The 72,089-nt window shown below is 43.4% G+C and overlaps 1 protein-coding gene across 1 annotated transcript; it reads left to right on the top strand.

Annotated features, from left to right (window-relative positions):
- The first annotated feature begins 27,100 nt into the window (after positions 1 to 27,100).
- Positions 27,101 to 52,726, top strand: LOC142197637 (amine sulfotransferase-like). Its single transcript, XM_075268106.1, has 7 exons — positions 27,101 to 27,151; positions 40,431 to 40,603; positions 44,517 to 44,731; positions 49,337 to 49,463; positions 49,949 to 50,043; positions 51,502 to 51,682; positions 52,564 to 52,726. The coding sequence occupies exons 2-7, from the start codon at positions 40,447 to 40,449 to the stop codon at positions 52,686 to 52,688; spliced, it is 900 nt and encodes a 299-aa protein (XP_075124207.1). The 5' UTR covers positions 27,101 to 27,151; positions 40,431 to 40,446; the 3' UTR covers positions 52,689 to 52,726.
- The last annotated feature ends 19,363 nt before the right edge of the window (positions 52,727 to 72,089 follow it).

The raw sequence follows: 72,089 nt of genomic DNA, 5'->3' as shown, positions 1-72,089 counted from the left end.
GACCCCTCATAAAAGGGATGCGGGGGGGGGGGAGAGAATGGCTAGGAATTTAAGTGTGCTAAACAGCTAGCTGCTGTTCCCTTAATGTTACCATACCAACACATGAATCATCTGCACTTTGCAAACGTCTGCTATGCTGACCTAGTCAGCAGCTGTGGAGGGATATTGAAATTCTGTTCTTGTGCACCCAGGTGCCTTCTATTAGTTTGTACTTCTTTGTAGTGAGCTTCTGAACTTTAATAGTTTGTACTAGATTTCTGTATTACTGACCATTGGCCTGTTACAGTAATTTCAGATTTTGGCTCTGACGATAACTCTTGGATTGACCTTTTGTCTTGGACACATTGACTCAGATTCATTCCTCTTTAAATCTGCCTTGTGAGTTTTCCGTGGGTTCTAGTTTGACTTAACTTTGTAGAGTGTTTCTGTGGTGATAACTTGGGTACAAATTCAGCACAAGTCCATCTGACTTCGGGGCTTGTGCTGGTGAAGAAATTTGGATACCCAGGAACTATCTCTCAGCGCTGCCTGAGATTTACATTAGATTATTCTACTACTCTCTTTTGTTAGCCCTCTCCAGTAATTTTTTATATTTGTTCCAGTGATAATATCATAACAGTTCACTTGACAGTAGACTCCTATCAGTAGCTGTGAGGAAGAGCACCAAGATCTACAGAAGATGAATTAGAGAAAAAATAAAGACAGTAGAGAATTCAGCGAAGTAGCACTTATCTATAGGTATATGCAACATAACAAGTCTTCTTTTACTCTGTTCAAAATTAGCTCAGTTTGTTGAGGGCTTATTCAGATGGAGGCTGTGGGTAAAACCACATTAAAAAAAAAAACATGAAAAAAAAAAACACTTTAACTGTTCTGTTCTTATTTATTTATTTTTCAGTGTGTGGTTAGCCCACTGTTTACTAAAATAATGGTTTCTACAAAGGACCTCAGCCATAAACCCTTATCAGCACTAAAAACCCTGACTTATTATTGATTGTGAGATATAAATATTCTATGCAATAAAATGACAATAAATTATAATAACAATAAATAAAGTAACATCTACTCTTAGAGAACTAAACGTTTCAAATACTTTATAGTGTTGACTACTTGTTATTCTGCCTTAGTAAATCTATGCACATTTCTATAATTTGATTTACACTTTGGCGCACTCTAGAGGGAGAATATTGGCACTACATTTCTCTCTTTATTCAAAAAACCATTTGTATAATCACTGTGTTGCATTCAAGAACAACTTATGGCATGTTTTTGGTACAAATTATATTATATATAAGTGTTTACATGGTAGAGTATTGTAGCTATAATTCATTAAAATACCAAAATGAAGCTACGTGAAACAGTATAAAAGAGATGATATCCACTATAAACAAATGATAGTAGAATCTTTTAACAATAGTGTATATAGTGAAGCATACAAAACCAATAAAGATTAGTAAAAGGGAATTATGGAAAGTGATTACAATTTGGTTATACTTGGGTGTCGGCTTTAGATAATTCCTACTTGATAGAAGGACCCTTTAAAACTTAAATATTCATAAAGCAGAATAGCTAGCCTAACCTAACCCAACAAAATCGAGTTTCACTGTCCGTGTGTGTGCCAAAATTACTGGCCTGAACTTCATGCTGGGAGAGGGACTCCTAACAGTTTAGTTGCCATTTGTGTGAATGGCGGCGGGATAAATTTAGAGCTACATGGTGACACATGTTGGGATTAAATTGGATTAAATTGACTGAGACGTAGGCCCCATGAACACAGCGAAGTATGCATCCAAGTTGGGACTGAGTTTGCAGCGGACTGCAGCCGGATGATACACGAGTGACATCTGAGTGTCATCCAAGTACATTTCTTTATGCACTTACCTCCACAGGGGCTTTTGATCTGTTCTGATCATTGCATGCACCCCTCGATGGCACACTCAGAAGTGTGCATGGAGTCTTAATGTCAAGCAGCACTTTTCTCTCCCCATGTTTTGTGCGGAAACTGAGTGGAAACCACATTGACCCCATTGTAGGCTGTTTGAATTGTAGCTCTGTAGCCTACCATTTCCATTCAAAATCTTTGAGATGATTCTACACCTTTTCTATAATGTATTGAAATTTTTAAACATTTTCTATGTGTAACAAACAAACAGGCTAACAATATTAACAAATGAGGCCATGCAGGTTAAATATTTCAATTCACTTGTATACATAGGCACACAACAATAAAGGTATAAAAAAACAGTATAAGGCTAAGGCGCCATGTTGTGGAAAAGCAGTTGTTTTTGTTGCAGATTTTGCTGTGTTTTTTGAGCCAAGCCAGGAGTGGATTGAGAAGAAGGGAGAAGTAGAAGTACTGCCTATATATTTCTCATTCCTTTTGAAGCCACTCTTGACTTTGGCTCAAACCTTCCCCCCAGCTAAATCTCCAACAAAAAAAAGTTGAGTTTCTCCAACATGGGACTTTAGCTTAAGACCGGAGATGTCAAACAAAAAAGGTGGGGTGTTAGAAGTTACGGAGGACTCATCAGTCTAATATCTCTATATCTTAAGGAGGTAACAATGGTAAACTATAAGATAGTACAGAGTCTTAAGTAGTGAGTAAGGTTAAGTGTTAGGTGTGTGGAGGACAAAAAAAGGGGTATTGTTGTTGGGAGTTGGGAGGGAAAAGTTGAGAGATGATAGTGGACTAAATTAGCATGGCCATAGTTGTTCCAATTTCCCTTAGGGATGAAGTCCACTGAATTGGCCCAATAACCCAGGTCTTCAGGAAGGATTATCTAGAGTTTATGTAGCTATATAGAGCTCTTGAAGATGATATGTTTAATTAAACTTTTCTGTCTTCTTTTCTTTTTTTCTGAAGTATAGTTTTTTCATTACATTTTGACATTATCAGGAGCTTGGCCGTCTGTATGCACCACATATCTAAAGAACAAGGACACATATCAGCAGAAGGAAGCCAGTGAAGTATCGTTTTGGGGCATTTTCGCGCTTGTCACATATTTTCTCAATGTTCACTTGATTTACTTTCCATACAGGAGATTTTAGGACATATTTGCTTTACGGAGGCTGAAACTTCAGAGCAAGTAATTTAAATTAATTTTCTTGCATCTGGAAAAATCAAGCAACCAGGAAAACAGTTTTAATCTCAGAATCGGCAAATTGTGTATTAAGTTCATTATCCCATTCTCTCACACTTAGGGGGCATTCACACTTGCACCCGGTGTCCGCCCTGTGCCACTCTGCCAGGTTTCCTCAGCCAGACTTTGTGTCTAGCTGAAAAAAAACAGCTTCCCTGCGGAGAGGCCGTGGGCGGACACTGGCGGTCACTTCAAACACCCATTCAAATGAATGGATTTTAAAGCTGACCACCGGGTTTCTGTCCCATGTCCAGTTTCTTGGGGCTGAGACTGGAAACCCAGCGGAGTGGCACAGGACGGACACTGGATGCAAGTGTGAACATTCCCTTAGAAGCAGATGAAAGAACCAATACATTATTGCGGAAGAAAGTTTTAATGGTGGTCCAAAATGAGAGGGAATAAAGGAAGGAGATATCCCTGTTTAATTGGGAGTGTATGATCATGTTGCATTTTAGACCGTGGCTACTGCCTCTCAAAACATTGATCGAGTGGGCCATGAAAACCATGTATTGTCCTTGTCCATAATTGCTGCTCCACGTGTTTATGGTGGCATGCACCTTTCTCCAGACATTCAAGGAAAGGCCCACATTCTCTGACACATGGCTAGTTTTGGACAACTGTTCAATTTTACTGAAACCGAACAATTTGAGGTTTGAATTGGGCAAACTATAATAACCGCCTACTCCTAGACCCCAGAGTATAATAAGAGTAGGCCCGAGGGAGGTGTAAAAAATAAAAAAAACATTAACAATTACCTTCCCTCACCTCTTTGGGCCTCCTTGCCTCATGTTGATTTGTATATTCCTCCTCTTGAGGAATAGCAGTAGAGCAGATGTCTGGCACTCTTCTACAGTGTTGGCCAAAAGTATTGGCACCCCTGCAATTCTGTCAGATAACACTCATTTTCTTCCAGAAAATGATTGCAATCACAAATTCTTTGGCATTATTATCTTCATTTAATTCGTCTTCAATTGAAAACCACAAAAAGAATTATCAAAAAGCCAAATTGTATATAATTCCACACCAAACATAAAAAAGGGGGTGGATAAAAGTATTGGCACTGTTTGAAAAATCATGTGATGCTTCTCTAATTTGTGTAATTAACAGCATCTGTTACTTACCTGAGGCACCTAACAGGTGGTGGCAATAACTTAATCACACTTGCAGCCAGTTGAAATGTATTAAAGATGACTAAACCTCTGCCCCGTATCCTTGTGTGTACCACATTGAGCATGGAGAAAAGAAAGCAGACCAAAGAACTGTCTGAGAACTTGAGAAGCAAAATTGTGAGGAAGCATGAGCAATCTCAAGGCTACAAGTCCATCTCCAAAGACCTGAATGTTCCTGTTTCTACCGTGCGCAGTGTCATCAAGAAGTTTAAAACCCATGGCACTGTGGCTAACCTCCCTAGATGTGGACGGAAAAGAAAAATTGACGAGAGATTTCAACGCAAGATTGTGCGGATGGTGGATAAAGAACCTCGACTAACATCCTAACAAGTTCAAGCTGGGGCGGAGCCTGACCGCGAACCAAGATGGCCGCACTGTGAAAGAGCTCCATCACAACGGACCCTCTCAACTCCACAAAAAATCAACATTGAACGGGCAAACATGGGCAAACTTAGTAGAGATGGCTCTACAGACCCTCCGGGTACCCCGCGGAGATCAAAACAACAAGGTGACATGCAGCGTTACCTTAAAAAGAAGCCGATACCTTCTCCATCTGAAGCTTCTAAGATGGCGCCGCTCTCCCGCCGAGACGCTGAGCCGGAGGACGACTCAGACCCTGAAAGCCACACAGAAGGGAAGCACTCAGACGCAGGACTCCGTGAGTTTTTTCAAAAAACGCTATCTAAAGCTTTTTCTCCCATATTGAACGAGCTTAAAGAAATTAGAAGTGAGATGCAATTCCTTAGTGGCAAAGTGCAAGTACTTGAAGAGACTTACTCCTCTGTTAAAGAACATGCAGACTCTGTCTCAGATCAACTTCAGATCCACAGGGATTTTATAGACCGATCCCTAACCCTGGTCGAGGACCAGGAAAACAGAAATAGAAGGCGCAATATACGCATAAAGGGAGTACCTGAAACTTACACACCAGAGCAACTTCCCAAGATGGCGGCTGAACTATTTCAGGACCTACTAGGCCCAGAGAGAGCAGCTATGATAGTAGTGGAGCGCATTCACCGCGCCCTGCGCCCCAAGCCTAAACAAGGGGACCCCCCCAGAGACGTTTTGTGTGGATTATTATCTTTTTTGGATACTCAAGTGATACTTGCCGCTGCGAGAGAAAAAGAAAAAATTCTAATTGGTGACGCAGAAGTATTTCTCTACCAAGATATTGCGCCCTGCATATTGGCCAAGCGCAGATTGATGAGACCCCTGCTGGACATTCTGAGAAGTCGCAACATACAATACACCTGGCTCTATCCTTTCGGGATTGCTATTCTCACTGGTGGCAAAAGAATTGTCATACATACCCCAAAGGACTTACGCTCTATCTGGTCCCTTCTTAACATCGAGCCAATAGACATCCCATCCTGGCTACCTTCAGCTGATTGCAGCACTATACCCGAGATACCTTCACTATCTGTGGAACCGCGCCAATACCGGAACCGCTCGCCCAAAGCTAAAAAAGCTCTTTCTAAACTGAGACAGGCTCTTCTATAAGGACACTTACTCTTCTACTGGACTTTGTGAGTTAAACCACGCATAAGTTAAGAAATTTTGATATGGGTTCTTTTTGCTAGACATATCTGCTGTCCCACGAGTTATGTCCTTTTATATCATATAGTTACTGAATATGCCTAAGTTCAATGTTTAAACATGTTCATCACCTAGTTTAGTGTGGAGAGCGGAGGGTCACTCACCGATCGGGATTGACACTTCGCTCCTATTTTGTTCCTACATACAGTACTAATTTGTGGTATTGTTCATTAGTTCTATCTATTCGCTGTTTTGCTATTTTGTAGTGATACCAGCCCATTGCTTCTCAAATCATATAGAACATCCTTGATATTTACTATAGTATCAATTATCCCACCCCCCCACCCCCCCTATCTGTATCTTTGATATAAGTGAATTGTGCTTTCTCTCATAACACAGAGTAAAACAAAAATCATCATGGCCACGACGTCTACCAACAAAGACCGTGTCTTAACAATCACCACCTTTAATACTAAGGGTCTAAACTCCCCACATAAAAGACACTGGCTTATCCGACTCACCAAAAAACTACAGTCAGATGTTTTAATGTTACAAGAAACCCACTATAAAAGTGGAAATATACCCAAACCCCCTCGCTCTGGCTTCTCACAATGGTATTATTCTTGCTCACCTGACTCTGCTACTAAGGGTGTAGCAATTGTTATTAAAAATACTGTTCCTTTTGAGTTAACAGCGCAACTTTCAGACACTGAGGGGAGATACCTTTTCCTGAAAGGAAAATTAGAATCCAGAACTATAATTTTAGCCACACTATACTCCCCAAATCAAAAGCAAATACCATGGATGTCATCCGCGCTGCAAGACTTATCTCACTTTGCAGAAGGAGACCTTATCCTAGGAGGTGATTTAAATGTCACCTTAGACCCTGTTATAGATACTAGAGATGAGCGAACAGTGTTCTATCGAACTCATGTTCGATCGGATATTAGGCTGTTCGGCATGTTCGAATCGAATCGAACACCGCGTGGTAAAGTGCGCCATTACTCGATTCCCCTCCCACCTTCCCTGGCGCCTTTTTTGCTCCAATAACAGCGCAGGGTAGGTGGGACAGGAACTACGACACCGGTGACGTTGAAAAAAGTAGGCAAAACCCATTGGCTGCCGAAAACATGTGACCTCTAATTTAAAAGAACAGCGCCGCCCAGGTTCGCGTCATTCTGAGCTTGCAATTCACCGGGGACGGAGGTTTCCGTCCAGCTAGCTAGGGCTTAGATTCTGGGTAGGCAGGGACAGGCTAGGATAGGAAGGAGAAGACAACCAACAGCTCTTATAAGAGCTAAATTCCAGGGAGAAGCTTGTCAGTGTAACGTGGCACTGACGGGCTCAATCGCCGCAACCCAGCTTTCCCAGGATCCTGAATGGAATACACTGTCAGTGTATTCCCGTATACCCGATATATACCCCGATACCCGTTCCAACGGTGTGCCCCCCCACCTTCACCCCAGAAATACCCTGCAAGTCCCCTAGCAATAGAATTGGGGCTATATACACCCACAATTTTTACTACTGGTATACAGTGCCATTGTCTGACTGGGAATTCAAAGAATATATTGGGAATACAAATACCCTCATTTCTTGCTACTGCCATATAGTGCCAGTTTCTGACTGGTAATTCAAAGAATATATTGGGGTTACGTGCACCCACAATTTTTACTACTGGTATACAGTGCCATTGTCTGACTGGGAATTCAAAGAATATATTGGGAATACAAATACCCTCATTTCTTGCTACTGCCATATAGTTCCAGTGTCTGACTGGGAATTCAAAGAATATATTGGGGTTACGTGCACCCACAATTTTTACTACTGGTATACAGTGCCATTGTCTGACTGGGAATTCAAAGAGTATATTGGGAATACAAATACCCTCATTTCTTGCTACTGCCATATAGTGCCAGTTTCTGACTGGGAATTCAAAGAATATATTGGGGTTACGTGCACCCCCAATTTTTACTACTGGTATACAGTGCCATTGTCTGACTGGGAATTCAAAGAATATATTGGGGTTATAAATACCCTCATTTCTTGCTACTGCCATATAGTGCCAGTTTCTGACTGGTAATTCAAAGAATATATTGGGGTTACGTGCACCCACAATTTTTACTACTGGTATACAGTGCCATTGTCTGACTGGGAATTCAAAGAGTATATTGGGAATACAAATACCCTCATTTCTTGCTACTGCCATATAGTGCCAGTTTCTGACTGGTAATTCAAAGAATATATTGGGGTTACGTGCACCCACAATTTTTACTACTGGTATACAGTGCCATTGTCTGACTGGGAATTCAAAGAGTATATTGGGAATACAAATACCCTCATTTCTTGCTACTGCCATATAGTGCCAGTTTCTGACTGGGAATTCAAAGAATATATTGGGGTTACGTGCACCCACAATTTTTACTACTGGTATACAGTGCCATTGTCTGACTGGGAATACAAAGAATATATTGGGAATACAAATACCCTCATTTCTTGCTACTGCCATATAGTGCCAGTGTCTGACTGGTAATTCAAAGAATATATTGGGGTTACGTGCACCCACAATTTTTACTACTGGTATACAGTGCCATTGTCTGACTGGGAATTCAAAGAGTATATTGGGAATACAAATACCCTCATTTCTTGCTACTGCCATATAGTGCCAGTTTCTGACTGGTAATTCAAAGAATATATTGGGGTTACGTGCACCCACAATTTTTACTACTGGTATACAGTGCCATTGTCTGACTGGGAATTCAAAGAGTATATTGGGAATACAAATACCCTCATTTCTTGCTACTGCCATATAGTGCCAGTTTCTGACTGGGAATTCAAAGAATATATTGGGGTTACGTGCACCCACAATTTTTACTACTGGTATACAGTGCCATTGTCTGACTGGGAATTCAAAGAATATATTGGGGTTATAAATACCCTCATTTCTTGCTACTGCCATATAGTGCCAGTTTCTGACTGGTAATTCAAAGAATATATTGGGGTTACGTGCACCCACAATTTTTACTACTGGTATACAGTGCCATTGTCTGACTGGGAATTCAAAGAGTATATTGGGAATACAAATACCCTCATTTCTTGCTACTGCCATATAGTGCCAGTTTCTGACTGGTAATTCAAAGAATATATTGGGGTTACGTGCACCCACAATTTTTACTACTGGTATGCAGTGCCATTGTCTGACTGGGAATTCAAAGAGTATATTGGGAATACAAATACCCTCATTTCTTGCTACTGCCATATAGTGCCAGTTTCTGACTGGGAATTCAAAGAATATATTGGGGTTACGTGCACCCCCAATTTTTACTACTGGTATACAGTGCCATTGTCTGACTGGGAATTCAAAGAATATATTGGGGTTATAAATACCCTCATTTCTTGCTACTGCCATATAGTGCCAGTTTCTGACTGGTAATTCAAAGAATATATTGGGGTTACGTGCACCCACAATTTTTACTACTGGTATACAGTGCCATTGTCTGACTGGGAATTCAAAGAGTATATTGGGAATACAAATACCCTCATTTCTTGCTACTGCCATATAGTGCCAGTTTCTGACTGGTAATTCAAAGAATATATTGGGGTTACGTGCACCCACAATTTTTACTACTGGTATACAGTGCCATTGTCTGACTGGGAATTCAAAGAATATATTGGGAATACAAATACCCTCATTTCTTGCTACTGCCATATAGTGCCAGTGTCTGACTGGTAATTCAAAGAATATATTGGGGTTACGTGCACCCACAATTTTTACTACTGGTATACAGTGCCATTGTCTGACTGGGAATTCAAAGAGTATATTGGGAATACAAATACCCTCATTTCTTGCTACTGCCATATAGTGCCAGTTTCTGACTGGTAATTCAAAGAATATATTGGGGTTACGTGCACCCACAATTTTTACTACTGGTATACAGTGCCATTGTCTGACTGGGAATTCAAAGAGTATATTGGGAATACAAATACCCTCATTTCTTGCTACTGCCATATAGTGCCAGTTTCTGACTGGGAATTCAAAGAATATATTGGGGTTACGTGCACCCACAATTTTTACTACTGGTATACAGTGCCATTGTCTGACTGGGAATTCAAAGAATATATTGGGGTTATAAATACCCTCATTTCTTGCTACTGCCATATAGTGCCAGTTTCTGACTGGTAATTCAAAGAATATATTGGGGTTACGTGCACCCACAATTTTTACTACTGGTATACAGTGCCATTGTCTGACTGGGAATTCAAAGAGTATATTGGGAATACAAATACCCTCATTTCTTGCTACTGCCATATAGTGCCAGTTTCTGACTGGGAATTCAAAGAATATATTGGGGTTACGTGCACCCCCAATTTTTACTACTGGTATACAGTGCCATTGTCTGACTGGGAATTCAAAGAATATATTGGGGTTATAAATACCCTCATTTCTTGCTACTGCCATATAGTGCCAGTTTCTGACTGGTAATTCAAAGAATATATTGGGGTTACGTGCACCCACAATTTTTACTACTGGTATACAGTGCCATTGTCTGACTGGGAATTCAAAGAGTATATTGGGAATACAAATACCCTCATTTCTTGCTACTGCCATATAGTGCCAGTTTCTGACTGGGAATTCAAAGAATATATTGGGGTTACGTGCACCCACAATTTTTACTACTGGTATACAGTGCCATTGTCTGACTGGGAATTCAAAGAATATATTGGGGTTATAAATACCCTCATTTCTTGCTACTGCCATATAGTGCCAGTTTCTGACTGGTAATTCAAAGAATATATTGGGGTTACGTGCACCCACAATTTTTACTACTGGTATACAGTGCCATTGTCTGACTGGGAATTCAAAGAGTATATTGGGAATACAAATACCCTCATTTCTTGCTACTGCCATATAGTGCCAGTTTCTGACTGGGAATTCAAAGAATATATTGGGGTTACGTGCACCCACAATTTTTACTACTGGTATACAGTGCCATTGTCTGACTGGGAATTCAAAGAATATATTGGGAATACAAATACCCTCATTTCTTGCTACTGCCATATAGTGCCAGTGTCTGACTGGTAATTCAAAGAATATATTGGGGTTACGTGCACCCACAATTTTTACTACTGGTATACAGTGCCATTGTCTGACTGGGAATTCAAAGAGTATATTGGGAATACAAATACCCTCATTTCTTGCTACTGCCATATAGTGCCAGTTTCTGACTGGGAATTCAAAGAATATATTGGGGTTACGTGCACCCACAATTTTTACTACTGGTATACAGTGCCAATTTCTAACTAGGAATTCAAAATGCGCAAGGCTCCCGGAAAGGGACGTGGACGAGGCCGTGGGCGAGGTCGGGGGAATGGTTCTGGGGAGCAAGGTAGCAGTGAAGCCACAGGGCGTCCCGTGCCTACTCCTGTGGGGCAGCAAGCATTGCGCCACTCCACAGTGCCAGGGTTGCTTGCCACATTAACTAAACTGCAGGGTACAAACCTTAGTAGGCCCGAGAACCAGGAACAGGTCTTGCAATGGCTGTCAGAGAACGCTTACAGCACATTGTCCAGCAGCCAGTCAGACTCTGCCTCCTCTCCTCCTATTACCCAACAGTCTTGTCTTCCTTCCTCCCAAAATTCCGAAGCTTTACAGAACAATAACCCAAACTGTCCCTGCTCCCCAGAGCTGTTCTCCGCTCCTTTCATTGTCCCTCAACCTGCCTCTCCACGTCACGATTCCACGAACCTAACAGAGGAGCATCTGTGTCCAGATGCTCAAACACTAGAGTCTCCTCCATCTCCGTTCGATTTGGTGGTGGATGACCAGCAACCCACCCTCATCGACGATGATGTGACGCAGTTGCCGTCAGGGCATCCAGTTGACCGGCGCATTGTGCGGGAGGAGGAGATGAGACAGGAGTTGGAAGAGGAAGTGGTGGATGATGAGGACACTGACCCGACCTGGACAGGGGGGATGTCAAGCGGGGAAAGTAGTGTGGATGTTGAGGCAGGTGCAGCACCAAAAAGGGTAGCTAGAGGCAGAGGCAGAGGTCAGCAGCTTAGGCGAAGCCAGGCCACACCCGGAATCTCCCAAGATGTTCCAGTTCGTACCCAGCCCCGAAAAACTCCCACCTCGAGGGCACGTTTCTCGAAGGTGTGGAGTTTTTTCAAGGAATGCGCCGAGGACAGATATAGTGTTGTCTGCACAATTTGCCTCTCGAAATTGATTAGGGGCTCTGAGAAGAGCAACCTGTCCACCACTTCAATGCGCCGTCATTTGGAATCCAAGCACTGGAATCAGTGGCAGGCAGCAACGGCAGGACAAAGGCCGCCTGCCGTTCACGCCACTGCCACTGCCTCTGCCTCTGCCTCTGCCACTGCCACTGCTGACTGTGCTGGCGATGCACTCCAGAGGACGAGCCAGGACACCACTTCATCTGCCTCCGCCACTTTGTTGACTTCTACCTCATCCTCCCCTGGTCCTGTCTTATCTCCTTCTCCTGCACCATCAAAGGCACCATCAGGCGTTTCTTTACAACAACCCACCATCTCTCAGACATTGGAGCGGCGGCAGAAATACACTGCTAACCACCCACACGCGCAAGCCTTGAACGCCAACATCGCTAAACTGCTGGCCCAGGAGATGTTGGCGTTCCGGCTTGTTGAAACTCCCGCCTTCCTGGACCTGATGGCAACTGCGGCACCTCGCTATGCCGTCCCTAGCCGTCACTACTTCTCCCGGTGTGCCGTCCCCGCCTTGCACCAGCACGTGTCACTCAACATCAGGCGGGCCCTTAGTTCCGCGCTTTGCACAAAGGTCCACTTGACCACCGACGCGTGGACAAGTGCATGCGGACAGGGACGCTACATTTCACTGACGGCACACTGGGTGAATGTAGTTGAGGCTGGGACTGCTTCCCAAACTGGCCCGGTGTACCTCGTCTCCCCGCCTAACATTCCTGGCAGGGACACGAGAAGAACACCCCCCTCCTCCTCCTCCTCTACCGCCTCCTCCTCCGCCACCGCCTCCTCCTCCGCCACCGCCTCCTCCTCCGCTGTTAGATTGACCCCAGCTACGAGTTGGAAACGTTGCAGCACTGGCGTTGGTAGACGTCAGCAGGCTGTGCTGAAGCTGATCAGCTTGGGGGACAGACAGCACACTGCCTCCGAGGTGAGGGATGCCCTCCTCGATGAGACGGCAATATGGTTTGAGCCGCTGCACCTGGGCCCAGGCATGGTCGTTTGTGATAACGGCCGAAACCTGGTAGCAGCTCTGGAGCTTGCCGGACTCCAACATGTTCCATGCCTGGCCCACGTCTTCAACCTAGTGGTGCAACGTTTCCTAAAGAGCTACCCCAATGTTCCAGAGCTACTGGTGAAAGTGCGGCGCATGTGCGCCCACTTTCGCAAGTCGACAGTAGCCGCTGCTAGCTTAAAATCTCTCCAGCAACGCCTGCATGTGCCACAACACCGGCTTTTGTGCGACGTCCCCACACGCTGGAACTCAACGTTTCAGATGTTGAATAGAGTGGTTGAGCAGCAGAGACCTTTGATGGAATACCAGCTACAAAACCCTAGGGTGCCACAAAGTCAGCTGCCTCAGTTTCACATCCATGAGTGGCCATGGATGAGAGACCTTTGTGACATCCTACGGGTCTTTGAGGAGTCCACAAGGAGGGTGAGCTCTGAGGATGCGATGGTGAGCCTTACAATCCCGCTCTTGTGTGTTCTGAGAGAATCCCTGATTGACATCAGGGATAACTCAGATCACACAGAGGAGTTAGGGATAGCATCCGATCCGTCACAGCTGGAGAGTAGGTCCACACATCTGTCCGCTTCACTGCGTTTAATGGAGGAGGAGGAGGAGGAGGAGGAGGAAGAAGAGTTGTCCGATGATGTGATGGTGATACAGGAGGCTTCCGGGCAACTTCGAATCGTCCCATTGTTGCAGCGCGGATGGGTAGACATGGAGGATGAGGAGGAAATGGAGATTGAACTTTCCGGTGGGGCCAGAGGAGTCATGCCAACTAACACTGTGGCAGACATGGCTGAGTTCATGTTGGGGTGCTTTACAACCGACAAGCGTATTGTCAAAATCATGGAGGACAACCAGTACTGGATCTTTGCTATCCTTGACCCCCGGTATAAAAACAACATCTCGTCTTTTATTCCGGTAGAGGGGAGGGCCAATCGCATCAATGCTTGCCACAGGCAATTGGTGCAGAATATGATGGAGATGTTTCCAGCATGTGACGTTGGCGGCAGGGAGGGCAGTTCCTCCAGTAGGCAACCAAGTTCTCACCGGTCCACACAAACGAGGGGCACACTGTCTAAGGTCTGGGACACCTTGATGGCACCCCCTCGCCAAAGTGCCGCCACGGAGGGTCCTAGTGTCACCAGGCGTGAGAAGTATAGGCGCATGTTGCGGGAATACCTTTCCGACCACAGCCCTGTCCTCTCCGACCCCTCTGCGCCCTACACGTATTGGGTGTCGAAGTTGGACCTGTGGCTTGAACTTGCCCTATATGCCTTGGAGGTGCTGTCCTGTCCTGCCGCCAGCGTCCTATCTGAGAGGGTGTTCAGTGCAGCCGGTGGCATCATCACTGACAAGCGCACCCGTCTGTCAGCTGAGAGTGCCGACCGGCTCACTTTGATAAAAATGAACCACCACTGGATAGAGCCTTCATTTTTGTGCCCACCTGTGTAAAGCACCCCAACATGAAACTCCATGTCTGTACTCAACCTCTCCAATTCCTCCGCATCCTCATACTCATCCACCATAAGCGTTGCACAATTCTGCTAATACTAGGCTCCCTCCAACATGATTTCCCCCAACTCTGCTGGTTAGAGGCTCCCTCCACCCTGATTTCCACCAACTCTGCTGGTTAGAGGCTCCCTCCACCCTGCTTTCCCACAACTCTGCTGGTTAGAGGCTCCTTCCACCATGAATTTGCCCAAACTGGGCTGTTTAGAGGCTCCCTCCACCATGAATTGGTCCAAACTGGGTTTTTTAGAGGCTCCCTCCACCATGAATTGGTCCAAACTGGGCTGGTTAGAGGCTCCCTCCACCATGAATTGGTCCAAACTGGGCTGGTTAGAGGCTCCCTCCACCATGAATTGGTCCAAACTGGGCTGGTTAGAGGCTCCCTCCACCATGAATTGGTCCAAACTGGGGTGGTTAGAGGCTCCCTCCACCATTAATTGGTCCAAACTGGGCAGGTTAGAGGCTCCCTCCACCATTAATTGGTCCAAACTGGGCTGGTTAGAGGCTCCCTCCACAATTAATTGGTCCAAACTGGGCTAATTAGAGGCTCCCTCCACCATGAATTGGTCCAAACTGGGTTTTTTAGAGGCTCCCTCCACCATGAATTTGCCCAAACTGGGCTGTTTAGAGGCTCCCTCCACCATGAATTGGTCCAAACTGGGCTGGTTAGAGGCTCCCTCCACCATGAATTGGTCCAAACTGGGCTGGTTAGAGGCTCCCTCCACCATGAATTTCCCAAAACTTGGCTGTTTAGAGGCTCCCTCCACCATTAATTGGTCCAAACTGGGCTGGTTAGAGGCTCCCTCCACCATGAATTTGCCCAAACTGGGCTGTTTAGAGGCTCCCTCCACCATGAATTTGCCCAAACTGGGCTGGTTAGAGGCTCCCTCCACCATGAATTTCCCAAAACTTGGCTGTTTAGAGGCTCCCTCCACCATTAATTGGTCCAAACTGGGCTGGTTAGAGGCTCCCTCCACCATGAATTTGCCCAAACTGGGCTGTTTAGAGGCTCCCTCCACCATGAATTTGCCCAAACTGGGCTGGTTAGAGGCTCCCTCCACCATGAATTGGTCCAAACTGGGCTGGTTAGAGGCTCCCTCCACCATGAATTTGCCCAAACTGGGCTGTTTAGAGGCTCCCTCCACCATGAATTTGCCCAAACTGGGCTGGTTAGAGGCTCCCTCCACCATGAATTGGTCCAAACGGGTTTTTAGAGGCTCCCTTCACCATGAATTGGTCCAAACTTGGCTGTTTAGAGGCTCCCTCCACCATGAATTGGTCCAAACTGGGGTGGTTAGAGGCTCCCTCCACCATGAATTTGCCCAAACTGGGCTGTTTAGAGGCTCCCTCCACCATGAATTGGTCCAAACTGGGTTTTTTAGAGGCTCCCTCCACCGTGAATTGGTCCAAACTGGGCTGGTTAGAGGCTCCCTCCACCATGAATTGGTCCAAACTGGGGTGGTTAGAGGCTCCCTCCACCATTAATTGGTCCAAACTGGGCTGGTTAGAGGCTCCCTCCACCATTAATTGGTCCAAACTGGGCTGGTTAGAGGCTCCCTCCACCATGAATTTGCCCAAACTGGGCTGGTTAGAGGCTCCCTCCACCATGAATTGGTCCAAACTGGGGTTTTTAGAGGCTCCCTCCACCATGAATTGGTCCAAACGGGTTTTTAGAGGCTCCCTTCACCATGAATTGGTCCAAACTTGGCTGTTTAGAGGCTCCCTCCACCATGAATTGGTCCAAACTGGGGTGGTTAGAGGCTCCCTCCACCATTAATTGGTCCAAACTTGGCTGGTTAGAGGCTCCCTCCACAATTAATTGGTCCAAACTGGGCTAATTAGAGGCTCCCTCCACCATGAATTGGTCCAAACTGGGTTTTTTAGAGGCTCCCTCCACCATGAATTTGCCCAAACTGGGCTGTTTAGAGGCTCCCTCCACCATGAATTGGTCCAAACTGGGCTGGTTAGAGGCTCCCTCCACCATGAATTGGTCCAAACTGGGGTTTTTAGAGGCTCCCTCCACCATGAATTGGTCCAAACGGGTTTTTAGAGGCTCCCTTCACCATGAATTGGTCCAAACTTGGCTGTTTAGAGGCTCCCTCCACCATGAATTGGTCCAAACTGGGGTGGTTAGAGGCTCCCTCCACCATGAATTTGCCCAAACTGGGCTGTTTAGAGGCTCCCTCCACCATGAATTGGTCCAAACTGGGTTTTTTAGAGGCTCCCTCCACCATGAATTGGTCCAAACTGGGCTGGTTAGAGGCTCCCTCCACCATGAATTGGTCCAAACTGGGGTGGTTAGAGGCTCCCTCCACCATTAATTGGTCCAAACTGGGCTGGTTAGAGGCTCCCTCCACCATTAATTGGTCCAAACTGGGCTGGTTAGAGGCTCCCTCCACCATGAATTTGCCCAAACTGGGCTGGTTAGAGGCTCCCTCCACCATGAATTGGTCCAAACTGGGGTTTTTAGAGGCTCCCTCCACCATGAATTGGTCCAAACTGGGGTTTTTAGAGTCTCCCTCCACCATGAATTGGTCCAAACTGGGGTTTTTAGAGGCTCCCTCCACCATGAATTTGCCCAAACTCTGCTGGTTAGAGGCTCAATCCACCCTGATTTTCAAAACAAATGTTGGTGCCAACCTCAACTTACTACAAGGGCCAAATTCACTGCTGGTGACAAGCTCTCCTCACTGCAAGTGCCAAATACACATGTTTCAAGGTGTTTTCCTACTGTCAGAGAGGTGGTATTGAGTGTGTAAAGTGTGTAGTTGTTAGGCTGTGATGTTGGGGTAATAGAGGGTCTTTGGTGTGTTAGATGCCCCCAGACATGCTTCCCCTGCTGTCCCAGTGTCATTCCAGAGGTGTTGGCATCATTTCCTGGGGTGTCATAGTGGACTTGGTGACCCTCCAGACACGGATTTGGGTTTCCCCCTTAACGAGTATCTGTTCCCCATAGACTATAATGGGGTTCGAAACCCGTTCGAACACACGAACATTGAGCGGCTGTTCGAATCGAATTTCGAACCTCGAACATTTTAGTGTTCGCTCATCTCTAATAGATACATCTCAAGGTAAATCAGCAACTTCTCAGAAAGCATTGAGTCATATTCATGGTAAACTTCAATCAATGAAGTTAGTAGACACCTGGAGAATTTTCAGACCCACAGAAAGAGATTACACTTTCTACTCCAACCCACATTCGTCATACCAACGCCTAGACTATATACTGTGTTCTTTCCCACTTGCCAAATTAATTCGAACCTCGGATATTGGAGTTATTGGCATATCAGATCACGCCCCAGTCACCACAGTTTTCCGTATTCCTGAACTCTCTCCTAGACAATGGTCTTGGCGTTTAAACGAAATCATACTAGACGACCCACAAACAACTCAATACTTAGCAGAAGAACTGGAATCTTATTTCATTAGAAACGACACACCTGAAATTACCCCAGCCTTACTGTGGGAGTCCCACAAACCTTTTATAAGAGGCCTACTCATCTCTAAAGCATCTGCCTTACGGAAAAATAGACAAAAAGAGATAGACTCGTTGCTAGCCCAAATAGCAACGCTTGAGAAAATTCACAAATTCCAGAAACTTAAGTCCGCACACGCAGATTTAATTACGCTTCGAGAAAAACTCAAATCTATCCTAAACTATGCAGCAGGCAAACAAATCCTTTATTCAAAATTAAGATTATATGCTCATGGCAATAAAGGGAGTAAAATTATGTCCAAGCTGATAAAGAAAGAAAAGGCAAAATCCCTCATAACAGCAATTAAAAACTCAGAAGGTAAAATTGATAGAGAAACTGAGCAAATAGCCAAATCCTTTCACTCTTTCTATACTCAACTTTATAATTTAAACACAGATTCTTCCCCAGAGCAGAATACCAGACTTAAAGAAAAAATAGAAACATTCTTCTCCAAAATCTCGATACCTAAAATCTCAAATGACAGAGCGCAGGAGCTATTAATTCCTATTACGCAAGAAGAAGTCAAAAAAGTGATACAATCCTTTCCCCCAGGAAAATGTCCAGGACCAGATGGTCTTCCATTGACCTACTTCCTGAAGTTCCAAAACCAACTATTACCACATCTCACATCCTTTTGCAATTCACTATTTAATGGAAAGCCGATGCCTAGACAAACTCAAGAGGCATATATATCTCTCATACATAAACCAGGAAAAGACCCACTGGAATGTTCAAGTTATAGGCCTATTTCATTGCTCAATCTAGACTTGAAAATTTGGGCAAAACTGCTCGCTTTAAGAATATGTACTTTACTTCCTACAATACTAAGTGATGAGCAAGTGGGATTTGTAAAATCCAGAGAAGGCAAGGAAAACACTACACGCCTTCTACATATTCTCACCTTAGTCAAAAAGCTAAAGAAACCACTGCTCCTTCTCAGCGTAGACGGTGAGAAGGCATTTGACCGAGTCAACTGGAATTTCATGTATGTCACCCTAAGAAATTTTAACTTCCCCCAACAATTTGTATCTGCAATTCAAACGCTGTATTCCCAACCACATGCCAGATTAAAAGTTAATAATTCCCTTTCTGACTATTTTAGTATAACAAATGGCACACGCCAGGGCTGCCCCCTTTCCCCATCACTCTTTATCCTCACCCTTGAAGTCCTTCTCCTAGCAGTAAGGGCCCCTTCACACGGCGTATACGCTCACTGCTTTGGAGCGTGTAAACGTTCCGTAGCAGCGGCGTCTAAAAGCAGATCGCATTGATTTCTATGGGAGCCGGCATACGCGCGCTCGCCATAGAAATGAATGGGCTGCTTTTTCCATTCATTTCTATGGGGAGCGCGCGTCTGCCAGCTCCCATAGAAATCAATGGGAAGTGCTTTAGACGCCGCTGCTACGGAACGTTTACACGCTCCAAAGCGGTGAGCTATACGCCGTGTGAAGGGGCCCTAAGACAAAACCAACAAATTAGAGGTTTTGAACATGACGATGTTAAAATTCAAGCACTTGCTTTTGCAGATGACATTTTATTCCTCTTATCTAATCCAGAAACCGGTTTAAAGGCCCTTACTGACATCATTGCAGACTACAGTGTAGTATCAAATTATAAAATGAATGTCTCTAAATCTGAGATTCTAAATATATCCTTTCCACCAGAAGTAGTACAAAAGCTCAAAACTAATTCTCCCTTTCTCTGGAAGGCCGACTCAATTAAATATTTAGGAGTGCATATTGTACCTAAGATCAAAGACATATATGGGGCTAACTTTGAACCCCTGCTAAAAGAAGTCAAAAAACTCCTTGCAGACTACGACTTACCTTTTATATCCTGGATGGGTAGACGAAATCTCCTCCAAACATACATTATACCAAAAATATTGTATACACTACAGATGCTTCCTATTTCCCTCCCAAACCCTTTCTTTTCAACCCTTAAAAGATGCTTCACAAAATTTCTATGGAGAGGAAAACCCCCTAGAATAAGTTACAGTTTTCTTACTAGGAACAAAAAAGACGGAGGCATAGCCATACCTGATGTAACGTTATACTACCAGGCCATCCAGCTGTCAAGATGGATGACATATGTAAGACCAATAGTCTCAAACTCCCTGTCAAAGTTAGTGAAAGCGCAACATGGTGAGTCCTTGCAGAAGAAACTCTGGTTCCCAGATCAGAAGAAACTTCAGCAACAAGATTTTGACCCACTTCTTAAGGGACCAAGCGAAATCTGGCTTCAGCATAAACATACTCTATCACCAGAACTCTCACCAGTGGGACCAGCAATACTGCTGCCCATGTTTGTTCACACTAACAAATCCCCACACCCAGAGCCCTGGTCACACCTCGACCCACTACTGATAAGGGACCTTTTCCGAAACAATAGCCCCATTCCTTGGGAAGACATCAAAACTAAATTGATCACTAGGAAAACGAACTTTATGCATAAACTACAATATCAATCAGCCATTACTACGCTACTGAGAAAGAACACACGCTTAAGACCACTCACATTTTTTGAAAAGCAATTAATATCAGACCTACCAGCCTCAAGAAAAATTTCAGTTTGCAAAAACATATTGATGGACACGAAGCAGTTGAACACCCCATCTTATATTTACTCATGGGAAAAAGATCTTAATATTTCTTTATCTGAAAATGATGTTGCAAACATACTCAAAAACTCACATGGCTTTTCAACCTGTGTCCGCCTGCAAGAAATTCATTACAAAACTTTAACACGATGGTATAGGTCGCCAAATTGGCTGGCACAACGTAAGCTCTCAGAATCTAATCTCTGCTGGAGATGTAAAACCCAACCTGGCACACAGGAACATATTTGGTGGTCTTGCGCTAGTATCAAAAAATACTGGTCTTCAATTCAAAAATATATTTCCAAAGTTGTGAAAAAGAAGATAGACCTCTCACCAAGTGAAATACTACTCTCTACTCCAACCTCTTCATACATTCCGACAAAGTCCAACCTTGTCACACTATTACTCGAAGCTGCAAAATCTTTCATACCACTCTACTGGTTACAGGAAGAAACACCACCAGTACAGCTGTGGATAGAAAAGTCTTTCCAAATTGCGAGGTTCGAAGAACTCATTAGCTGGAGAGAGCGCAGACACGACAGTTATCTTAAAATCTGGTCCCCATGGTGGCGATTTCACTCATCAAAATAAGTCAGACCTACCGCTGGTAAATTCAGTATAAACAGTCAGAGATACCCTATCCATTCCCCCACCCATACCATCCCCCCACCTTTACCCCCCCCTTTTTTCTTTTCTCATTCTAGATCAGTTTTTTATCCCCTAGAGAAGCAAAGAGAACAACATTATCCCTTTTCATCTACAAAATGGTTGTGAATAAATAACTCCTATTAAACAAATTCTAACTTTTTGTAACATTTAACAGACACCTCATTTGTCAGTTAATCCACTTTGTAACTAATCTTTGTTTGTTACATGTACATGTCATGAGAACAGTGTTTCATATGTATATGTTGTAAAATGAAAAACTTAATAAAATCAGAATTGAAAAAAAAAAAAAAAAAAAGTTCAAGCTGCCCTGCAGTCCGAGGGTACAACAGTGTCAACCCGTACTATCCGTCGGCGTCTGAATGAAAAGGGACTGTATGGTAGGATACCCAGGAAGACCCCACTTCTTACCCAGAGACATAAAAAAGCCAGGCTGGAGTTTGCCAAAACTTACTTGAGAAAGCCAAAAACGTTTTGGAAGAATGTTCTCTGGTCAGATGAGACAAAAGTAGAGCTTTTTGGGAAAAGGCATCAACATAGAGTTTACAGGAAAAAAAAGAGGCCTCAAAGAAAAGAACACGGTCCCTACAGTCAAACATGGCGGAGGTTCCCTGATGTTTTGGGGTTGCTTTGCTGCCTCTGGCACTGGACTGCTTAACCATGTGCATGGCATTATGAAGTCTGAAGACTACCAACAAATTTTGCAGCATAATGTAGGGCCCAGTGTGAGAAAGTTGGGTCTCCCTCAGAGGTCATGGGTCTTCCAGCAGGACAATGACCCAAAACACACTTCATAAAGCACTAGAAAATGGTTTGAGAGAAAGCACTGGAGACTTCTAAAGTGGCCAGCAATGAGTCCAGACCTGAATCCCATAGAACACCTGTGGAGACATCTCAAAATGGCAGTTTGGAGAAGGCCCCCTTCACATTTCAGGGACCTGGAGCAGTTTGCCAAAGAAGAATGGTCTAAAATTCCAGCAGAGCATTGTAAGAAACTCATTGATGGTTATCGGAAGCGGTTGTTCACAGTTATTTTGTCTAAAGGTTGTGCTACCAAGCAATAGGCTGAGGGGGCCAATACTTTTGTCCGGCCCATTTTTGGAGTTTTGTGTAAAATGATCAATGATTTGACTTTTTTTAAATTCTCTTTTGTGTTTTTTCATTGTAAGCAAAATAAATGAAGATATTAATACCAAAGAGTTTGTGCTTGCAATCATTTTCTGGAAGAACATGAGTATTATCTGACAGAATTGCCGGGGTGCCAATACTTTTGGCCAACACTGTATGACATTATGTATCTGAAGGAGGGAGAAACAGATTGCCGAATGCCACAAGGAGGAGATGAGCATGTTTAGTTTCAGGAGCCAGCAGCAACAGAAGTGGAAACTTATCTGCTACCATTACCAGTGCCACCATCCTTACCCTGCGAGCTTCCCCTAGATCCATACCTGCACAATTGCTGGATTTGTTACTATCACCACTTCTGCTACCCTTATCATCTAATGTCACCTTGTCACTCGGACAGGTCCTGTCCACAAAAGAATCATCATCAGTAGTATCATCTTCATGTTTCCCACTCTTTTCTGACACATCATGGCCATGCACAACCTCAGAATTTCCATCTACAGATTTCCCATTAGCTTCCCTACCAGAATGACTACCATAGTACCACACCCCTCGAGTTTCTTCATCCCCTTCCCTCTGCCTATTTCCTGCCCTGTTTTTTCAAATAAAGAAATTATTAAATTTTTTTTGTAGATTAACAACACTTCGTCACGCTGTGTATTTGGTGAGCAGAGCAGAAAATAAAAACCCTTTTTTCCAGATTAGCCAGGGCTAAAAAAAAAATATGCTTAACCACTTCAGTACTGGGCCAATTTCTGGTCCAGGAACAGACACATTTCAGGTTTTTTTGTACGTGAGGTTTTGAGGGCTGTAACACTTTTATCATATGTGTCATTCAACTAATTTGTGCATCTTCTTTTTGGTGACACATAGGGCTTTATTTATATGTTGTTTTTATTTTTGCATGCTTAATTTTCTTATATCTGGTAAAATATAAACAAAATAGGAGGGAAATCGTGTCTGTTTTTCACTTTTCTTTTTTTAATTTAATTAAACACAAAGTGTTACTAAAAACAACTTTATACGGGAGCCTTCACACGGAGTTTACGTTTCGCTCATTCTGAACGTAAACTCGTTCAGAGTGAGTGGGGTTAAAACAGATCTCATTGATTTCTATGGGTGCCAGCATATGCTCACTCCCCATTGAAATCAATGGGAGGCTTTTTTACCTATTGCTTTCAATGTGATACACGCGCGTTGCTGAGTTCTGCTTGGATGTACCAGTATGTCCTGGCAGAATAAAGCAACCACCTTCTGGACATATACAGTGGGGCAAAAAAGTATTTAGTCAGTCACCAATAGTGCAAGTTCCACCACTTAAAAAGATGAGAGGCGTCTGTAATTTACATCATAGGTAGACCTCAACTATGAGAGACAAAATGAGAAAACAAATCCAGAAAATCACATTGTCTGATTTTGTAAGAATTTTTTTTTTCAAATTATGGTGGAAAATAAGTATTTGGTCACCTACAAACAATCAAGATTTCTGGCTCTCACAGACCTGTAACTTCTTCTTTAAGAGTCTCCTCTTTCCTCCACTCATTACCTGTAGTAATGGCACCTGTTTAAACTTGTTATCAGTATAAAAAGACACCTTTGCACACCCTCAAACAGTCAGACTCCAAACTCCACTATGGTGAAGACCAAAGAGCTGTCAAAGGACACCAGAAACAAAATTGTAGCCCTGCACCACGCTGGGAAGACTGAGTCTGCAATAGGCAACAGCTTGGATTGAAGAAATCAACTGTGGGAGCAATAATTAGAAAATGGAAGACATACAAGACCACTGATAATCTCCCTCGATCTGGGGCTCCACGCAAAATCTCACCCCGTGGGGTCAAAATGATCACAAGAACGGTGAGCAAAAATCCCAGAACCACGCGGGGGGACCTAGTGAATGAACTGCAGAGAGCTGGGACCAATGTAACAAAGCCTACCATCAGTAACACACTACGCCGTCAGGGACTCAGATCCTGCAGTGCCAGATGTGTCCCACTGCTTAAGCCAGTACATGTCCGGGCCCGTCTGAAGTTTGCTAGAGAGCATTTGGATGATCCAGAAGAGTATTGGGAGAATGTCCTATGGTCTGATGAAACCAAACTGGAACTGTTTGGTAGAAACACAACTTTTCGTGTTTGGAGGAAAAAGAATACTGAGTTGCATCCATCAAACACCATACCTACTGTAAAGCATGGGGGTGAAACATCATGATTTGGGGCTGTTTCTCTGCAAAGGGGCCAGGATGACTGATCCGGGTACATGAAAGAATGAATGGGGCCATGTATCGTGAGATTTTGAGTGCAAACCTCCTTCCATCAGCAAGGGCATTGAAGATGAAACGTGGCTGGGTCTTTCAACATGACAATGATCCAAAGCACACCGCCAGGGCAACGAAGGAGTGGCTTTGTAAGAAGCATTTCAAGGTCCTGGAGTGGCCTAGCCAGTCTCCAGATCTCAACCCTATAGAAAACCTTTGGAGGGAGTTGAAAGTCTGTGTTGCCAAGCGACAGCCCCAAAACATCACTGCTCTAGAGGAGATCTGCATGGAGGAATGGGCCAACATACCAACAACAGTGTGTGCCAACCTTGTGAAGACTTACAGAAAACGTTTGACCTTTGTCATTGCCAACAAAGGATATATAACAAAGTATTGAGATGAAATTTTGTTACTGACCAAATACTTATTTTCCACCATAATTTGAAAATAAATTCTTACAAAATCAGACAATGTGATTTTCTGGATTTGTTTTCTCATTTTGTCTCTTATAGTTAAGGTCTACCTATGATGTAAATTACAGACGCCTCTCATCTTTTTAAGTGGTGGAACTTGCACTATTGGTGACTGACTAAATACTTTTTTGCCCCACTGTATACCTAATGGGTGGTCCAGAAGTGGTTAAATAACATAGCTTTTTTCGGACTAGCACAGGCTAGACTGTAGATTAGCTGAGCAACAAAGTTTTATAATAAAATTACGCACACTAGACTATATATTGGAGAAACACAACAACAAAAAAAACCTTAAAAATGAAGATTCTTTTTATAGATTAGGGGAGGCTGCAGTATTGTACAGTGTATGTGAAAAGCAAAGAAATGCTTTAGAAATTATTTGTCTTATAGATAATGAACCGTCACTCGGTGTGTGTGACTGGTGCCCGAAAAAGGCTTCTCACGGCCATCACAAACAATAAAAAAGAATTTCTGGCATTCAAATTAAGCATATCATTTGAGTGCCGGAAATTCTTTTTTATTATTAGAAATTATTTGAATATTTTTTTTAATATTAACAACACTCCATCACACTGTGTATTTGATGAGCAGAGCAGAAAAAAAAACTTTTATTAACAATTTTTTTTTTTTAAAGTTTGCACAAGCTAGACTGTATATTGGCTGAACAATAAAAAAAGTTACCGTAATAGTCACATTAATATTGCAAAAACGCTCACAAAATGGACACATTTTTATTTCAGATTTTGAATTTATGTCTGAAATAAATATTGGCACATAATTCCAATGCCTTTAATCCTTTAGCTATCTAACATTTCAGCTTTAAACCAGTAACGTGTAGACAAGCAGAGGGAAAATTGTAGATGACAGGTATCTTCCACTGAGATGGTTGGTGTCTTCAAGGTGACTGGCTGGAGTATGGATCCAGGATTTAGGAGTTGTTGCAAACCCGGGACTATACTCCAGTTCTGATTTGGTAGGTGACCCAAGTGTTCAGCTAATAAAAAGCTGAGGCTAACCAAGGGTGTGGCTGTGGCTTGCCCTAGGAACCTGTTGAACACACTGCCCTGCTTGGCTGTTGGAAAAAGGAACCTAAATCTACTGGTAAGAAAAACTATGGAAGTATTTTCTTTGTTTCCTGACTTAAGAACCTTACCTTTATACTGAAGCATGCTGTTTGATTTGTGAACTGCTGCTAATAAAACTACAACTGTGAGCTGGTTTCTGATTTACCTAGTAACAAGCCTACCCTGAAGGTCCTGCATTTACCTGTTATCCCTCTTTGCATTCCAGTTTTTCTAACTTGTTACATCTTAAATATGACCACACCATGGGGGTTCTGGCATGTAGATGACCCCCATCAGCACCCCCTGTGATGAGATGGGGTGCTATTATGTATTTTCTGCCACCTGATGTCTGGCCAGTGACCCTGGGCTACTAGGAGTCCCCAGTATTTGGTTGATGCTGCTGAAATAGGAGGAAGTCTGTGTATGTGCCTGCATAGGCTGACTTCCTCTATACACTGCAACCCATGTGTATAAACTCCCTGAATGCAGATGTCAGCTGGGCCTATGTCTCACTCTGATGCAGCTTATGCTCTGCTTACTTTAAGAGTGGTGGAGACATTAAGGTTGTAGCCAAAACTGCACCTTTTTCACCCTAGGAAACTGGAATAACAGTATTGATAGTCACCTCGATATGTGCAAGTTTTTTTTTTTTTTTTTTTTTTTTGATACTGCAAAGGCAGACTGTAATATACTAATACAAGGACCATTCCCACTAACGGTTAAGTTTATTGATACAATGTGAGTGAGACTGAAAGCTCAATGGAATGGGTTGGACTTTGTTGTGTTGCAACATCTTGGCAGGGATCCTAGTCTGCTGTTAGATTGGAATGCAGTGTTCATCCAGCTCGGCCTACAAGTGAAGAGAAGGGAAAGCCTACATAAGTAAGTTATATTCTAATTTAAAGTTGAAATGGCGCAGCTGTGTCTTTATCTTCCTTGTGCTTAGTCTAGAATCCACTGAACATAACAAACTATCAAAAATGTCACATCAATAAGCTGATATTCTAATTACGTCTTCTAATAAATGTATTGGCAAAAAATCTTTAATCTGGCATGCTAAAATCTAAAACTGCTATGGATTTAGCTCAAAACTGTTAAATAGGAAGTTCACAAATTTTTATCAATAATTAATCAATATATTATAAAACTACTCTAATGGTATTGCTTGTGTATAACAAGTATTGCTACCATCCAATCGGTTACTATTTTACATGTGTTAATGGGGAGTTTTGGCAGCTCCATTGCTATGACCTGTGGAATGGATCTCTCAAATTGTTCTCCTCGCCCAACAGTCATGCGTTTATCACCTATGAGCCTCCATTACAGGCTACATTTAAATTAAAAAAAAAAAAAAACTAGCACAACACTATTACTATATAATGAAAATCCAGCAGACCCCATTCTGGTCGCTGGTGTCCACTGGCACCACTGGTTTGCATCCTAATACTGATCCCTTGATGTCTGTGAGCATGATCTTGAACAGGAGGGGTTTAGAGGATTGTAAATCCTCATTATAAGAATGAAAAATAAATTTTAGGTTGCTTGACTTGCTGGTCTCAGTCCCAGCAGTAAATTGCATCTGTCAGCAATGGCTTGACTTTGAGGCAGGCTTTAGCGTGTTCCCTTCTTCTCCACCCCTTTCTGCTTCATCAATCCTGTCTTCATCTTCACTGACAGTGATTTTTAGTGAGAACCAAGCCCAGAAAGTTATGGTGGTGAAAATGCTTGTGCCACTACCAGCACTGCTTCTGGCATAGCTTTGCGTGGCCATCATCTCTTGACTGGAAATATCTGCCATAATAGTATGGCGGATGTTGGGTATTTAAATATGGCAGCTGCTCAGTAGCTGAGCGGCCACCATAGCCATGCGGTCTCTGCTGCAGTATACTGATCTGGGGCATTAAGGCCCCTGCCACCTTAGTCAAAGATGAGGCACCATTCCCCTGCAGCACATAAGTGCTACCATTTTTGGGCAGTACAGTCAATCCCCAGAAGAGGCCTGGGCCGGCATTCCAGTACCATGACAGCCAGGAACTTAATGAAGGCTCTCGGGCTTGTCGGCTATGATTTGTATGACAGCCTACTGTAAAGCTCTTTGATGTCTTATGACACCTTACTGCTCTTGTGGTTTGGTAGAAGAAACCTGCTACAGATTTGCCTCTTGCCCAAGATATTCTATCGTATCAACATGATCCACTACTTCAAGTTCCTTTGGAGCCTCTTTTCATTCTTCCTTTGAGGCAAGAGAAAAAGGCTTTCTCTATCTCTTCTCCTCAGAAGGAAAACTGCAGGTGCAAAGCTGCTTTGGTCTTCTACAGTGTTGGCCAAAAGTATTGGCACCCCTGCAATTCTGTCAAATACTCATTTTCTTCCAGAAAATGATTGCAATCACAAATTCTTTGGTATTATCTTCATTTAATTTTTCTTCAACGGAAAACCACAAAGAATTGTCAAAGTCAAATTGGATATAATTCCACTGCAAACTTAAAAAGGGGGTGGACAAAAGTATTGGCACTGTTTGAAAAATCATGTGATGCTTCTCTAATTTGTAATTAACAGCACCTGTTACTTACCTGAGGCACTTAACAGGTGGTGGCAATAACTAAATCACACTTGCAGCCAGTTGAAATGGATTAAAGTTGACTCAACCTGTGTCCTTGTGTGTACCACATTGAGCATGGAGAAAAGAGAGACCAAAGAACTGTCTGAGGACTTGAGAAGCAAAATTGTGAGGAAGCATGAGCAATCTCAAGGCTACAAGTCCATCTCGAAAGACCTGAATGTTCGTGTCTACCATGTGCAGTGTCATCAAGAAGTTTAAAGCCCATGGCACTGTGGCTAACCTCCCTAGATGTGGACGGAAAAGAAAAATTGACGAGCGATTTCAACGCAAGATTGTGCAGATAGTGGATAAAGAACCTCGACTAACATCCAAACAAGTGCAAGCTGCCCTGTGGTCCGAGGGTACAAGAGTGTCAACCCGTACTATCTGTTGGCGTCTGAATGAAAAGGGACTGTATGGTAGGATACCCAGGAAGACCCCCACCTCTTACCCAGAGACATAAAAAAAAAAAAAAATCCAGACTGGAGTTTGCCAAAAAAATGTCTTGGAAGAATGCTCTCTGGTCAGATGAGGCAAAAGTAGAGCTTTTTGTGAAAAGGCATCAACATAGAGTTTACAGGAGAAAAAGAGGCCTTCAAAGAAAAGAACATGGTCCCTACAGTCAAAGATGGCGGAGGTTCCCTGATGTTTTGGGGTTTTCTTTGCTGCCTCTGGCACTGGACTGCTTGACCGTGTGCATGGCATTATGAAGTCTGAAGACTACCAACAAATTTTGCAGCATAATGTAGGGCCCAGTGTGAGAAAGTTGGGTCTCCCTCAGAGGTCATGGGTCTTCCAGCAGGACAATGACCCAAAACACACTTCAAAAAGCACTAGAAAATGGTTTGAGAGAAAACACTGGAGACTTCTAAAGTGGCCAGCAATGAGTCCAGACCTGAATCCCATAGAACACCTGTGGAGAGATCTCAAAATGGCAGTTTGGAGAAGGCCCCCTTCACATCTCAGGGACCTGGAGCAGTTTGCCAAAGAATGGTCTAAAATTCCAGCAGAGCATTGTAAGAAACTAATTGATGGTTATCGGAAGCGGTTGTTCAGTTATCTTGTGTAAAGGTTGTGCTACCAAGTATTTGGCTGAGGGTGCCAATACTTCTGTCCGGACCATTTTTGGAGTTTTGTGTAAAATGATCAATTATTTGACTTTTTCATTCTTTTGTGTTTTTTTTTTTTTTTTTTTTTTTCATTGCAAGCAAAATAAATGAAGATATTAATACCAAAGAATTTGTGCTTGCAATCATTTTCTGTAAGAAACTGAGTATTATCTGACAGAATTGCAGGGGTGCCAATTAGAGATGAGCGAACACTAAAATGTTCGAGGTTCGAAATTCGATTCGAACAGCCGCTCAATATTCGTGTGTTCGAACGGGTTTCGAACCCCATTATAGTCTATGGGGAACAGATACTCGTTAAGGGGGAAACCCAAATCCGTGTTTGGAGGGTCACCAAGTCCACTATGACACCCCAGGAAATGATGCCAACACCTCTGGAATGACACTGGGACAGCAGGGGAAGCATGTCTGGGGGCATCTAACACACCAAAGACCCTCTATTACCCCAACATCACAGCCTAACTACACACTCAAAAAAACCTCTATCAAAGTGGGAAAATACCTGGAAACCTTCTTTACTCCCAAAATGGATGGACACAAACCCCAATTTAAGCTCAACAAACAGTAACAACCACCCCTTTAAATCACGTTCCCCATGACAACCACAAATGGAATAGGCAATGGGAATTCCAAAAGCCCTCACCCTTAACTGTCATTGTGTGTGTGTGTGTGTGTGTGTGTGGTAAGACCTTCCAAAATTCACTTTTCTAGCCCTTAACATGAGCCCTTCCAAACAAAGTTGCAGGACCTTAAGCTGAGCTACCAGCAGAGATTGAAGCCCTTGGCATGAGTAGAGCCTTGCACCAGCAGTGTTTTTGGCACTTAGGGTGAGTTGAGCCTTGTACCAGCGTGTGTCCCTTAACATCAGGCGGGCCCTAAGTTCTGCGCTTTGCACAAAAGTTCCACACTAACTAGGCTGAATGGTACAAAGATTAGTAGGCCCGAGAACCAGGAACAGGTCTTGCAATGGCTGTCGGATAACGCTTAAAGCACATTGTCCACCAGCCAGTCAGCCTCTACCTCCTCTTACCCAACAGTCTTGTCCTCCTTCCACCCAAAATTCCCAATCTTCCCAGAACAATAACCCCAACTGTCCCTGCTCCCCAGAGCTGTTCTCCCTTCCTTTGACTGTACCGCAACCTGCCCCTCCATTTCGCGATTCCACGGACCTAACAGACGAGTATCTGTGTCCAGATGCTCAAACACTAGAGTCTCCTCCATTCCATCTCCTGTCGATTTGGTGGCGGATGACCAGCAACCCACCCTCATCAATGACGATGAGACGCAGTTGCTGTCAGGGCAGCCAGTTGACATGCACATTGTGCAGGAGGAGGAGGCGAGACAGGAGTTGGAGGAGGAGGTGGTGGACGACGAGGACACCGACCCCCACCTGGACAAGGCGGATGTCAAGCTGGGAAAGTAGTGTGGATGTTGAGGCAGGTGCAGCACCAAAAAGGGTAGCTAGAGGCAGAGACATGTCCAGAGGCAGAGGTCAGCTGCTTTGCCGAAGCCAGGCCAGACCCGGAATGTCCGAAGATGTTCCCTTTTGTACCCAGCCCAGAAAAACTCCCCCATCGAGGGCACGTTTCTTGAAGGTGTAGAGTTTTTTTTTTCAAGGAATGCGCCGAGGACAGATATAGTGTCGTCTACACAATTTGCCTCTCGAAATCGAGTAGGGGCCCTGAGAAGAGCAACCTGTCCACCACTTCAATGCACCGTCATTTGGAATCCAAGCAATGGAATCAGTGGCAGGCAGCAACGGCAGGACAAACGTCGCCCGCCGTTCATGCCACTGCCTCTGCTCACAGTGCTGGCGATGCACTCCAGAGGACGAGCCAGGACATAACTTCATCTGCCTCCGCCACTTTGTTGACTTCTCCCTCATCCTCCCCTGTTCCTGTCTTATCTCCTTCTCCTGCACCATCAAAGGCACCATCAGGCGCTTCTTTATAACAACCCACCATCTCTCAGACATTGGAGCGCCGGCAGAAATACACCGCTAACCACCCACCCACGCAAGCCTAGAACGCCAACATCGCTAAACTGCTGGCCCAAGAGAGGTTGGCGTTCTGGCTTGTTGAAACTCCCGCCTTCCCGGACCTGATGGCAACTGTGGCACCTCACTATGCCGTCACAACTTCTCCCGGTGTGGCGTCCCCGCCTTGCACCAGCACGTGTCACTCAACATCAGGTGGGCCCTTAGTTCCGCGCTTTGCTGCAAGGTCCACTTGACCACCGACACTTGGACAAGCGCCTGTGGTCAGGGATGCTGCTTATCTTTAAGGACAGGCAGGGTGAATGTGGTGGAGTCTGGTCCCGGGGTGCAAACTGAGGTACCCTATCTCCTCTCCCAGGCCAAAATTCATGGCAGGAGTAGACTGAAACCCTACGACGCTGCAACCTCCACCCCAGCTACTAGCGGCAAACGCTAAAACGCTGGTGTGGGGAGACGTCAGCAGGCGCTGCTGAAGCTCATCAGCTTGGGGGACAGACAGCACAGTGCCTCCGAGGTCAGGGATGCCATCCTGGCTGAGATGGCTTTTTTTTTTTTCCCTGCTACACCTGGGGCCTGGCATTTTTACGCCTGTGATAATGGCTGGAACCTGGTAGCGGCTCTGGAGCTTGCCAGCCTCCAACACGTTCCATGTTTGGCCCACGTCTAACCTAGTGGTGCAAAGTTTTTTGAAAACATACCCAAATGTACCGAAGCTACTGTTGAAAATGCGGCGCTTGTGCGCCCACTTTTGCAAGTGCACAGGAGTCGCTGCTAGCCTAAAAACACTCTAGCAAGGCCTACATCTGTCCAAACACAGGCTGTTGTCCGTCATTCACACACGCTGAAACCCTACAATACCATATCTTGAGCAGGGTGTGTGAGCTGCACAGACCTTTGATGGAGTTCCATCTACAAAACCCAAGGGTTCCTCAAAGTCAGCTCCCAAAGTTTCTGCACCATGAGTTTCCAGGGGTGGCAGAGTTATGGCTAGGGGCAGAGGCATGGATAGGGATGATGTCTAGGGGCAAAAGCAGTGTGGATGTGGAGGCAAGCTAAGCAGGGAAAAAGGTGGCTAGAGGCAAAGGGATGTCCAGAGGCAGAAGACAGCTGCATGACAGAAGCTAGACCTGAGCCAGCAAGGTCCAAGATGCCCTCTTTTCTAGCTTCCTTAGAAAAATTCCCCCATCGAGGCCACGTTCCTCGCTGGGGGAGATCATTTCTAAATGTATAGGTCGAGGACAAACTGAGTGTGGTTTACACACTTTGCAATGTGACTCCCCATCTCCCAGGCCTTTCATTCCAGGCTAAAGTACAGCACAACCCACCCACATGCCCAAGGCTTCAACGGCCTCATCTCAAAAATTCTGGCCCAGGAGATGTTGGGGTCCCAGCTTGTGGACACTCTGCCCTTTTTGGGCCTGCTGGCTACTGCACCACCTCACTGTGCCGTCCACACCAGCACTTTTCCCCAAACATGAGGCAGTCCCTAAGTTCAGCGCTTTGCCCAAAAGATCCACGTGACCAGCTACGAATGGACAAGTGCATGCGGACAGGGACACTACCTTTCAATCTTGGCACAGTGGTTGAATGTACTTGAGGCATGGACCGGGTCACAAAATGTGGTGTAGAAAACGCATAGCACAAGAGTTATATTAACATCAGACATACATATCTAACTCTCATATATAAACCCCATAATACAAAGCGTATCCCAACCATGCACTATATTCCAAGAAAACGAGAGGGGATAGAAGATCCCAGAAAGTTGAAGGATACTCAGCATATATCAAAAAATAACTTTTATTTATGAAAAATTCACATGACTTAAAATAGACACATAGGACACTATATTCCACAAACAGGGTAACCAACAGGTACGGAAAGGTATTATAGCATAATAGATGTCCAAAGTGATAACATCATGAACTTGTAACTGCTCAAAGATACATCCCTTCTTTACAGATTAAATAATCTATCACATAAACACCCTCAAACTGAGGGAATACATGGGTGAGATGTAATAGAAGAGAGCAACAAGGAGCTGTGTATGTCCAGCGGAATGAAATAAATATATAAGACAAGTGTCAAGTAGTGAGGAAAAACTCCATTACTATAGGAAATGTAAGAAACCTCCATACATACAAAGCATCCTGTAGAAAAACTATAATCAAACCCAGACACAAAGTATCTTACCCATTGCTAAGATAGTAAAACACACGCTTCCGTAGCTGCAGGCAGCCTTCCGGAAGAAGGCTGGTCACGTGCCGAAACGCGCGTCGGGTCAGGATGCCTGCAGCTACGGAAGCGTGTGTTTTACTATCTTAGCAATGGGTAAGATACTTTGTGTCTGGGTTTGATTATAGTTTTTCTACAGGATGCTTTGTATGTATGGAGGTTTCTTACATTTCCTATAGTAATGGAGTTTTTCCTCACTACTTGACACTTGTCTTATATATTTATTTCATTCCGCTGGACATACACAGCTCCTTGTTGCTCTCTTCTATTACATCTCACCCATGTATTCCCTCAGTTTGAGGGTGTTTATGTGATTATTTAATCTGTAAAGAAGGGATGTATCTTTGAGCAGTTACAAGTTCATGATGTTATCACTTTGGACATCTATTATGCTATAATACCTTTCCGTACCTGTTGGTTACCCTGTTTGTGGAATATAGTGTCCTATGTGTCTATTTTAAGTCATGTGAATTTTTCATAAATAAAAGTTATTTTTTGATATATGCTGAGTATCCTTCAACTTTCTGGGATCTTCTATCCCCTCTCGTTTTCTCACAAAATGTGGTGGACTGACTTGTCTCCCCACACAACATTCCTGGGAGGAGGGCTGTAACACCACCCTCCTCCTCCGCTGTTAGATTGACCCCAGCTACGAGCTGGAAATGCTGCAACACTGGTGTGGGGAGACGTCAGCGGGCCGTGCTGATGCTCATCAGCTTGGGGGCCAGACAGCACACTGCCTACAAAGTGAGTCATGCCATCCTCGAGGAGACGGCAATGTGGTTTTTGCCACTGCACCTGGGCCCAGGCATGTTGTCATGTGTGATAATGGCCGTAACCTGGCATCGGCTCTGTAGCTTGGCAGCCTGCAACATATTCCATGCCTGAGCCACGTTTTTAACTCATTGCTGCTAATCTTTTGAAAAAGGTACCCCAATGTTCCTGAGCTACTGGTGAAAGTGTGGCGCTTGTGCGGATAGTTTTTAAAGCCTATAGTTGCCGCTGCTAGCCTCTATGCACTCCTACAACGCCTGTACCTGCTGGAACAACGGCTGTTGTGCGACGTCTCCACACTGCTGGCACTAAACATATCATGTGTTGAGCAGAGTGTGTGAGCAGCACAGACCTTTGATGTAGTTCCAACTCCAAAACCCTCGGGTTCGTCAAAGTCAACTCCCTCAGTTGCTCAACCATGAGTGGCCATGGGTGGCAGACTTATGTGAAATCCCATCCCATCCATTGCACTGGACACGAAACATTAGCATGCGCTCAGCACAACTTGGGATATGGCAGCTGCGTTAAGCAGGGTGCAGGGTACAACACAGACCAGGCCCGAGCACCAGGAACAGGTGTTAGAAATAATGCAGCATCCGCCATTTCCTTCCAATTTTGGGGTTTTGGACCCGCCACCGACTTTTCTGGACCTAAGTGGGGATCATGAGACACAGTTGCCATCAGGGCAAGCTGTGGTCATGTGCGGTTTGCAGTAAGGGGCCAGTGCGCAATTGGAAGAGGAGTTGGTGGATGACGAGGCCACCGACCCCCACATGGGCAGGGGTGATGTCTAGGGGCTAAAGCAGTGTAGATGTAGAGGGAAGCTATGCAGCAAAAACAGTGGGTAGAAGCAAAGGCATGCAAAACTCTACCCTGTTGGAAGACTTATTCCTAGGTCTGGAACACGTTAATGGCCCCCCCTGGACAAATTACTGCCACTCAGGGGCCTAGTGTCACCAGGAGGGACAAGTATAGGCGCATGTTGTGGGAATACCTGGCCGACACCAGCTCTGTCCTCTCCGATCCCTCTGTGCTCTACAGCCTACACTTATTTTCTCATCTTTTTTTTCTGCACTGCACATCTCTTGCCTGCTTCCTTTGGGATCTTAGAAATGGTGGTCCACTTCCACAGATGGTAACTTCAATAGACAGTGTAACGGGAGTAGCTGAGGGATCGCTGTCTTAACCACTTTTTGGCACAAAATTAACTTCCAAAGCCAAATATGGTGCAAGTATATGATGCAAGAACACCTACACACCTATCTCTGACACATTGGGGAGTTCACCCTCATGCGCCCTTTTGGCCTGCACCATCATGCGCCTCTTCCCAGCCACTCCACATTTCCCAAGCTTTTCATTGCAGGCAGAAGTACAACACAACCCACCCCCATGCCCAAGCCTTTAACAGCCTCATCGATAAACTGCTGGCCCTGGAGATGTTGGTGTTTGTTTATGCTTCTGGAGACCCAGGCCTTCCGTCAGCAGATGGCAGCTGGGGCACCTCCCTATGCTGGGCCTAGCCGTTACTACTTCTCTTGGTGTGCTGTCCCTGCCTTGCGCCTGCATGTGTCCCATAACATCAGTCGGGCCCACAGCTCTGCGCTTTGCTGCAAGGTCCACTTGACCACCGACACATGGACAAGCGCCTGTGGTCAGGGATGCTGCAGTGCTTATCTTTAATGACAGGCAGGGTGAATGTGGTGGAGTCTGTTCCCCGGGTGCAAACTGGGGTGGCCTATCTCCTCTCCCAGGCCAAAATTCATGGCAGGAGTAGACTGAAACCCTACGATGCTGCAACCTCCACCCCAGCTACTAGCGGAAAACACTGTAACACTGGCATGGGGAGATGTCAGCAGGCCGTGTTGAAACTGATCAGCTTGGGGGACAGACAGCACAGTGCCTCCGAGGTCAGGGATGCCATCCTGGCTGAGATGGCATTTTTTTTTTTTTTCCCTGCTACACCTGGGGCCTGGCATTTTTGCGCCTGTGATAATGACTGGAACCTAGTAGCAGATCTGGAGCTTGCCAGACTCAAACACGGTCCACGCATGGCCCACGTTTTCCAACTTGTTGGTGCCATGTTTCTTTGACACCTACACCATTGTGCCTGATATACAGGTCAAAGTGGGGCCATTTTCGTAAGTGAGAACTAGCCTCTGCTAGGCAGAAAACATTCAGAGCACACTCCTCTCATCTTCGCACCGTTGGCTGGCGGAGGAAGACGAGGGGGTTGGAGTGGCATCTGATGTCCCTGTCCCACACGAGGCTAGAGGGTGCACTTCAGTGCATCCCATTGCTTCACCACAAATGGTGTGAAGGGGAGTGGAAAATGGAGGAAATGGAGAGTGACCCTTACAGTTGGAGCCAGCAAAGGCATGCCAAGTAACACACTGGCACACATGGCTGACTTCATCTTGGGTTGCTTTTCAACACATATTTCACATCATGAAGAACAAATAATACTGGATTTTTACAAGCCTCGAACCCCGGTCTAGGTCTGTCTGTTCCTTTCTTATATTAGGGGAGAGGGAAAAAAAATTACTTCAGTGATACGTTTAGCGTACATAGACTGACTATTAATGTGTATCCCACTTAGTGTTGTTAGGGTTACACACCGTCACAACCTGGCTAAAGCTTCTATAGCTGTTAATAAAGTCAACATAACTTTACGGTATCCAAAAAGACAGCTGGTACTGACAGAGCAAGACAAATGTCAACCAAAGCTGTGAGCTCTGAACACCCACAGTGACTTTGGCGTCATCATCATTATAAGGGAGCGGGTGGTAATAAATAACTTGGCAGTGCCTAAAACCCAAAAAGCTTATACAACTATATTTACATTAAGATACACAAATGACACTTTTCAGTAGCATGTCATGAGACAAGCTGATAAGCTCTTCCTTTGTGCAGTGCTATTTGAAAGTTAAACGCTGCCTTTATTTTAATTCTGGAGAAGGTGCAGACATTAGATTTAGAACATGTTGTCTTCATTGTCCAAATCCTCTATATAGGTAATGTGTTTTTCGGGCCGAGCTGTCTGGGAACGAGCTGGTGCAGCACTGACAACCTGGGTGAATATGGCAAGAGCCTGAGATGTAGGGTGAATGAATCCCCAAATTATTTGGGGAATTTCCACTCAAACTGGCACTATATACCAGTAGCAAAAAATTGTGGGTGCACGTAACCCCCATATATTCTTTGAATTCCCAGTGAGACAATGGCACTGTATAGCAGTAGCAAAAATTGAGGGTGTATATAGCCCCAATTCTATTGCTAGGGGACTTGCAGGGTATTTCTGGGGTGAAGGTGGGGGGGCACACCATTGGAACGGGTATCGGGGGTATATATCGGGTATACGGGAATACACTGTCAGGGTGTTCCATTCAGGATCCGCGGAAAGCTGGGTTGCCGCGATTGAGCCAGTCAGTGCCACGTTACACTGACAAGCTTCTCCCTGGAATTTAGCTCTTATAAGAGCTGTTGGTTGTCTTCTCCTTCCTATCCTAGCCTGTCCCTGCCTACCCAGAATCTAACCCCTAGCTAACTGGACGGAAACTTCCGTCCCCGGTGAATTGCAAGCTCAGAATGACGCGAAGCTGGGCGTCGCTGTTCTTTTAAATTAGAGGTCACATGTTTTCGGCAGCCAATGGGTTTTGCCTACTTTTTTTTCAACGTCACCGGTGTCGTAGTTCCTGTCCCACCTACCCTGCGCTGTTATTGGAGCAAAAAAGGCGCCAGGGAAGGTGGGAGGGGAATCGAGTAATGGCGCACTTTACCACGCGGTGTTCGATTCGAACATGCCGAACAGCCTAATATCCGATCGAACATGAGTTCGATAGAACACTGTTCGCTCATCTCTAGTGCCAATACTTTTGGCCAACACTGTAGACTTATCCAAATATTACAAAGAGGTTCAGCTGAAAAGATGGATGGACCTGACAGCTCTAAGAATAATTCCATACAGAACATGGCATCAACTGTTTTTAGCTGTACTCTTCATCCAGATGTGTGGCTTCATGACTCTAAAGGTCATAGACCCATCTATGAAATATATATATATATATATATATATATATATATATATATATATATATATATATATATATATTAATATTATATTTTATTCGCATTGCTTGCTCCCTCACCATCCCTGCTGATGCCTCTGGGCCTCGTCCCAGACTTCCTCCTGAAACCTAATCATGCCTATGCAAAAATCTGGCAGAAACTTGGGTCCCACCACACTCTTACATGGCAGGAAACCAAATTAGCATCTCAAGTGGGGTCTCTCCTTGCTACAACCCTCTTTCTCAAAAGGCCCACCTCTCCCACTTTTTGGGTGAACTTGCTAGGGCTAGTCATCTTAGATGGCACCTTACTCAAAAGTGCTCTACTCCTCCAGTTCTTGACCATTACAAGTTTTTCAAGCCAGCACCTGTATCCTCCTGGCAATCCTAACTTGGTATAATTCTGACAGAAAAAGAATCAAAGACCATGGTGCAGTTTACACATGGACACTCACCTTGTCAGTCTACAGGAGATTCATTGCAAGTTATTTTTCAGATGCTATCGACCATGCAGAAAGTCACAAACAAAACTTTAACACTCACCAGAAATAATCACTGTCTATTCCCAACTCCTCTCTACAAACTGTCAAAATTCAACCTCATTACCCATGTTCTGTCAACAGAAATAAACCCTAAATCTTCAGTTTTGGCTCGAGCAATAAAACCCCTCCAAACAACTATGGATCAATAAGGTGAACCAAATTGCCAGTTTTGAAGAAGTCTCTAGTTGGAAGAATAGATGGTCTCTGATGCACCCAACAGAAATGAACCCAGTCCAACAATACTTATATAGTACTCAAATGTGTACATACTTCAGGAGATTTTTCTAGCACTTGTCTGATCATTAATATTCTATGCTTTATTCTGTGGTATTAATAAAGGTTTCACTTGCTTCAACTCAAGACTTATAAGCACAACATAGGGTTTAAGAGAAGTGTGTGTGTGTGTGTGTATTAAAAAACAAACAAACCTGAATTGGAGCCTTAAGGCCGTGGCCCCACGTGACAAACGCCACAGTATGCAATGGTGGAAACAAACGCAGCATTTTACAGTCAAGGCAAAGTGGATGGGCATAGCAGTGACGTTCCGTTTCGAGAAATTGATAGTCTTCTGATAATCAGAAAATGTCCCTGGGGCAGTCATACGGCTAACGAGTTGGGCTTTTTTTTTTTTTTTTTTTTATAAAAACACAATATTCAAGGGGAGTGTATTCATGGGAGTCTGTGTCCATTCCGCTACTACCAAAAATGTTACTTGCTGTGCTATAACGGATGGCAGCAGCGGACTGTGAATGTAGCCAGTAATATGTTTACTTGTCAGATCATGTCAACTAACTTTATTTCTATTTTCCTTCTTACTACAGGTAGCACTGATTAACCATGGACCCTACCACTCCAGTTTTACGTGACTCAAATCTTTACAGATATAAAGGATTCTGCTTTTTTAAGGAACTCATGCCCCTAGACTTCATAGAATCCCTGCAGGATTTTGAAATAAGGGATGATGACGTGTTCATGATCACATATCCCAAATCAGGTGAGTTGAAGAGAACTAAACCATTCATATTATTATTTTTTTTTTTAATGATTAAAGGGGTGTCGCTGCTAAGGACTCTCATACATTAAGACAGTGGCAGCTACAAAGAATATCTCTAAGCCTCTGTGCACACTACACTTAATAGTGTTATGTTAACACTATTAAGGTTAGTGCTCCTTTGCTGCATAAGACTCGTTCGTTCATTAATAATTGGCCTGTTTGTTATTGACCCAGTTACATATTAACAACCTCAAACATGCAGCCAATGTCATAAAGAACTACTTTCGCTTCCATTTATGAGGGCATTCTTACTTCAGTGGGGTTTGTTTTTTTTCCCACCTGCCTGAAACTTCTGCACTGTACTGAGCAACACAAAAATAACTTGCTGAAATTCCTTATTGTATTTGCTGATCTGTCTTTGAGCAGCAGAGAATGGTCAATGCAGTGGCGTAACTAGGAATGGCGGGGCCCCGTGGCAAACCTTTGACATGGGGTGGGGGGGGGACCCCCCCGCACGACCCCCACCCCCCCGCACGACCCCCACCCCCCCGCACTCCTACGCACACATTATGCCCCATAGTGGCCCCTGCACACAGTATTATGCCCCATAGTGGCCCCTGCACACAGTATTATGCCCCATAGTGGCCCCTGCACACAGTATTATGCCCCATAGTGGCCCCTGCACACAGTATTATGCCCCATAGTGGCCCCTGCACACAGTATTATGCCCCATAGTGGCCCCTGCACACACTATTATGCCCCGTTGTGGCCCCTTCACACACTATTATGCCCCGTTGTGTTTTCAGACCCCAGAGTATAATAATCGGAGACCCGGGGGAAGAACAACATAAAAAAAAAAAAAACACTAACTTACCTGTCTCCCGACTCCCCGCTGGCGGCCATCTTCAATGACGTCAGGGACGTCATGTAATCGGGAGTCTGCGGCGCATAAGGAAGCAGGCCCCGATCATGTGACGTCTGAGACATCACACAAGTAGGCCGAAGCCTGCGCGGAGCCTGGAGAGGTAAGTAACACAGTTTTTTTATGTTCAGTTACCTTTCCTGCACTTCCGATCATTATACTCGGGGGTCCGAAAAGACCCCCCGAGTATAATAGTGCTTGTGGGGCCCACAGTGTCACTTACCGATCCCGGCCCCTGCCAGGATCGGTAAGTAAGTATATATAACGGCCTATTAAAAAAAAAAAAAAAAAAAAAAAAAGTAGCGGCTGCCACAGGGCCCCTAATGTCCCGGGCCCTTTGGCAGCTGCTACTGCTGCTACCACGGTAGTTACGCCACTGGGTCAATGATTGTAATGTGCAGCGCCAGTAGAGGACATAGTGTGGTGTTTATCATTCTGTGCCCTTACTCCAACAGACTCCCTGAAAATGTGGATGTATACAGTTTCATGGACTTGCATAGTGCACACTACCACCTTTGGGTGACACCTATATCTTTTTCAGCACTTTTGAAAAAAAAAACTATTGATAAAGAGAGAAAATGAACTGTCCTCAAAGTATTCTAAAAAAATGCTCTAAAAGAAATAATGGACTTGTTCAGCTAACACTGTCTCAAAGGCCAAAAAAGATAAAATTTTTGTCACAAACTTCAACTCTGAACAACATAAGAGGCATTTTATAAGAACTTGGCAACATCCTCAGTAATGACCCTCTCCAAAAGAAAAAAAACTCAATCACCTAGTAGTGATCTACCACCTTATGTAATACCCTGGCATCAAGTCACTTGTGTTCTGCAAGGAAACCTACAAACAATTCCAGCTTGTTTCCAAACTTCAGAGCGCTGCACACGAGAGACCTTCAGCTCAGTAGTTACAGGTGAATCCTTTCAGATTAAAACCTTCATGATCTTTTTTTTTTTTTTTTTTTTCTCCCTTGCAATATATGGACAATATATGGATAGAACCATACAAAAACAATGTTGCAGGCTTAAGTCCCCTTATTCCTGAATCCCAATGATGCAGATGTATTCTGGCATACAAGGTATAAAGTCGCAAGTGTTTGCTTGGGTGGGTTTTTTGTTTTTTTTTTTTTTCTAGGAGCCGAACCTGCCAAATTTATCATAATTTACACGAGTAAGCTGGTATAAATTATGTGGAAAATATATGCCAGCTACTATAGAAGTACCCAAAGTCCTTCCAGCAAAAAGGAAGCCTCATCACGCATATGAAGCAAACCCTCTGCTGGCTTAGGGACTATAAAGACTGGCATAAGTAACACCAGTCTTCATAAACGTAGCTCAGTGTGTCCAATTTGCTGACTGTGCAAATGAAGTCTTTTATTGTGACTTGTTTTGAAAACTGAGTGACAACCAACTTAACTGCTTCTATGCTTTTTTGGAGTGATGGGATTCCCATAACTACTAGATGGTCCCAAGAGACCAGGAAAACTCTAGATAAAATGGAGGGGGGAGATGAAGCTGCTTCTACCATTAAGCCAGAGGATAACTTAGTTGTGGAGAAACTATTCCTTACTCTCTCCACACACTGCTTTCCTGAACTATGAAAAATGCCAATTGGATAAATGCAGAAGAACCACGTCAGTGGTTGGGGAGCTCCACTAGACACTTTCCTAAATTTGATCTTGCTGCAGCCATCATATATGGATTGTGGGCGATCTGAAGGGATCTAGCAGATAAAAAGGTATTGATTTCTATTTTAAGAACGCTAATCTAGCCAAACCCAGATATTTGAATGAGGTCAACTGTCACTTAAAAGGGAATACCTGTGGGACATTAGGGACCTCTGTCTTTGTCAGACTAATTTTGAAGTTATTCAAGAGACCAAGACTCAAAAAAAAAAAACCTTGCAAAATTAAGTGGCTGAAACTTTTTTTTTTTTTGTGATGCACAGCACGAGGTCCTCCACATAGACATAGACATCCACATTCATTTGCCAGAATCCCAAATCACTGAGGCACACTGGGGATCCAGAAGAAGGGCATGGAGAGAAGGGAACAGGGGACATATGTCATTCCTAACTGGAAAGGCCTCTAATAGGAACCCATTGGTCCTAACTTCTGCCATTTGGGTTCTTGTAGATAGACGTGACTCTGCCCAGAAAGGCAGGTCCTAAACCAGTTTTGCTTAGTTTACTGCTAGCTGTTTTGGAGTTATGCAATTTGTTGAAGGGTGAGTGTATTAGATGGCTTTGATTTGTTTGTTAGTCAAGAGATCAAATTACTGTTTAGAATATAAAGGGTTACTAGAGTAAACATTAAAGAACTTCTGTAGCTGTGAGAAATAAAACCATGGCCTTCTGCATCTCAAAATTGGTCATGAATGGTAATGGTGGCTCCCCTGGAAGAAACTACAGAACTACAACTAAGGTAACTTTGAGAAAAGTACTTGTTGCCAATCTTGGGATCCTGGCAGCTTTACAATTTAGGTCTACAAGAAACATGCTAAAAGTATTAAGTTTCTGTAAGAGGAGAATAACATGACTAGTTTTTCATGAAATTAAATCCTTTTACTTTAAAGTTAGTTGCACTGAATTACGATACCAGAGGTACAGAGTGCGGGTCACTGTTAACCATTTAGAGATGTGTAAGGTGTAGTCCGACTGACTTAGATTAAGTAGCAGCAGTTGAAGCTATCCCTCAACTAAGGTGACTTTTTCCTGTTTACTGGCAATTTTTTTTTTCTTTATCATATAAAAATGTGCCATCCGTTCCAGAATCAGGCAGCGTATACCCTGTGACACAAGTAGTTGTGCAGTTGCCTGCAGCCTTTAGAAGACTAGCATTGGAGACTGGTATGGGCAAACTGTTCTATTGTCATTGTAGTTCAGGAAAGTAAGATGTTTGCCATTTGCTTAGTTTTGATTAGGTATGAAGATGTCACATGACCATCATACTTCTATTGTAATTTTTATTTATTTATTTTTTTTAATTACTAGGAACAATTTGGACTCAACAGATTTTAAGTTTAATATACTGTGACGGATATAGAAACGGAACAGAATTTATAGATACGGCTGAAAAAGTGCCATGGATTGAATTTCGTTCCTATGATAAGGATGCAGACTGTAACAGTCGTCCCTCTCCTCGTTTGTTTGCCTCACACTTGTCATATAACTTTGTACCACCGGGACTGAAAAATGGAAAGGCAAAGGTAAGAGCAGGATGTGTCGCTTAAACACACAGTAAACAGGCAACAGTGGCAATTATATATTTTGCCTTTATTGATTTTGATTCACAAAGCCTCCTAATTCTAAGGTTAGATTCATGCAAAAGATGTACAAAACGGCCATGAAAAACATCATTATACTCGTCCCAACCCAGAAGTTTAGTGCAAGAAAAAGATGCACTACAAAACTGAAACCAAACCAGAATCCAACAACTCACAGGGCAGGTCAAACCTGGAAAGTGGGACCACAAGAGTAAACGTATCCAGGCAGCTGTTCAATCTGAAAATTCAGTCCTTGTCATAAATCAGAAGACTATCTAGTAAACAAGCCAAGGTCAGTGTAACAGCAAACAGATATAAATCCTGGTTCACATCTGCGTCAGTAATCCGTTCAGGGAAGTCTGCATAGGGCCCCCCCCTCCCCAACCGAACGGAATGGCGAGCGGTGTGCAGTGAAAGCACTTGGACCCCATAGACTAGAATGGAGTCCTTGTGATTTCTACATGAAATCCGGCAGTAAAGTAGGTCATGAACTACTTTTCTGTCCGCATGTTCCGTGCAGAAAGCATATGGATCCCATATGCAATGCATTTGGTAGTCTGTTTGGGGGAGTCCCCATGCGGACTTCCCCCGAGCGGATTACCAACTCAGATGTGAACCAGGCCTAAACCGAGAGCAAAAGCCTTGCTAGCAAGTATTAAACTAATAGCAAGGACCTGGGAAGTCTTGAAGAGTCTTTAAATATCCTTCCTCAGCTCCTTATTGATTCAGAATTGTCGTAAAGCAACCTTAAGGCAACAGTGGCAAGCAGTACTACAGTGAGAATACATACTGGCAGTCTTAACAGTGCCCCCCCCCCTTTCTATGAGGGACCACTGGACCCTATATTCTCAATCCAGATCTCAGAAGCTTTCCTTAACAGGCTTTACCCATAAAGTTTTCTTCCTTTGAATAGACTTGGATTTTTTTTTTTCAGGTATGGAAATGCAGACTATTTCCAGTGTGACTGATGGTGGCATATCTAGCCATGCCTTGAAACAATGGGGTACTGTCCACAGCCATAGCATAGACAGGAGTCACACATGAAAAAATAGAGGTACCCAATTGCTTAACAACTCGACTCTAAAAAGATTAGCCGCAGAGCCACAATCAATAAATGCTTTACCAGTAATTGTTTTACTATTGGCTGATATCTGAGCAGATAACAGAATTTACTGACATAAACAAGGACACCCTTTGTTTCTTAGGTGGTTCTTCAATGAACTACATAGGAACTTTCTTTCTTGACATGGACATTTAGGACCATTCTTAAGCCAGGGATTGGCTTCTCCACTATAGAAACAAAGTCCTTTTTACCTTTGATAAGTTCCCCTGTCAGGAGTCAATATAGTGAATCCTAGCTTTATCCTGATTCTAACTGTGCCTTAAGAGTGGAGTCAAAAGATAAAGCGGCAGATAAAGTCTCTTACTACTGTAAATTTACATCTTTAAAAAAATACAATTTCATCTCATAAGCTGGATTCCTGGTTTATTGGTATGTACAAAATGTTTGGTTATTAACATTGTGCTTTTTCACTTATCATCCTCTATATCCTTTAGGATACATAATGGTTTTTCATAATTATATCCTTAAATATTTGTAAGTGCACTCAATACCTAGTTCATAGAAGGGCTATGGACCTAAAGAATTAACTTAACTTGGGTACCAACTTGTTCAGTTCATGCAGTTTGTCAGGGTCTGGGGTTGCTAGGTGGGGTGGCATAGACACAAAAGTCCAGATTCTGTAGTCCAAAACAGTTTATTTTCACTCAAAGTTAGTGCAGCAACAAAAGGAAACAATGCAAAATTAAATTCCTGCCCAGCTAGGCTCTAACTAAACATAGAATAGGTTACCTCACCTAGAATCACAAATACAAAAGCCAGTAGAATCATTCAGGACACAGCTCCAAAAATATGACCTCTCTGGCTCTCCAGCCAACCTCTGCCCAAAGTGTTGCTGCTGGAGCTGGCTTCTTAAGCTCCCTTGATGAACAGACTCTCTGAAGCTGAGTTGCTGCCAGAACACCCCCCAACGTGTGGACTGGAGGGGGGGTGGAATGACAGGTCCCACTACCAACCTACCTGCCGTTCCTAAACATCCAGCCCAATACTGAGCATTTACCAAAATGCTCAGCAGACAAAAGTTGTCTGCTGAGAGCAAACATTCCTTCTGGAGTTTTCTCCTCTCGCCCACCTTAGTAGTCTGGGTGAGATGTACACCCCCTGAATTACCTGACCAGCCATTGGCTTACAAGGTCTAGAAATTTTTACAGGAAGTTTCTTTCAAAACTGGGTCAAGGGAACATGGGTCCGGTGGCTCCTTCATAAAGGGGGCCTACTGATAGGAATCTGTGTGCAGCAATGCTCACTGCTGTTGCCTTAAGGTTGCCATGCATACATATGAACAAGCTACCACTGCTATGTTACACTGAACCAATGAGCACTCTGAATAAAAAAATGTCCTCAACTTCCCATGTGCCTATTAGGTAAAGGTACTAATTAGTCCCCAGAGCTCTATTCATACCTGTTTGCTATTGTACTGAAATTGTCTTGTTTCCATATATTCCCTTGTATTTTGATTTTTGGCATTGACTGTGAGCTTTCGAATAGATCTGGACCTGGATGTGTAATCTCTTGACCTGCACTGAGTATTGCTGTGGATTCTGGTTTTGATTTCAGATTGTACACCTATTTATATATTTTTATTTTCTTTTTTTGCACCAGTTTAAGGCCTCGTTACTAAATTCATCTAGTCGAACAACTCCCAAGGTTTCTAAATTGATGCTTTACAGGCCTAAACAACTAGCGGTTTGCTGGTGCTGAACTGCCTAAACTATTATATGGTAGTGGTGACTACACATGCCCTTGATTGGCATCCTCGTAATCTCACAAGCACTGGTTACATCTGGAAGACTCACTGCTCTCCTCCCCCTTAGAAGCTGAAATGATGGTCCTCTAAACCCTATATTGCATACCCCTGACTTTGACCATATATATATATATATATATATATATATATATATATATATATATATATATATATATATAAAAAAAAAAATTTTCACGTTCTACAAAACACTCCACTTCGTTTCTCATGTCCTTTTAGTCTGGCTTCACTTACCAGCTTAGTCTTAGTTCCTCTTGAAAAGTGCAACATGCTCTCCCATTGACATTTATTCCCAACTTCAACACTACTAATCCAAAATCACAACTGATTGTGATCACTTCACCAACCCATGACTCCCTTTGAAAAATTCTGCATGTCGCCTGATCAAACCCGCAATTACAGCTGTCATTTACTCTATAGCTGACCCACTTCCCTACATGGCACTGTCACAGTATCACATTGGGAAAGGGAACAAGGCTCTTCATATACTAAAGGACAGTGGTCTATTTATTTTTTTTGACATAATTTCTTGATTTCTTGGAAAACACAGGAACTAACAACAAAATACATTTGAGGTGGTATAGAGTTTCTGAGGTTCTTCACTGTATCTTCCCTGAATCATGACTGTTGCTGGAGATATGGCAAGGAGAGGTTCTGTCCCACGTTTGGGTGGAATGTTTGCTGATATGTGGATTCTAATGCAATATCCGAAAAATCATCTGCAAGGCTTATGGAATAGCCCTTCTGGATGATCCAGCTGCCCCCTGCTTTCCATATTCCCATGCAAACATTAGTCCACACTTGTTCTCATGTTGCTTGCAGTTTCCAGTTATTTCCCCCCCCCCCTTCCCTTTTCTGAAAGACTACGGCAATTCGCTCAATTCAAGACTGGCTTTTGGAACTCCTTTGGTCAGAATCGAGGTGTAGTTCAGTAGACCAAAAGCTCCATATGACTCAAAGTGCCTGCAAATTATGGGATGTCTTCCAATATTCCCCTGATTTCTTGACCAGATGTTAAACTGTCCTTCGTATTGTTGTCTGATGGTTCCCCCAGATCTCCTGTGAATTTAGTTCTTACTAAGGACCATCCCCTTCATAAGGTTGTTTTGTTATAGAGCTTTACTTGGAACGTACAGTTTCCATAGTCGCCTGCTGTGCTAGGCCCCCACATTATTCTTCTTCAGGTTTTCTGTTATCGCATGCATAGTTGTTGTCTTTATGATCTCTTTCTTTAAAAGAAAAACTAAAAATAATCTGCAATGTACCCATATCTCATAAACCCACCTTGAAAGCTGAAATTTACAGATAAAATGTTACAGGTTTAAGGCCAAAATGCTTTAGATCACTAAAAGTTTAAAATGCACAAAGGCACCAGAGTTTTGTGCCAAAGTTCAAAATCTGCAATAAAAATAGTGAAAACTTTAAATTTATAGAAGTGAAACATAAATAAAGATCTTTAAAATTCTGAGATTCATTTTAATCATCTAAATGATGTTTTTGAGGTTTTACCCAGATCAACCTGCTTCTGCTGCAGAGGACTTCACGGACATGGCCCTCAGTGCAGCCCAAGTGGCAGGGTCACTTTATGATACACAAAAATGACACTCATGTGCCCATTACAAACATTCAGTCACTTTGTCACTTTTTTTTTATTATTATAAAGGTTATCTATGTGATGAGAAATCCAAAGGATGTCATGAAATCCCTATATCATTTTGAAGCCATGGCAAACTATGCAGAGACCTCTCCAGATTTTGGCCACTTCTTTCACAAGTTTTTAGATGGTGACGGTAAGTGTTAATATTTTATTTTGTGTAGTTTAGTGTCATTTGTGGTAGAAAAAGTAAAAAATAAATGCAACCTAAGTAGTGTATGTTGAAGAGTTTCACACCTTCTTCAGAGGATCAGAATAACAAATGTTATATTTTGCCAGACTTTCCCATTTGTAGTCTTTAAAGGATACCAAATTGTCATGAAAAGTTGAAATAACTGCAGGATCTAGTTGTATAAGCCAAATGGTTGCAGCACATTTTACATTTCTAGCTTTGGCTGTGGTGGGTTCAATAAGGAACAGTGTGACCATGAGGAAAGCTCAGTTATGGGTGTTTTTTTTTTTTTTTTTTTTTTTTTTTTGTAACACATTCCCTGGCCATCCTATGGGTTGTTCCACCAATTTTTCCCTGCTATGTCAATATGTTAACACTTGATAATCAGTGTTGAGTGCTATGGTATAGACTAAGTTGTGCTCTGAATAGTTTTACTTTTGTTTCCACAGTTTTTGCTGGTGCCTGGTTTGATCATGTCAGAGGATGGTATACTCACAAAGATGAATTCAATATACTTTTCATAAAGTATGAAGATATGATTATGGTAAGGGTTACAGATCAGATGTTGGTTATTGGTGGCTCTGTACATCCTCCAAGATGTACAATGTGTAACTCCTGCACTATTATCCAGCATACTGTCATTCATAACAAACCTAGATTACTTTTTGCCTTTGTTCTGTTGCTGCTCCTGCCTCTTATTATAACGGTTTAGACCTGCAATGCTTTCTCCCACCAATCCTGTGTCTATTGATCTCGTCTTTGGCTGCACAATGTCTTGTTTAGTTTATTCCATGTACGCATTCCATTTTATTCTGATGTCTGTATGTCATGTTTGGTAGTCGTTAGAGTTTTGTTGGCATGCATGCCACTCAGTTATATTTTTTGGGGGGGCTTTGTGCAAGATATATACTGTATTTCTGGTACTTGCCTAGCCCCTGACATTTCTGCAATATAGCTCTGCTTCCTGTCCTGTAGTCCTAATCTTATTTCTTGTTTTAGACCTGGCTTTTTTTCACCTCTGTCCTGGTTTTAGTCTGTTTGCATTATGCATTTTATCCAGTTTGTGTTGCACCACACCACAGTTTTGACCTTCCTGGTCAGCTGATGCCAAACCAGGACCACCTCAGGTGGTAGAGGGCCGGGAGCCCCCAGCAAAGACCAGAGTAAAGCGTGAAAACCAGGGAGTCTGCTAGGAACGAAGAGTTTCTAATAGGGTTGAGCCGATCTTGACTTTTCAGGATCTATTTTAAAATTATATAATATATATAATTTTTTTTTTTTTTTTTTTTTGGTAATCCTCTGGCTACTTAGTTCCCCCCCCCCCCCGGTGTCCACTTACCTCCAGAGATGGCTGGTCCAGTGCCCGGTTCCTTCCTCCTTTGCCTCGCTGCCGCTGCATGCTGCTCTTCTCCCTTCACTGCCCCCTCCCTGCCAGGTTAGGAGAGTGTAGGCGGGTACTGGGAGGGGAGACGTCACGTGTACCCGCCCCGCCCACACTCTCCTAAGCCACAAGCCCCGCCTACCTAGTGCTTTAAACCCTAACCTGGGAGGCGGGGCAGCGAGGCGAGGAGGGCACCGGAGCAGCCATCTCTAGAGGTAAGTAGCTGCTAGAGATGTTTAGTTTAGCCTCCCATTCGAATGAATGGAGGCAGCCAGCGCACAGGGGGTTAAGGCTGTGTGCTGGCTGCTTCCATTCATTCCTATGGAACTGCAGCGGAGCCTTCACACTGAGTATACAGCGTATACTCAGTGTGAAGGCTAAGCAAAGCATTGTGGGAAAAGATCACCGATCTCGATCCCACATAAAAAGATTGTGTTCGGCATTCCGATGGCGATCGTGAAATTTTCTCAATCGCTCAACCCTAGCTTCTAACTAAGAAAGCTTTCAGAATGTTAGCAAACCACATGGTGGCACACAGTTAAGAGATGTACAGCTTAATAAATGACTATAAAAATATGTAATATTTATTCTAATTTTGATTATATACTTTACACTGTACAGGATCTTCGTTCTGTGGTCAAACAAATGTGCACATTTTTAGATAAAGAGCTAGATGATGAATCTTTGGACATTGTAGTGAAGCGAGCAACATTCAATGAAATGAAAAAGGATCCATTTGCAAACAAAGAAAATATGCCGGACAACTTTTTTGATCTTAAAATTGGGAAATTTATGCGAAAAGGTAAATCAAGAAGTCAGATGTCGGATAATATTTTATAATGGTCAGTTTCAATAAGTGAAATACAAACTGTATGTTGGCCATATTGCCTGAACCCAGTCTCATAGTATCTTTAATGCTGCATGCTCAACATGGGATTATGGAATGGGACAGTTATCCTACGATGAGGCACTGAATTACGATTTCATAGAGTATAATGCTGTGACTCCTCGTCCCCAAATAGTGTTCAGTCCAGGAAATACAGCCAACATGCTGTTCTGTCAGTATTTCACTGGATACAGTGTTCGGGTTTCCGTTTGGGTAGTCCGCTTGGGGACCCCTAATCGGATACCTATATGCATTTAAAAAGTGTCTACCTACGAAACCACATGGGCCATATTATACACTGTATAAATGGCAAGTTTATGGTTTTAGTCTCACTTTATGATGATTCCCATGTTTCTTATATTTTGAATAGGAACATTCATAGCAATACCAACTTCATAGTTTTGTTTATCAGAACATGAACAGTGTATATAAGCTAAGACAAACATAGCTGCTTTCTTCCATAAACATGCTGTGTGGTATTGTAGTTGTTCCTTCAATGGAAAAGCTACAGCTTCAGTATGAGAAATGGCTCCAAAACATGGCAACTATTTTCTAGAAAAAGCTATACAGATTTTTCTAATTTGGCGTACTTCTAAGGTCCCACGTTATGGAAACGCAGCATTTTTTTGTGTCCACTCCTGAATCTGCAGAAAAATGCTGCATTTCTACACATGGGGCCTCAGCCTTTGAGGCTGTGTACATCTTGTGAACCAATGAAGTCAGATGCATTGTTAACTTATTCATCGTAAACTTATTTTTCCGTGCTGTGCAGTTTATATTTGTCACTTTCTCTGCAGGTACAATTGGAGACTGGAAAAATTCCATGACTGTGGCACTGAATGAAAAATTTGATGCCCTATTTCAAGAAAAGATGGCAGATTTAGGTTTACATTTTATCTGGGACATGAATGGAGGAATCTAAATGAACCAACTCTGCTACATGGGGAGATGATCACTTAAAGGGAGTCATTCACTAGAACAGTTTATATTGAACTATAAGCACAGTTATATAATTTGAGTTCTTATGAATAAAAAAAAAATATTTTTGTTACTTGATCAGTGTTTCTGTTGCTGCGATTAGGTATATATATATATATATATATATATATATATATATACATTCTAATGAACTGTTTTAATACAATAATGATTATCATGGCAAAGAACTACATGAGTTTCCATGTCAATTATAGCAGGAAGGGATGGAGGGACTGGAAGTTGGAAAGCATATCTCTGGGGTGTGAGATCCCCTCTGCACCTCTTTGATCGCATCTTTTATGCATGGGCAGGGCCACCATCAGGAATTTTGGGGCCCCATACAGCCTAAGTGTCTGCCCCCCCCCCCTGCCATTTTAAAACTACTTTATTTTGCAACATACCCATAATGCATTACACTTCCCTTTATTTAGCAGCATTACAAGGCTTAATCAGATTCTATTTGCAGGTACAATCTGCTACGTGTGAAAGCGCCTATAGAGAGCCAACCATTTATAAGAACCCTCTTAATAAATCCTCAGTGCTTTTTCACATTGCGTTTTTGGCCTCCCTTGCCGGGATATGTTGGCAACCAGTCAGAATCAGCTGTCAACTTATCCCTGCACGAAGAACTGGCCATTTAAAAAAAAAAAAAAAAAAAAAAAAAAAAAAAGGGGGGGGGCCTGCAGTTCTCCGTGCAGGGATAAGTGGGTAGCTGATTGACTGGTTACCAACGTATCCCAGCAAGGGAGGCCAAAAACACAATGTGAACACTACTTTAAAGTGAAAGTCCCACCCCACCCCTACATCATTATTAATAGAGATGAGCGAACACTAAAATGTTCGAAATTCGATTCGAACAGCCGCTCACTGTTCGAATGGGTTTCGAACCCCATTATAGTCTATGGGGAACATATACTCGTTAAGGGGGAAACCCAAATCCGTGTCTGGAGGGTCACCAAGTCCACTGACACCCCAGGAAATGATACCAACACCCTGGAATGACACTGGGACAGCAGAGGAAGCATGTCTGGGGGCATAAAAGTCACTTTTTATTTCATGGAAATCCCTGTCAGTTTGCGATTTTCGCAAGCTAACTTTTCCCCATAGAAATGCATTGGCCAGTGCTGATTGGCCAGAGTAGGAACTCGACCAATCAGCGCTGGCTCTGCTGGAGGAGGCGGAGTCTAAGATCGCTCCGCACCAGTCTCCATTCAGGTCCGACCTTAGACTCCGCCTCCTCCAGCAGAGCCAGCGCTGATTGGCCAATGCATTCCTATGCGAATGCAGAGACTTAGCAGTGCTGAGCCAGTTCTGCTCAACTACACAACTGATGCACCCTCGGCACTGCTACATCAGATGTAGCAATCTGATGTAGCAGAGCCGAGGGTGCACTAGAACCCCTGTGCAAACTCAGTTCACGCTAATAGAATGCATTGGCCAGCGCTGATTGGCCAGAGTACGGAACTCGACCAATCAGCGCTGGCTCTGCTGGAGGAGGCGGAGTCTAAGATCGCTCCACACCAGTCTCCATTCTGGTCCGACCTTAGACTCCGCCTCCTCCAGCAGAGCCAGTGCTGATTGGCCGAATTCCGTACTCTGGCCAATCAGCACTGGCTAATGCATTGTATTGGCGTGATGAAGCAGTGCTGAATGTGTGTTTAGCTCAACTACACCGGTGGAGTAGTTGAGCTAAGCACACAGATTCAGCTCTGCTTCAATCAGCGCTGGCCAATGCATTCTATTAGCTTGATGAAGCAGTGTGCACAAGGGTTCAAGCGCACCCTCGGCTCTGATGTAGCAGAGCCGAGGGTGCACTTGAACCCTTGTGCACACACTGCTTCATCAAGCTAATAGAATGCATTGGCCAGCGCTGATCGAAGCAGAGCTGAATCTGTGTGCTTAGCTCAACTACTCCACCGGTGTAGTTGAGCTAAACACACATTCAGCACTGCTTCATCACGCCAATACAATGCATTAGCCAGTGCTGATTGGCCGAACTCCGTACTCTGGCCAATCAGCGCTGGCTCGGCTGGAGGAGGCGGAGTCTAAGATCGCTCCACACCAGTCTCCATTCAGGTCCGACCTTAGACTCCGCCTCCTCCAGCAGAGCCAGCGGTGATTGGCCAAAGTACGGAATTCGGCCAATCAGCGCTGGCCAATGCATCCCTATGGGGAAAAGTTTATCTCACAGAAATCACAATTACACACCCGATAGAGCCCCAAAAAGTTATTTTTAATAACATTCCCCCCTAAATAAAGGTTATCCCTAGCTATCCCTGCCTGTACAGCTATCCCTGTCTCATAGTCACAAAGTTCACATTCTCATATGACCCGGATTTGAAATCCACTATTCGTCTAAAATGGAGGTCACCTGATTTCGGCAGCCAATGACTTTTTCCAATTTTTTTCAATGCCCCCGGTGTCGTAGTTCCTGTCCCACCTCCCCTGCGCTGTTATTGGTGCAAAAAAGGCGCCAGGGAAGGTGGGAGGGGAATCGAATTTTGGCGCACTTTACCACGCGGTGTTCGATTCGAACATGGCGAACACCCTGATATCCGATCGAACATGTGTTCGATAGAACACTGTTCGCTCATCTCTAATTATTAATACAAAGCACACGTACCTTTGGAGGTATTGTGTGCTTTGTAGTTCTCCAGCTAAAAACTTGTATATTATATATTATTGCCCCCAGTTCCCTCTCCGCAGTGCCACACACCCGATGCCCCAATCAATTCTAACATCTTTCCATTGCCCCCTGTACCCATACCTCCCAACTTTTGAAGAACCGAAAGAGGGACAAAATGTGCAGCGCGCTCTGCGTGCTGTGGCAAATTTAGCCCCACCCACTTTTATGTTGACTCCGCCCATTCTCATTCATTTTTCATGTGCCCGCACACAGTATAATCCTCCTACAGTCACCCGTAAGTTATGTCCCCCCTCTATCTCTCCCAGCTTCATATACACCCTTCATCTGCCCCCAGTTTCATGTCCCCCCCTCCATCTCTGCCCCAGACTCATGTCCCCATCTCTGCCCCCAGTGTCATGCCGTCCTCTCCATCTCTGCCCCCAGTGTCATGCCGTCCTCTCCATCTCTGCCCCCAGTGTCATGCCGTCCTCTCCATCTCTGCCCCCAGTGTCATGCCGTCCTCTCCATCTCTGCCCCCAGTGTCATGCCGTCCTCTCCATCTCTGCCCCCAGTGTCATGCCGTCCTCTCCATCTCTGCCCCCAGTGTCATGCCGTCCTCTCCATCTCTGCCCCCAGTGTCACATTCCACCTCAGTACACATTACTCTTACCTTCTTCCACGTTCCCACGCTGCTTTCCAGGCACCTCTCTCCCTCACTGGTGCACAGTTGTAGACGCGATGTGACATCATCACATCGCGTCTACACAGCCAGTAGGCGGTGTTCAGCGGCAAAGAGGAGCTGACACAGGTCAGCTCCTCGCATCAGCCGCATATGTGTCAGCGAGAGAGGCAAGGAGCTGACCTGTCAGCTCCTCGCTTCAGCCGTATACCGTATGACTGCTGCGGGCACCAGGGGTCGGCACATGGTGGCGGTCCAAAACCGGGCCGCCCCCCCCCATTTTTCAATTTGGCCGGGCCCCTGACGCCAGTAGCAGTAGTACTGGCCTATCGGCGGCCCTGTGCATAGGTCTTTGCTTCTGCCCATCTCAGATCAATGGCAATTTTCCCTTCTTTGGACTGATCTAGTTGATTTTGGCAGCCCAGCAGCATCTCATTTATCTTCCTACCTGAAAGTCCTGTTCTAGCTCACATTCTCCATACTGTCTGCCATCACAACTGGCAACAGCAGATCCTGATACCAGGCAGGTTATTTAAACTGTTCTCCTGCTCCTGATGTTATGACATGTGACTGGTAGACAGGAGCATGAGGAAGTGTGTGTTCTTTTTTTTTTTTTTTTTTTTTTTTTTTTTATTCTGGTTTTGTGGGGCAATGGGGTGGCTCAGTGGTTAGCATCGCAGCCTTGCAGTGCTGGAGTCCTGGGTTTGAATCCTACCAGGACCAACATCTGCAATGAGTTTGTATGTTCTCTCTGTATTTGCATGGATTTCCTCCCATTCTACAAAGACATACAGATAGGAAAAAAATGTACATTGTGAAGCCTATATGGGGCTCACAATCTACATTAAAAAAATTCTGGTTTTGTCACTACTTCAATGCTATGTTGGTGTGGCATTCTGCTCCCATAAAAGGATATAGTGTGTGTGTGTGTGTATATATACTATACTAACTCCAAATATGACATTGTAGCATATAAGACCTCCCCAGCTACACCAAATGACAGAATCCTGCAGAAAATACCTCCCAGAAAAGCCAAACACTACAATGCAGCGCAAAATACGTCTTCAAATATTACACTACACTTCACACTATTTCCCAAATCCACACCTCCTATAGTGTCAGGAGATTCCCACAAGAGTAGTTTCTGATTTAACCCCCTTCCTGATAGCAACCATAATAGTACGGTGGATGTTGTGTATTTAAATATGGTGGTTGCTCAGGAGCTGAGTCTGCCATAGCTGCCAGGTCTCTGTTGTGTTATACATCAGAAACCCAATGCTAATGCCTGCACTGATCATGGGCAATAACATCCGCTCCCCCCCCCCCCCTCAAAAGCTGCTGAGAACAGAGCTGACTTTATAATAGGTCAGTTTCAATAAGTGAAATACAAACTGTATGTTGGCCGTATTGCCTGGATTTATCACTGTCTGAACCCAGCCTCATAGTATCTTAATGCTGCATGCTCAACATGGGATTATGGAATGGGACAGTTATCTTACGATGAGGCACTGAATTACGATTTCATAGAGTATATTGTTGTGACTCCTCGTCCCCAAATAGTGTTCAGTCCAGGAAATACAGCCAACATGCTGTCCTGTCAGTATTTCACTGGATACAGTGTTCAGGTTTTCGTTTGGGTAGTCCACTTGGGGACTCCTAATCTGATACTGTGAAGGTAGACCATGTCCATTCTTATTTTTATACATGCTTTATACTGCTTAAGAAATTATATTTTTCTTTGTGCAACGTTTATACATTAAGATGGCGCCTGTATCCAGTACCGCACCCAGATGCTGACGCACATGATCGTCATGTGGTTTACAAGAAAGACAGTATCATTTCCTGGGAACTCGAAAGCTAAGAGATGTTGAAATTTAACAGCCAATGACTGATCGCCAGTGTATTCGGATACAAGACGTATATGCTTACAGCCTGCCTTTTTCTTATCTTTCTTGCATTCCTGTATAAAAACTGTAACTTCCTCAATAAACCTCAGTTCTGTGTGAACAGGCATCACGCTCATTGCATGGACTGAGATTGAAACTGCATCAATGTCAGTGTTTATCTTTGTCAGCGTGCACATGCATGATTAATTTGGAGCAGGTGACTGACCACTGTAAGTGACCCGTATTCTGACGGGGGTTCTCCCTCAACAAGTGTCTTCCTACGAAACCACATGGGCCATATTATACACTGTATAAATGGCAAATTTATGGGTCTGGCGTGTCATTAACATGACAGCATGGAGCCTATTGAAGGCTCCCAGGCTTTCTGCCGTTTATTTCTATTGCAGGCTGCTCTATGTAGTCTGCAATAGAAATGATGTTTTGCAATGCAATGATCACAACTCTTGGCATTCAAAACCACTAGGGGTTCTAAAAAAAAAAAAAATATATATATATATATATATATATATATATATTATATATAATATATATCAGGAGTACCTGGCTTTGCACAGGTATATTTCATTTTTTGGGTACTGACCCTATAATAATTGCCCAGTTTTGCACTCAGGTATTTTGTATGTTGTTTGTGTGTTATTGGCGTCGATCAGCCTACATTCAGCAAATTGCTGCCGTCGATGGTTTTCCTGCTCCGGCGTTTTGGCAGCTCTTAAGCTGTCATGCTGCTGAAATTATTCCTCACGCCGTGCCTGTGATTGTTCCAGCAGCTTGCTGGGACACCATATAATGAGTGTGTTGTTGGCTTTGATCCGGCATTTTGGCAGCTGTTAAGCTGGCCTGCCGCTAAACTCATTCATTGTGCTGTGCCCGTGATTGCCATATAATGAGCTGCTTGTTAGCGCCTATGATACCAGTCAGCTCCACTTGAGGAGAACTCTGTTGACTTCTGGCTCCTTCATAGCTGGCGTTGTTAGAATTTAGCAACAAATTAGTTTTTCTTTTTCCCGACACATTTAAAAGTAGCAAACTGCCAATTTGGATTAAAGGTGTTTTCCCATCTAGTGTGCCAGCTCTCCCTGGAGCAGATCAAATAATATGCAAATGTGTGTACAGAATTCACTGAGGGTTAGTGTGTGTTTACACAGAGATAACAGACCTGGGACCTGAGATAAGGCTGCTGCAAGTGCAGTGTAATATAGTATATGACCATAAATTCATAAGTCATTAAGCCATGTCATTTACCGGGGGGGGGAAAAAAAGTAGCCTGTGTGTTAATCGAGGTTGCAAACTATAAATTTCATTCAAATCCGTTCAGCCATTTTTGCATGATTGAATAACAAACACAAACACAAACTTTCATATTTATAATATTAGGATTCAAATCACTCCACTTTCCCTACAACACTTATAAAAGTATTTAAATACTGTGGACACATTCACATTAGGTATCCCTGTGTCCAAAAAATGCCTAGTCTACAAATCTATAAAAATATTTTTCCCATACAGTGCATGGTCTTGTGGGGGAGGGGGGGGGAATCAAGAAGCAAGCCGCTGTTTTGCATCTGACAAAAATTTTAATAAAAGGAATAGAAATTCCCCATAATGGTATAACTAAAAATTACACCTGGCCCCGCAAGAATACTGACACCTTATGCATCTCCATACACAGAAATAATTTAAAAAAAAAAGTTATGCGTGTCTTTGTTAAAGTGATAAAATGTAAATAAAAGTATATAAATTTGGTAGGCGTGGAATACAGGTGGCATGTCATTTTGGTTGCAGAGGGAATGCCATAAAATGAAGCTCACAAGAAAGTCGCACAAATGCACTTTTTCCACCAATTCAGAATTTTCTTTTTTCCATCTTCCTAGTACATTGTACAGAATAATAAATGCTATCATTATGAAGAATAATTTGTCCCTTAAACTTTATGCCCTAATATGGTTCTATGAACGGAAAAATTTAAAAAAAAGTTATGGGGTTTGGGAGCCAGGGAGTCAAAAATGAAAATCAAAAAATGTCACCGTCGGGAAAGGGTTAAAGTCATTGTACTGTGCCAAAGCTGACGGGGACATGAGAAGCACTGGCCTGTACTAATGATGGGTCATCTATATCTATTTTCGAAACCTTCCTTTAAAGAGGACCTTTCACCACTTTTGGGCACAGGCAGTGTTATATACTGCTGGAAAGCTGACAGTGCGCTGAATTCAGCGCACTGTCGGCTTTCCCGATCCGTGCCCGGTGTAAAGAGCTTACGGTGCCGGTACCGTAGTGCTCTATGGTCAGAAGGGCGTTTCTGACCATTAGCCAGGGACGTCCTTCTGCCTCGCGGCGCCTATCGCACTGTGCTGTGGAGCGGGGAGGAACGCCCCCTCCCTCTCCTGATAATGCTCGTCTATGGACGAGCTGTGTGAGCAGAGGGAGGGGGGCGTTCCTCCTCGCTCCACAGCACAGCGCGATAGGCGCCGCGAGGCAGAAGGACGTTCCTGGCTAATGGTCAGAAACGCCCTTCTGACCATAGAGCACTACGGTACCGGCACCGTAAGCTCTTTACACCGGGCACGGATCGGGAAAGCCGACACTGCGCTGAATTCAGCGCACTGTCAGCTTTCCAGCAGTATATAACACTGCCTGTGCCCAAAAGTGGTGAAAGGTCCTCTTTAAGTCCTATTGTAAAAGTGTTTTTTTTTTTTTTTTTTAATTGGTTCTGCCAGATTTTGATATAATTACAGCATTATTGTGGGACATTAAAATGACATTAATTTACAAAGCAATTTTTCATAAATATCTACATTAATTTCTAAGGTAATTGAAGTTAGTAGATCATCACCTGTATAATTCCATATATTGGGAAAATGGTTTGTAAACAGAAAATCCATTGTCTGTCAGTTTTACAAACCACCTGTAGATGTCAGGCAAAGCTCACACATAGTTCAAGATTGCTTTTACATTAGAACTTGACAGTTGTAAGCTTCATTTACGGTGTCAGACTAGGGCTCCTGGGATCCAGTAGAAAGGGGTGGGATAGGGGCCCTGCAGTGACAGTAAGAGGATGAGTCCTAGGAGGGAGGATAGTGGCTGTCCTACCTCTGTGCCTAGATGTCATCTCAGCCACCTATTACACATATTAAATATTATTAAATATTCTACCCAGCAGCAGCTTTCTGCATATAGTGTAGCGTGCACTGTGCCATGCACCACACTTGCAGGGGATCTTGGGGCCCTCTGGGGATTCACCTCCTCCCCTGTGGGTCAGTTCAAGCCAGTTTGTTTCTTCAGACTAGTCTTTATATTTTATTCACTTGTTTATTACTTGTTTGTTAATCCCATAGGAAAAATGGGATTGGGGCAGATTTATTATGCCTTGTAAGCCAGTTTTCCAATGTACAAAGCATAAAAAGTCAGATCTTTTCAGTTTTGCGCCACCCTCGCCACTTTGCCTCCTCATCTATGGCACACGCACTGCCACAATGGGGTTATTCATCCCCAATACCCACAAGGATCAGTTTACAGGAAGAAAGTTATCTACTAGTATATTTTTGGCATGTGGGAGAAAACCAGAGTACTGTGAGGCAACCCATCTACATGGAGAACACAAACTTCATTCAGATGTTGCCCTTGATTGTATTTGAATGCTGCAAAGCAACAGTGCTGATCATTGCACTGCCCTAACACTAACACTGTGCCGTCCTAACACTATGAAATGAGTGAGGCAGCATGTGTCGCCCGACCTGCAGCTCCATTCAAAGCTGAAGTGCAAAGTACTCCTGTTCTCATGATTGGTGGGGTTCCAGCGGTTGGATCCCCACCATTCAGAAAGTTGTTCCCAATCCTTTAGATACAGGGTATCTTCTGTGTCATAGGAATATCCCTTAAAGTATAATACTTAAGATTAGCATATAAGGTATTTTGAAGGTCATTCAAATAACATTCCTGATTATAATGTATAAAATACCATATATTAAAGAATGACTAATGCCTTGCATTATTCTCATTGAAGTTAACTCCACATTCTTAAATCTTAGAGTAAAATTCTATAATACCTAATGTGTGGTTAGAAATTTCCATCTTTCTTTAAAGGGTTATCCCCTTTTTAATATTGACAGCCTATCCTTAAGATAGCCCATCAGTATTAAATCTGCAGGGGCGGTAATGTTTGCATGCTGGGAGTCGTCTGCAGTACCAAAAACTGCCACAACACTTTGTATGGCAAGTGAGCAGTGCAGCTCCCAGCATGTAAATGTTATTGCGAGCCACTCTGACCTGGACCAGCTGATCTTCGGAGGTTGGCTTTTGGACCCTGCCGTTCTAATATTGGAGGCCTATCCTAAGGATAAGCCATCAATATTAGAAAGTAGATGGCCTATTTAAACAGACCATTTTGTTTAAACCATTTTTATTAGCAAGTACTCCATTCCTTGGGAATGCATCAACGATCCTCTAGTCCCTAATGATGTTGCCCCTAAAAAGCTGAATACCCCTGGAAGAGTCAAAAGGTCATTGAATTTGGTGTTCTGTGCTATGCCAATGGAGCCTCAACCCTTAAAGGAGTTTTCCCATGAACATAAACAAAATTAAATTTCTAGACAATTAAAAGTTAAACATTTTTGCATATATGAATAATTGGAAATTAGTAGTGAAGATTATCTCTAATCATCTATGTGACCATGAATGCAGGAACTTTCAAGGTCTGGCACTTACCAGATAACCAGTCATATTTTTCTTATTGTATCTGGGTTATCAGACAATACCTGACACTATATAAATGAAAAGAGTACCTGACCACAATAAGGAAATCATGGCTAGACTTCTGGCAAGTACCAGACCATAGAAAGTTCCTGTATTCATGGTTATACCTACTGGCAATCATACAAGACAACAGACTGTCACGATTAAGACATCCCTTTGTCCCCCATATAATAGATAATAGACGTAAAGGGAATAGCTGTATTCTGCAGCTCTGTATAAGGGCTCATTCACATCTGCGCCCAGCACTCCGTTATGCAGGTTTCCGTTTAGTGCATGAAACAGAGCAGGAGACTGAAACCTGCAGGACTCTTTCTCACCCATTCATTTGAATGGGTGAGAAAGTTGTCCGGCTGTCAGTGGCGGTGAGCGTTTTATGCTCTCCGCCGTGAAACCGGTTTTTTTTTTTAATCCGGACACAGAGTCGGACATGCAGTACTCTGTGTCCGGATTAAAAAAAACAGTTTCGCGGCGGAGAGCATAAAACGCTCACCGCCGTTCACGGCCGGACCCAGTCTGTGGTTTCTGTCTTCTTGCATGCAGAAGACGGAAACCACAGAACGGACTGCTGAACACTAGTGTGAACCTAGCATAAATTCTCACCATTCATGCCAGATATTTTTGCTATATTATAGCAGTTAGGGATGGAAACACCAAAAGGTTATAAGGCCCCACGCAGCAAGAAAAAAATGCAGCGTAAATTAATCACATTTTTTTCTGCAGTGTTTTTTTACAGAAAATTTGCAGTTTTCCCTACAGACTTTCTGTCCCTATTATTCCTAAACTGAAAAATCCAGCATTTCCACTGCAGATTTTTTCCTACAATGTGGGGAAGGGGTTAGCCAGGAGCCCCTCCACTTTGCAGGTACTGTAAAATGCAGAGTTTTTTGCGCTGCATTTTCACAATATAGGACCCCAGCCTATTTAGCGTGTGACACCAATAAGGTACATAAGAGAACATAGATCTCAGCTTATCCTAAAGAAAAAAAAAAACTGTAAAATTGTTAACTTGAATAAAGCTAACTTCGTCCTACTCTAAAGACACAGTATTATGAAAAAACATGACCATGATTTCATGAAGTTCTGCTAGAGCCAAGGTATTGAATTCCACAAGTGCATGTTTCTTAACTACCATAGAGCAAAAGGTCAATGTAGTACTGTGTGTGGACTCCTGTGACAGACATTGAAGGCATTTCTCTCATTGGTGGCAAATATCTAAGAAATCTCACTACATTTTTGGCACAGTTAAAGCGCATTCACTTAAATCCTGACATGAAACTTGCACTTGTAATAAACAAAGTTATTCAAACACAGTAAAACAGTCCAGTCAACAGATCATCAGCTCTGAAAGCACTGAACTACCTTACATAAAATTCACTTCATATATTTCTCTCTGACTCACTGAAACCGGAAGTTATTTGAGATCAAGGACTAGCCATATTGTTTTATATGCATACATGTTTTTGTATGTACATGGTACATGTTGTCACCAATGCAAAGCATGTTAGTGAGAGACTGCCTAACACATTAATTATACATGATTAGTGCAAGAAAGCAAACAAGCAATGGAAGTGTGAGATTGGGGGTGGGGGGCTGTTCATCTTCAACATAGTGCATGGTAGGCAATATCATTTTCAGGCAATGCATATATATATATATATATATATATATATATATATATATATATATTATATATATAATATTTATATAGCTATATATTTATATGTATATATTGTGAGAAAGGTAGCTCTGTATCAGCAATGGAGCAGACCCGACCAGTCAGAGACAGGGATAGAAAACTGTAGCAAACAGGTTTACTTAAAAAACAAACAAAAAAACCTGCTAAATAAATAAGGGGGCGTTCACACTACCGTCGGTGTCCGACATGTAGTGTCCGCTCCTAGTGTCCGCTCAAAATCTGTCACGGACACTAGGAGCGGACACTAGATGTGTCCGTGACACCTGTCATTCACTTGAATGGGCATCGGGTGCGTTCTTTTGCACTCCGTGTCCGTCCTTTCCTGTCCGCAAGAGAAGATGTCCGACTTCTCAAGCGGACAGAAAAACCCTGCATGCAGGGTTCCTCTGTCCGCTTGAGAAGTCGGACATCTTCTCTTGCGGACAGGGAAGGACGGGCACGGAGTGCAAAAGAACGCACCCGATGCCCATTCAAGTGAATGACAGGTGTCACGGACACATCTAGTGTCCGCTCCTAGTGTCCGTGACAGATTTTGAGCGGACACTAGGAGTGGACACTACATGTCGGACACCGACGGTAGTGTGAACGCTCCCTAAACCTTCACGTCAGGCACAAAAATTAGCAAAAATAAAATACAGCATTAACTTCAGGCAAAACCAGTGTACATCAAAATCCTGCTCGTCTGAGCGCTAACTGTTAATACTAACTGTACATGGGGCTTACTATCAGCCGCACAAATCAACCAAAAAAAATAATAATAATACCGTCTCAGCAGTCTCACAGTGTCAGGACAGACACAGGCACTTCCTCTCGCTCCCTGGATCTGCCCTGAAGTGCAGGCTCTGCAGCCTTTTATGGCCCAGTAACAAACCTGGGACCTACATCTGGGGCTGAGGCCTATTCAAGATCCTCTCTGGACCACATATAAGTTAGAATCTGGGGGAGATATATCAGGACTAGGGTTGAGAAGATCTTGAAATTTCAGGATCGTTTTTAAAATCCGATTTCCAATCATTTTCCATTCGAACCCGATCCCAATGCAAGTCAATGGGATTTTTTTAATAATCGGAGATCGGATTTTAAAAACGATCCTATTCACTACACAGCATGTAGTCCAAAAATTGTTTCAATTTTTGGACCCCACACTGTGTAGTGATTAACCCCCACCCCCCACTGGTGTCCGCTTACCTGCACAACTGCAGCTCCCAGTTCTTCTTGGTCCGGTCTGGTCCTCTGTCTTTCACATGTCTTCAGAGTGCCCTACGCCTCCCCCCTTCGACCGCCACCCTAGACTAGTATTTTAGAGATGCTGGGAGTAGGCGGGGCTTGGTGCAGCTGGAGAGTGTGGGCGAGGAGATGAGTGCATCACTCACTTCTCCCCTCCCAGTACCCGCCCACACACTAATAAACCTCGCCTTCTCTATACTACTAGTCTAGGGAGGTGGGGGAGGGGCGCAGTCAATGTACAGTAGTATCTATCTACTCGTGAACTTGCCTCGTCATCCTCACAGCAGCGCAGCACACAGTGATTTACTGCAGCCTGCCACTCTTCTGCATCGTCCCTGTTTTATCGTATATTCTGAGTATACAGTAAAACAGGGAAGAAGCAGAAGAGTGGCAGGCTGCGGTAAATCCATAGGAATAAATGGACGCAGCCGGCACGCAGGGGGTTAAGTGGCCGGCCGCTTCCATTCATTCCTATGGGTGCTAAGCTTTTCCCACAATGATTGGCCAGTAGCCAAGCACTGTGTGAAATAAGCCCCGATCTTGATCCCGCCTGAAAAGATCAGGATCGGAATTCCGATTGCGATCGTGAAATTTTCTCGATCGACGATTGGAATCTGATCTTTTCCGATCCCGATCGCTCAACTGTAATCGGGACTCCAGCATTCTGCCTGTCACCTTCTGACTATATGTATATGACCCCTAATCCTACCCAGTCCTACCCATGTTCCTTTTCACCCTGCCCACTCCAACGCTCACATTTTTAACTAATTTATATGATAGATAAAGAAGCATTGAGGACATTGTCTATTGTGCATTATTGTCAAGGATACCGGCTAACAATAGGGTGGAGGGATCCATTTTATTATTGCATGGGCAATAGTCTGTGTTTCTAATTACTGTTCAATAGTTGATTCAATAAGCTGATTATTTATCACAGTACTGACATGTCTTTAATGAGATAAAATTAAAGGGATTAAACTGGTAACTATTGCTCTACATAGTGACTATACCTCGAAAACATTTTAGGGACTGCAGCTATTGACTTCTGTACTTGTTAACATGGAGCACATCCACTGATGAAGAATTTGTACATGAAGTTCCCATTCCCAGACACTTAATTTGATATGTTTAATATCTTTTATAATAAGCACTCCTGTTTACATCTGAAGTTTAATATGGCTACACAAGCAAAGAAGGTGGGGGAGCTGACTGGTAGGAGGCTACATAGTAGAGACATGGTGGAAGAAATATGCAAATAAATTGTTGATCAAAGAAAAAAAAAAAACTTGTTCTAGTGTCACGATTTGGAAGACAGCTGTGCTAGATCAATATTGTTTTTCATTTGCATATTCCTTTCCCAGAATTCCTGTCCTTGGTAGAGAAAGAAAGTGTTGAGTGCAATGAGAGACTGGGCCAGAACCCTAGTTAACCTGGAAACTTTCCAGCCAGCACTCAGGAGATGGAAACAATCCCTGCTTGGCTAATGTTATAGAGGAGAGTATAAGGATCTGAGGATAAGTGTTTCAGAGCCACAACCCTACTTGCATCATAGGACATACTGGCCACTTTGTTGTACACCCCAAAATGGGAACCTATAGAGACTTGATGGACTTTTGTGACAGAGAATTGTACACAAGTTATAATTAGAGATGAGCGAGTAGTACTCGATCGAGTAGGTATTCGATCGAATACTACGGTATTCGAAATACTCGTACTCGATCGAGTACTACTAGCTGTTCGAAATTAAGATTCGATGCAGAACCAGCGTTGATTGGCAGAATGCTATACATTGCCAATCAACGCTAGTTCTTCTCCTACCTTTAGAAGTCTTCTAAAGATTTATACAATTTTCCAATATACTTTTTGTACTAATTCCTCACAATTTTCTGATCTCTGCTTGTTCTGATCACTGCTTACTTCCAGTGATATTAATCAGTCTGTGGTCAAGTGATATACAGTCCATGGTCATGTGATATATAATCTATATCCATGTGATAATAAGACAGGTGCACAGCTTGTTAGTTACAGCACATTAATCAGACATCTGTCTGGCAATGAGCAGTGCACCTGTGTGTTCATCACATGACAATAGACCGTAGATCACATGACCACAGATTGTATATTACATGATCATGGATCAATTTTTATCCATTGAGGGTAAGCAGAATAAATGATGACAAGTAGAGATGATACAGAAAGTATATTGGAAATGTCTATAACTAGAGATGAACGAGTAGTGAAATATTCGATATTCGATCGAATATCCAATCACATTATAGTCTAAGGGAAAAAAGGCTAATTTCAGGGGAAACTACTATTTGATTAAGGAGAGTCACCAAGTCCACAATGCAACAGCCCCCACCCTTAACTGTCATGGTTTATGTGTGTGTGATGTGGTGAGACCTCCAAAAATTACTTTTCTGCCCCTTCACGTGAGCCCTTCCAAATCAAGTTAGAGGTAGGGTTGAACCGATCTTGAGATTTCAAGATCGATTTTAAAATCCGATTTTTGATCATTTTCCAGCCTTACAAATGACGGTGCAAGCCTTAGGTGGTAAGGTTGCTCTTTTCAGAGCCCCTACTCAGTTTAGAGTTGCACAGTATGCAAACCGCACTAAATTTGTCCTCCACGCATACATTGAAAAATCTTCACACCATCAAGGAACGTGGCCTGAATGGGGGAGTTTTTCTTGAGTGGCTAGGACAGGGAACATCTTGGGCCTTGCTGGGTCTGGCCTGGCTTCTGTGAAGCAGCTGTCCTCTGCCTCTGGATATGCCTCTGCCTGTAGCCACCTTTTTTGGTGCTGCGCTTGCCTCCAGATCTACGCTGCTTTCCCCGCTAGACATCACCCGTGCCCAGTTTGGGTCGGTCGCCTCGTCGTCGTCCACCACCTCCTCTTCCAATTCCTCAATCTGCTCCTCTTCCTGCACACCACACATGACAACAGCCTGCCCTGATGGCAACTGTGTCTCGTCATCATCACTGATGACGGGTTGCAGGTCCACAACCACAAAATCGCCAGGAGATGGCAGATGCTCCAGTATTTGGGCATCAGGACACAGAAAGTCGTCTGTTATCTCCTGGGATTTGGGAAGTGATTCAATAGCGGGAGAGACAGTAAAAGGACCTGAAAATAGATCCTGGGAGGTGGCAAAGATGGGATGACTCTGCTGGGAAAATTGGACATGTTGGGGGGAAGGCGGCGCAGACTCTTGGCTAGGAAGATGACTGGAAGTAGTGGCTGACTGGCTGGTGGCCGTTATCCGCTAGCCACTGCAACACCAGGTCCTGGTGCTTGGACCTGGTCAATGTTGTACCCTGCACCCTGCTTAATGTAGCCATCAAGCCAGGGATTGTGGAGAAGCGTGATGCTGGCTGCCCCTCACCAGTAGCCATTGGTTACGTGTGTATCACATTGAAAGCAATAGGTAAAAAAGCGCCTCCCATTGATTTCAATGGGTAGCGCACATGCCAGCTCCCATTCAAGTCAATGGGATCTTTTTTTTATGCCGCTCACTCTGAACGAGTTTTACGTTCAGAATGAGCGAGCATAAACTCCATGTGAAGGCTCCCTAAGAGGTTCCCTTTAGAGCCACCCCCCTGAACCAATAATAATAACCCCCCTGACATCCTTGAGTGAGATGTAAATGTAATCTATCACTGTATTACTCCTTTCTAGAATAGGTGTCTGGTTGTTTTTAGTATCATAGTAGCAGGTGGTATCTGATGCTAGAAATATGTTATTATACATGTATCCTTTTGTGAAAATGAAACAATTTCTTGTATTATGTAATCATGTAAAGCTGTCGCTGTCATCAATGCCTAATAATGATCTATTTTATTCTTTCATAATGACAATTCCATTAAACTACACCATACCTCATTTTTTATTACTTCCTATGTGTCCATACTAATTCATATAGAGCTCTTTATCCTGTTATACAAACCCACTGAGCACAAAAGCAAAGAACGTCATGTTTTAATTTGTCAAAAAGGACGAGTAATATGTTTTTTCTAAAGCAGATGGCAGATGCTTCTATTTACTGTGATTGTCTAATGCGATTGGTCCAAGGAATGCTGCTCCTTACACTTTAAAGAAACTGACATTTATGTCACACTTAGTGGAAGTAAGGTAAATTCAGCAGTACTACATTCAAGTTACCAAGGACACTTGTAGTCATTTTCTTAACTGTCCTTGACAGTGTCCTCATTAAAGAAGCTAGCGTTAATTAGAGATGAAAATAGCCACATTTTTCTAGAATTCAGCTTGGCCACATAATAGGTGGCTTCTTTTCTTTTTCTGCTATATAAAGGGTCATCCATGTTACAAATGTTGCCTTGATGACACATAAACATCTGGAGCACGCAATTGTGGGAGAATTGGATGAATGAAGTCAATGCTGACAATGTTGGAAAATGTTTTCAGACCCACTGTTTCTTAAAGGAGCTTTTATGCTTTGATTAGTATCAGTGTTTAATTGACAGCCTCTCCAGTTACTTAATTATTTCAGAAGGTAAGGCAGACAGCAAGGAAATGAATAAGATTCACTGAATGAATCCCCCATGCCGTGGAAACAAATTAGAAAATTTGGCAGAAAATAAAAGCTCTCGGAATCAAACTGAACGATCCATGTGTTGGCAAAAAAAACCTTATTGATGTAATATGTAAAGGATGTGGTGAAAAGAGCAAATTCATTAAAATTATAAACTTCGAAAAAAGTACAAAAAATGTATTTTGATTTCCAGTATTTAAAGTTTAAGGTTTTCTTTCCTAAGATTGGATATGATTTGACAGAATTTTCCCATATGAGAATTATTATGTTCAACTATAGGTTCTCATGTATTATTTACTTGCTTGCAAATGCTATACTCATACTATATACTGACAAGGGGATCAGTTCACACAGATAAATCTTTATATTGTGGAAAATATTTATTTTATATAGTATATGCAGAGACATTTCTCATAAATATCAGTTAGGTTCAGGATCCTTTCACACTCGCACTCGTCCAGTTTGTGAATTCCGCCGGGTTTCCGTTTTCTGCCCCGGCGAAACTGGACAGGGGACGGAAACCTGACAGTCAGTTTTAAAACCTATTCACTTGAATGGGTTTGCAAATCCCGTGACTCAAAGTCCTGCATGTCCGACTTTGTGTCCGGCTAAAAAAAACAGTTTCCCTGTGGACAGGCAGAAGACGTACACAGGCGGTCACCTTTTCAAACCCATTCAAGTGAATGGGTTTTAAAACTGACCACCGGGTTTCCGTCCCCTGTCCAGTTTCGGAAACTGAAATGCACAAACCGGAGAATGAGCACAGGTGTCAAAGGACCCTTAGTCATGAAAGTTTTGGGCCCCAATGCAAAATTTGTTTCAGACCCCTCAACTATGTCTTATTTATAGTACTGGTCCCCTCATACTGCAAAGAGACATCTTATGGGCCCACTCAAGCTCCCGAGCCTGGGTAGTACCCTTTTAAGTTATGGCTTATCCATAGATCATAGAAAGGGGTCACCTTTGTTAAATCCAATCTTCTGCTTGAGTTCCCAAAGCAAAGTAAAAACATTTGTGAGTGGTCACCTGCAGCTGTTGAAATAAGATGTGTAGCTGCCATTCTTGTGGATGCTGGGTAATAAAAGCTGGATCCTGGACTGTGTAAAAGGGATTACATTTGGGGTGATGTACTCTGGCAGCTGGCAAACATTCTGTCTGATGTTATTTCATGGCTTGTAAAATCTATTCCTTTATAAACACAGTGGCAAACTTTGTAGTTGAAGCTTTACTTACATCATGTGTCAGGCAGTTCTGAAGCCAGTGCTGATGCTGAACTTTACGCTGGCTAAAATCTGTGCAGTTGTTATACAGATAAAGTAACAGACTTCCTAGCATGTGCAAGAGTTCTTTCAGAGGATTAACATACAGGCCACATGGACCATATACACTGGCATCAAAGCAGCCACATATACAGTGTGCTCAACTTCTTTTTAATAATATAGGTAACACTGGGGACAAACGAAAGTGAGAAAGAAGTACACAGATTTTGCTATAACATTTACAAGTTAATATATAATCATAAAAAGCGGCCAGCCTGCACAATATTTTCTTTGTCTGGGCAGCAGAATCTAGATATAAGTTGTCACTGTGTATATCCTATAGTATCAAGCTTGCATTTGTTACCACTAAAATTATACCTGTCAAACCTGTTTAATATCCTAAGAACCAGTCTTTTTGGGCTTTCAGTTACACGGCTTTTTTTGTTTCCATTGGCGTAGTTGTCTAAGAGCTTGTTTTATTTTGGAGTGAGGAAAAACAGAAAATATAGCAATTTTGCCATTATTTTTGTTTATTTTTACACAGTATTCCAATGTTACCAAATGTACGTATGATTTTGTTTTGTGTTTTTGATGAGCTGAGACTCATTTTTATTCTTGACATAATAGCTGTATTTTTATAGCATTTTG

Source organism: Leptodactylus fuscus, chromosome 3, assembly GCF_031893055.1.
Source record: "Leptodactylus fuscus isolate aLepFus1 chromosome 3, aLepFus1.hap2, whole genome shotgun sequence".
Taxonomy (NCBI): domain Eukaryota; kingdom Metazoa; phylum Chordata; class Amphibia; order Anura; family Leptodactylidae; genus Leptodactylus; species Leptodactylus fuscus.
The sequence above is the reverse complement of the archived record's forward strand: the minus strand, read 5'-3'. Positions and strand labels throughout refer to the sequence as shown.

Excerpts from the sequence above, each read along its gene's own strand:
- LOC142197637 (XM_075268106.1), top strand. The coding sequence starts at position 40,447 with ATGGACCCTACCACTCCAGTTTTACGTGACTCAAATCTTTACAGATAT. Across the intron at positions 49,464-49,948 it reads CAAGTTTTTAGATGGTGACG|TTTTTGCTGGTGCCTGGTTT; the intron begins GTAAGTGTTAAT and ends TTGTTTCCACAG. Across the intron at positions 51,683-52,563 it reads TGGGAAATTTATGCGAAAAG|GTACAATTGGAGACTGGAAA; the intron begins GTAAATCAAGAA and ends CTTTCTCTGCAG.